At 55.8% G+C, this 69,212-nt stretch overlaps 1 protein-coding gene and 1 long non-coding RNA gene across 7 annotated transcripts; both read left to right on the top strand.

The window, feature by feature from the left end:
* Positions 1–11,887: 11,887 nt before the first annotated feature.
* Positions 11,888–57,477, top strand: LOC144366803 (adherens junction-associated protein 1-like). 6 transcript variants are annotated; one of them, XM_078021622.1, is made up of 4 exons: positions 11,888–12,027; positions 46,732–47,525; positions 53,655–53,766; positions 55,964–56,079. In XM_078021622.1, exons 1-3 carry the CDS (start codon positions 11,999–12,001, stop codon positions 53,750–53,752), a joined length of 921 nt encoding a protein of 306 aa, XP_077877748.1. In that variant the 5' UTR covers positions 11,888–11,998; the 3' UTR covers positions 53,753–53,766; positions 55,964–56,079. The 6 variants fall into 6 exon arrangements, with proteins under 6 accessions (XP_077877748.1, XP_077877747.1, XP_077877744.1 ...); XM_078021621.1 differs by lacking the exons at positions 53,655–53,766; positions 55,964–56,079 and adding an exon at positions 57,101–57,477; XM_078021618.1 differs by lacking the exon at positions 53,655–53,766 and having other exon boundaries at positions 55,964–57,188.
* LOC144366806 (uncharacterized) lies at positions 12,060–15,100 on the top strand. Its single transcript, XR_013425943.1, has 2 exons — positions 12,060–14,439; positions 14,803–15,100. It is a non-coding gene; the product is annotated as an uncharacterized LOC144366806 (long non-coding RNA).
* Positions 57,478–69,212: the final 11,735 nt, after the last annotated feature.

Here is a 69,212-nt window from a genome sequence, read left to right on the forward strand (position 1 = left end):
TCTTAACATTAATTTTTTTTCTCTAGATTTTAATTTAATTTCTCAAAAACTTCCTTGACAGGAATACAGGGAGTTTTTCTTTAGACATTAACAATTTACACTCCACAGCTGAATCATTGCATTTAGAGCAAACAGATCTATGCTTTAGAAGTAGTTACATTAATTGGGAAAGTCATGATTTTTCCTTTATACTTAATGGTCATATGAGAAATCCAAACCATACTTATTAAAGGAATACAAAAACAAATCAGCCCATTCCCAGAAACATACTGCGCTCCTCCAGAGGATGGACGCCTTGCGCCATCCACCTCAGTAGGGCCTTGCCATTGCCTGAGTCAGGGGAGGGGCGCAGCATTTCCCCCTTTTTTATTTTTTAATTTGAGATGTTCGATTTGGACGGAGATGCTTCTGGTTGATTTCCAGACAAGTCTGAAGAGGACTGGAAGAATGAGACAAACAAGAACAATGAATAAAAAGCCAAAACCAATATTAATCATATATGACCACCAAGTACTATTGGAAATAGTTTTTTGTACATTTTTGTATAAGTCTGCAGCAAGGTCAGCTGTAGAGTCAGTAGATAAATAAGCCTTACTTATATATTTTACTTGTTGTTGTAGATCTTGTATATTGGGGCCTATTTCAGTTTTATTCCAAATCCCTAATAAATGAGTTTGTACTTGATTCCATCCATATTTAGTTTGATTATATTTTAAGGGAGTAACACAGATCCATTTGAAATTAGCATGACATTTGGTTGTCATTTGAGTTTTTATATTTTGAATCTGGTTTCCTACATATACTAAAGCTTCCTCTAAGGCATTAATTTGGGCCTCCAATTTCTTATCTATTTTTTCTTGAATAGCCAATGCTAATGAAACATTATGAGATAAATCATTAACATGATGAGCAGTATGAATTTCTTTAACTAAAGCTGTAGTAGATAAAGCTAAAGAAGTAATAATTCCTATTAATGCTGTAATTCCTAAAATTAATGTTGCAACAAATCGCTTAGGTCTAATTAATTCATTAAATTTTTTAAGAATTTGTGACCCTTCATCATCATACCAATCATCATTAAGAAGGACAGGAATCATTACATAGGAAGGCTGATGTATAATTATAAAAGTAGTATAGTTTTTCGGAAGATTAGCATGTATACAATTAGTTAACATACATTGATCACAGGAAATAGAATAAACACTATTGTTACGATTAATTGTCAAGGTATTATTATTACCTACTAAAATAGCATGAGGAGCATTAATGCAAGCACGAATATTGAAAGGTTCTGGAGTTTTACCAGGTCTGGTTAAAAGAACCATATTAGTAGCTGCAATTAATCTAAAGAGATCTGGGAAGTATGAAACCTTTCCATTAGGGAGCTCACTCTGAAATATGGGAGTGACCCAACCAGGTGAGAACCATCTATGAATAGGAAAACTTGTATACATTCCTTCAGTATGATTAAATTTTTGAAACTTAGTCTTAAAATAATTTTTATAATCAAAATGAGGGGCAGAAGCAGACCAATCATAGATCTTAACATCTGAAGACTTAGGCTGAAAGACTTGTGCCCTTTGCATAAATCCACATTGAAACCAATGAGGAAACTCTTCCCAAGGATCAATCATATTATTCCAATAAAAATCTTTTTTGTTATTCTTTAATTCACATGGATCAATGGCTTCAGGTAATGTCTTATTAACATAGGTTTCATTAACTATATAATATCCTAAAGAAACCATTTCGAGGAGCCAAAGGCTCCTCTTTTTATTATCCATGTTTGGGAAGCCAGGAGGGCAATCAGTAAAATATTGTCTATAATTAATAGGCATACATCCTTGAGGGATGAATTTATTATCAGTAGCAAAGCAAATAGGAGTCTCTTCTATTAAACCCTTGAAATTAATATTATAGGACATCTTATGAGGAATAAGGGAATCAGAAATCCCTCCTAACAAATCAGGATTATCAGTAAACACCTTAATATTAAGTTTTCCCCAATCAGTAACTCTTAAAAGAGGAGGATCAGGAAAATAAGCCCAATAAGATTGATTAGCAGAAATCAGTGATACCTGACAGGATAAGAGTGCTAGCATAGCAAGAAACACTTTTTCAGGAGAGGCAGAGGCACCTTGGCTAACAACCAAGTTTTGTGCCTGACTGGTCAGATGTTTTATTTGACCCCAGGAGGGTAATTTTGATGTCAATGTTGTTCGTGCCTGTCGAGGGGAATGAAGGTGAAGATTAGTCATGTCCTCGGCAAGTTCTTCATCCTGGGTCGATGGCATCCTTGGGTATGGCTTGGGGAGGAACCTCCGCCTGCGATATGGGTGAGTCATAATGTCTGATGAGTCGATCTGGAATCCACAAAGGTGAAGTAGCGTCCTGTGGAAACACACAAGCATATCCTCTCCCCGATGTTAAGAGAATATCAGGTCCTTTCCACTGTCCAGTAAGAAGATCTTTCCATTTAACTAAAGGTTTTTGAGTTACTGTTTGCTCAGACCAATGACGTTGCATTGGAGTTAATTTAGAATCATTTGCATTTAAATGATTAATGACAAATAGAGCATGTTGAAGAATTTGATGAGGAGAGCTATAATGTAGTTCCCCCTCTTTTAATTTATTAATTTGAGATTTTAAGGTCTGATGAGCTCTTTCCACTATGGCTTGTCCTTGTGGGTTATAGGGGATGCCTGTGGAATGAACTATGTTAAGTGTCTGACACAGGTGTTTAAAGGATTTTGAAATATAAGCAGGAGCATTGTCTGTCTTAATATGAAGAGGTAATCCCATATATGCAAAGGAGGCAAAAAGATGTTGGGCAATATCCTTATAAGCTTCTCCAGTATGGGCTGTAGCAAAAATAACATGTGAGAAAGTATCCACACAAACATGAACAAATGATCTTTCCAAACTCTTGAATATGAGTAACATTCATCTGCCACAATTTGTTGGGTAATAAACCCCTAGGGTTGACACCCATCTGTGGAGAAGGAAAGTGAGTAGGACAGATTTGACATTGTTTAACAATTTGTCTAGCTTGTTCTTTAGTTACATGAAACTGTGCTCTAAGAGCAGCAGAATTTTGATGATGTAATTGATGATCTTTAGTAGCTTGTTCAATAATGTTATAAACAGTCCTAGTTAATAAGTCAGATTTAGCATTTCCTGCCACTAAAGGTCCAGGTAAGTTAGAATGTCCTCTAATATGTCCAATAAAAAATTTATAGGATCTCTGTAATATTAATTTTTGTAACTTTTGTAATATATTAACAATTGATGAATGAGAGGACAAAGAAGATGTTTCTATGGCTGGAAAGAGATTAACTATATATTGGGAATCAGTATAAAGATTAAAAGGCTGTGTAACCTTTTCAAAAGCAGTTATAATAGCAATTAATTCTGTCCTTTGAGCAGAGGTTTCAGTTGTTTGTTGGACTATTGGCTCTTGGTCATCTATAATAGTAACAGCTATTCCATTAGAGGATCCATCTGTAAAAATTAGAGAAGCCTGATCGAGGGGCACATGAGAAAAGTTTTTAGGAAAAATAGTATTTACCTTAGTCATAAAATGTAGTAATGGGTGGTTAGGCAAATGAAACAATATTTCTCCATAGAATCCCTGTAATGCTATAGGCCATTCATCATTAACATTTAATAAGAAATCTAATTGTTCCTTTTTATATGGAATAATAATGGAAGATGGATCTTGTCCAAAGAGCTCTCTACTTCGAAGTCTACCTTTACAAATTAATGATGACACCTGGGTGGGGTATGAAATATTAATCTTTTTTGGAGTAGAAGGCAAATGAATCCATTCTAAAGGATCATCTTGCCATAGGCATCCAGTAGGAGTGTGTGAAGTCTGTAAGATTATTAACATCCAGGGCTTATTATAGTCTATTTGTTGTAAATAATGATCTGAAATAGCCTTCTCCACCTTAAATAAAGCCTTCTTTCCCTCAGGAGATAATTGTCTAGGTGAATTTGGATTTGAATCTCCCTGTAAAATTTCAAATAAAGGTTTAAGGTCAGCAGTGGTTAATTTTAAGTAAGGCCTTATCCAATTAATATCCCCAATAAGTTTTTGAAAATCATTTAAAGTACACAAAGAATCAACCCTAATCTGTATTTTTTGAGAAGTTATATTGTTGGAATTAATCAATCTTCCAAGGTAAGAAAAAGGAGCCTGAGTTTGAATTTTATCAGGAGCAATTTTTAATCCCCAGTCTTGTAAACTTGTAATCATAAAATTAAGCATTTGTTGGAGTATCAAATAATCAGCATGAGCTAATAAAATATCATCCATATAATGAATTATGTATCCAGATGGAAACTTATTTCTCGTGGAGACTAAGGCTGCATCAACAAACTTTTGACATAAGGTGGGGGCTATTTTTCATTCCCTGAGGCAAAATTTTCCATTGAAATCTTTGATAAGGTCTTTGTAAATTTGGGAAAGGCAGACTAAAAGCAAAACCTTTACAATCCTGTTTGGATGAAGGAACTGCAAAGAAACAATCTTATAAGTCTATCACCACTATGTTACTATCTTTAGGTATAGCAGTAGGAGATGGGAGACCCAGTTGTAAGGCTCCCATAGTTTCCATAGTTTTATTTAAAGCTCTAAGGAGGCTCTGGAGACACAGAAACTAACAAATTTGGTGGCCAATCAGAGTTATGATATCGAGCTGCAGCCTCCTCTAAGTCCTCCTGATCTTGAGGAGAAAGTTGTTTGTCCTCCTCTTCATCCCCTTGTTCATTATCAGATTGAGACTGTTTTTGAGGGGATGTAGTTTTATAAAATCTAGATGTAGCAGCAGCCTCAATTAAGGGGGTTTGTTCAGACTCAGTCACTTGACGAGCCAAACAAACTGCCTCATGGGTCGGATCCAAAGCATCTTTAAAAACATTCCATAATGCAAAAGCATCTACAGGAATCTTTTCTGGCCCATGATGATCATAATAAACCTTCATCTCCTTACCTAGTTTTTTCCATGTTTCTAAATTCAAGGTTCCTTCCTCAGGGAACCAAGGAGAGCATTCTTGAATAAAATTAAAAAAATGTCTTAACTGCTTAGAAGAAACTGAAATGCCCCGTTTATGGAGCATATGCTTAGCTATATCAATAAAGAGTCCTCTTTCTTTAGACTCTTTATGGCCCATGACTTCTCAAAATAAGTTCTCTGATTACTTACCCTTCACTTACTTAGCACCTTGCTAAGGGGTCTGCAGTACCCTAGGTAAGATCCTATCCTCACCCGAAAACTTCTCAATGAAATGAATGCATCAGACTTACGGATTACCGATCGTCCCTGTTCGGGGGGCGCCAGATGTCGGAGACCAGCTCCAACAGGGGGTCTCAGGAGACGAACGGATGGTGAGGAGTCGGCGAAAGAGGGGGTGGAGAAACAACACAGACACCAAAGTGAAGGTGTTGATCCCAATCTTTACTTGTGAAGTTGATCATATATACTTTTAATTTTGGCAGGCTTACAGTACTTTGTGGTTACAAAACAGGAATCATTATTCAAACAAAACAAAATATTACATAGCTACAATTAGAATAGAAGAATGTATCTTGGCTTATGCATAAGCAAGCATTTGTACTTTCAGTTTGCGTTTTGCTTTGAGCAGTTTCTGCTTAGTTAACTTTTAATAATAGTTACAAATGTCCCAAACTATTGGCCTATACCTTGACTATTCTTTCTTGACTTACTGACTGGAACCGGTGCCATGGTTACGGCAAGGGGTTGACTTGTTATTACTTTTAATCAAACAGAAGTAAGAGCACAAACCATTGTGCACAGGAACAAGAACAAGTTGCCCAGTACTAAGCACTAATCTGTCTTCTTAACATTAATTTTTTTTCTCTAGATTTTAATTTAATTTCTCAAAAACTTCCTTGACAGGAATACAGGGAGTTTTTCTTTAGACATTAACAATTTACACTCCACAGCTGAATCATTGCATTTAGAGCAAACAGATCTATGCTTTAGAAGTAGTTACATTAATTGGGAAAGTCATGATTTTTCCTTTATACTTAATGGTCATATGAGAAATCCAAACCATACTTATTAAAGGAATACAAAAACAAATCAGCCCATTCCCAGAAACATACTGCGCTCCTCCAGAGGATGGACGCCTTGCGCCATCCACCTCAGTAGGGCCTTGCCATTGCCTGAGTCAGGGGAGGGGCGCAGCAGGTGGTGATGGTGGTGATGGAGGTGATGGTGGTGGTGATGATGGAGGAGACAGGACAATGGTGGTGGAGATGAGGATGGTGATGGTCTTTTCCTGACTGGTCTCAGCTTCCTCCCTAGATAGAAGTACAGTGCTGGCCATCTCGGAGCTAGAGGTGGACCACTCACCCCACGCCCACTGCCCTGACCGTCTGTCTCTGCTCTCCTGCATGGCAGGCAGGCACCTGGGCAGAGGTGAGCTCTGTTCTGGAATCCCCCAGCTTTGGGTTCTCAGGGTCTCTGTCGGGGCTGCAGGCAGAAGAAGGTCTCAGCTCAGCCCCTGAGGAGAACCTCCCTCCCACAGATCCCATGCTGAGCGGCTCCGGGAGAAGACAGAGATTCTGCTACGAGTTGCTGGCGTTGGGGAGCATGAAGCCAGCACGGCTGTCCCCAGAGCTGCCTGTCCCACCTGGGGCAAGGTTTCCTTCCTCACCCACCAGCACTGGTTGGCCAAGTGACTTGCTTTGGCCACCGAGATGTGCAGCAGTGGCACACCCCTCCCAGCAGGGCCATCTCCTGACGCCTGTCCTTGGCTGTGTGAGTGACCCAGTGTTCAGCGAGGAAGCTCCTCCAGGTCTGGCTCAGACGAAGACACCAAGGGCAAGGCCGATGGGCTGTCGATGGCTGTTTCCATGCCCACGCCACGGGCCTGGCTGAGCGATGCCGCCCGGCTCTGGGCGTGTTTGTTGATACAACATAATCCGGTCCTTGCTGACCTGTGTGGTTCATGAGCTGATCCAGGAGAGATCGATAGTGTAGACTCTGGGCACACTCTGCCTTTTCTGCCTGCAGCCGAGGGTCTCCGGACCCTGTGGGCCTCCCTCACCCTCTGCTGAGAGCCAGCCACGGCCCCTTGGCCTCCTCTCCGCCCTCCTCTGACAGGTCACGCCTGTTCCCAGGGGTCCTCTTAGGGGTCTTTCCTCCAGGCCCTCATCTGGGTCAGTGCCAGAGTGCCTATGCCCCCCTCCACTCCCAGTGGACGTCACAGTGGAGTGAAGGCCATGGATGCTCACCGCCACTTATAGCCTAATAATCTGCCCAGAGCCCAACCGAGAACGGTGTGCAGTCCACCTCCCTGCTGTCCCCAGCTCCAGGGGGCCCTTCCCCCCTCGGCCTTCCTGCCTGGTCACATATCCTAGTCCCTCTTGGAGCCTTCTACCACTGCTGTTGTCCCCTGCTGCTGTCCACGGCCAAGACCCCGCCCCCCTGCTGTAGCACAGGAAAGTTGAAGTCCTGGAAGACTGTGAAGTGGACAGACCCGTAACTCCAGCAGGAGCCCTAGATCTGGGTCCTTGTCAAAGGTATGAGAAAGTCCCTGTGGCCCCTCCTTGGGATTCCTCAGCTTCCAACTAGGCTTCCCTGTCTTCCTCTGCCCGGCCTCTGCTGGGACGTCCCCTCTCCCTCCAGCTTCCTGCCCAGCACCTCTCCAGCAGGCCACCTGGGGCCAGAGAACCACTTTCAAATTGTGCCCCCAACTTCGCCAGGCGGATGGGTCCTCCTCCTCTTCGCCCCTCAACTCAGACCTGGGAAAGCCTGGAAAGGAGAACCTACCTGCGGCCAGGGCCAGACGGAGTCCTCGGGCAGCCCTCCTACCTGCTGCGTGGGAGTCCACTGCCACCGAGAGCCAGCAGCGGCCCCTGGGCCTCCCTCTCCCCCAGGTGGACTCCGGCAGGTCGCAGGGCCTGGAGTGGGCCCCTCGGGTGGCCCTGGGCTGTGGGGTGGTTGTCCTGGTCGACTGCTTTCTGCGGGGGCTCTCTCAGCTCCTGGCTCTCACCTGTTACCCAGCCAAGGGCAGGCCCCCAAGCCCCCAGCAGCAGCCTCCCCGGGAGGGAAAGCAAGCAGGAGAGGCCGGGGAGACGTCAGCGCGGAGGCTGTAAAGAAACTCGTAATAATTTTAATCAGCAATTCCCTCCCATTTAAAACCCCCAAACTCTGCTACTTAATCAAACATCATGCTTAAGCCACATTTACCTCCTTGGGAGAAAAATGAACAATGGCAGCTCAATTTGGCTTTGGATGGGTTTTAAAAATAGTCGAGTCTGTGAAGGCCATTAGGTAAATGGCCTCGGAGAGCCTCGGGGAGGGCCTCCCGCAGGGCCGGCCAGCTCCTTTGTCGAGAAAATAGGAAGGCCAGAGATGAGGCGACCGGCCCACCCTGCCACGGTGGACGGTGGGCCTGGCGTGATGTCTCCCAGGTGGGCACGGCCAGCCAGACGGGCCAGCGGAGCTGCAGGCTGCCCGGCATGCCGGGTCCTCTGAGCAGCTGGCCTTTGTGCCCGCGGAAGCGGGTGGGTGTGATCAAGGGTGCATGCGTGCGTGTGAAGGCATGTGGTGTGCATGTGTGTCGAGAGGGAGCATGCGTGTGTGTGTGCATGGGGGACACATCTCCCCAGGTTGTGTTTTTCATTTCACAATATGTAAAACAAATGGCCATGTGGTCATCGAGTCGGTGGGCACTGCCTCGAGGACAGCTGGCCGAGAGCCGCCTCGGGAAGGTCCAGCCAGTCCTCCCCACCTGCCCAGCAGTGGAGGAGCCGCCAGCCACGGTGCGGTCCCGCCATCCCGTGGTGACTCCTGCTGCCACTTGTCCCTGTTGTTGGTCCCAGAAAAACACTTCATCTGTTATCTCCTTATTCCGGGGACCCCCAGGACCTGGGCGTGGAATTCAAGGGGCCTGTTTAAGCTTGTTTGGGGGATAACAGCATCTTTATTTTTGCTAACCTCAGAGAACTCGATCATGTCCTTCCCTAAGTGTGAGTGACAGATGACAGTGGCGGGACAGTACTCGTGACAGTCTGACCTCGAAACCACGGCCATCTCCACAAGATACTACAGGACCTGCAGGTATCTCCACTCATCTTGGCATCAAAACTGTGGTATTTTGGGATCTGCCAATTGCTTATTTAATGCATTAATAAAGAGGAAAGCTCACTGCCCTCCGCAAGTGTGTGCCCTTAATCTTCCTGGGCCCTGCTGGGGATGGAACCCAGGGCCTCTCTCGCATGCTGTGCACACACACCACCCCTGAGCTGCACCCCGCCCGCTAGGCTGATCTTTTGATAATTCATTTTGATGTCAGTGTCTATGATCTTGTGTGTTGTAATCTGTGCACTTAAAATGTTCTGAAACAGGCTAGCAGCTTCCATGAGGCTGTGGACGGGGTCCCCAGCACAGACCCAGTCAAGCCTGCCCTCCCCCAGCCCAGCTGGCCCCAGACTGTCAAGCCCCGCTCTTCCAGGACCATATTCCAGCTGCAGAAAAGGCCTGTCAGTGCAGCACCCGGCTTCTGCCACCGCTAGGTGGCAGCAGTGTGGGCACTGAGCCTCTGCTGGTGCCCCTGGGTCCAGCTTGTTCTTGGCAGGACTTCCTTGTCTCCCTGGCTGCTTAATAGAATCCCTTCAGATGAGGGTTCTGGGGGAAGAAGACCCGGGAGATCTGGGCACACAAAGTGCTGACTCACGGCTGTCTGTCTGGGGTGACTGGCACACAGACCACAACAGTCACACTGTGTGGGAGGTCAACTCCTTCAGTCCTTGCAAAAATCCCTATGTCGAAGGAAATAGGAAACCATCTTACAGACGGGGAGACTGAGGGTCTGGGAGGTGAAGATAATGGACCCAGGACTCCAGTCAGTAAATGTGCACCTGGTCTACCCATGTCCAGGCTCCTCCCAGCATGCTTCAATGTCACCCGTCACTTCCTAGAAATCTTGGTAGGGCAGCAGGTGGGTCCCTCCTTCCGGCTGGATGCAGGCTGGAAGCCTCTGGGTGAGAGGCCTCCTGGGATATGGCAAGTCCCAGCCCAGCTGGCCTGGCTCTGCCTGCCCACTGGCTGCCCCTCCCAGGGAGGCCTCACCTGCAAAGCAGGCTGTGCTGACCTATCCCTCCAGGGTGCGGAAGCGCAGGGGGAGGCCCTAGCTAGACTCTCCTTGTGGTCCTGGTCTGGCTTCTCCTCTACTGCATGTTTCGGTGCTCAGCCTTGATTTCTGAGACTCCTGATTTTGTATTTCCCCCAGCAACATGGAGAGTTGGAAGTAGGCTCTGTCCAAACAGTTCGAGGAGCTGGCAGATCCAGCCTTCCATGGACGGTTATCTCTGACAGAAGGGACCCTCAGAAGCTGTCAGCCTCTACTCACACTCTTGCAAATACAGCTCCCTGGGGTAGACACCAAGGAAGCCCTGGGGTGGGGAAGGAACTGGTGGAGAGTCAAGGAGGCCCAGGTTCCCTGGAACTCTTGGTGGCTCCAGAGTTGGGGCCTGGCCAGGCAGCAGCTGCTGGAGAGCCAGGAGGGCTGCCCAGGGACTGTTGGATAATCGGGTCAGAAACACTAAAGCTCCAACCAGGAACTCAGCGAGTCGGCGGCACACGCAGCCCTAGAACGAATCGCTAGCAGGACCCAACCCAGCCTCCTCAGCAGCCTTCTGCGCAGCGCTCGCTTGGTCAGCTCCCGCGGGAGGAAACTTTTCGCACAGCCCCCGCTCCCCGCTCCACGCGTCAGTCCTCCCTCGAGGACGCCCCCTCCCCAAATCAGCGCTCTGAGTCCACTGGGCGTACTCGTAACCGGGTCGGAACCTCTAACTGCTTCGCATGCCATCCGGTTACCGTGGCAACACCATCCGGCGGCGCCAGGCGGTCCAATCGGAGCCTGCGGCCTCTCTCGAGCCTTTCCAAGGTGGGGACCGGGACAAGGCCGGGGATGGGAACGGGGGAGACCCAGGCCCCCCGGCAGAGTCGCCCAGGCTGGGCACAGACCCCCACGGCGAGCAGCGCTACAGCGAGGCGTGGTGGTGAACTAGAGCCGGGGCCGGCCAGGGGCTCGGGCTCCCGTTCGAGGGGCGGGGAAGGCGGGTGACGTGAGCCCGGCCGGGCGGGCGGAGTTGGGACCCGCTCGAGGAGGCGGGGGCGAGCGCGCGGAAAGGCAGACGCGCAAGGGAGGCGGCCGAGCGGCGCTGGCGGCTCTACGGAGGGCGCGGTGGGCGCGGGCGGCTGGGCCCCGGGATCCCCGCGCGCCTCCTCCGCGCGGCGCCGCCGCCGCGCGTCCCCACGCCCCGCGCTCCACGGCGCCCTCGCTCCGCGCGCCTCCCTTGCCCGCCTCTTGCCAGCCTCCGGGCCGCGGCCGTCTGCAGAGCGAGCGCTCAGACGGAGCTCCCGGGCAACTTGAGCAGCGCCGGTTGGCGGCGGAGCCCTGGACCGAGCCCCCTGACCCTGAGGCGAGTGAGCGGACTCTCGTCCGCCGGAGTGACAGTCGTCCAAATCAGCGGTCAACGCCGACTCTTCGGCGCCGGGCTCCGGCTGGAGGCAAAGCCGCGCACCGCGAGACTCGTACCGCTCGCGGCGGGGCCGCCGGCCTCTTCCCCGCCGCCCGGGAGGGCGAAGCCGCGCCTTTTCAGACTCTCGCTTCGCAGCTACAGCACCAGAACGCGCCCCGCCTCGCCGCCACCTTCGCTGTGTCGCCCCTGGAGGGGGCCACAGCCCCGCGCCCCGGCCAGAGGATGTGCGTCCCCGCGGGCCGGCCCGTTTGAGCCATGCGCCCCAATGGCGGCGGCGCGCCGGCGGCATGGAGCCCCGCGCGGCCGCGCTCTGACTCGCTGTGCGCCCCGCAGCCGGCGGGCGGCGGGCGGCGGGCGGCGGCGGACCGAGAGCCGGAGACCGGCGCCACAGGACCGCGACTGAAGCGAGCGGGCGCGGGCGCCGCGCAGATGGCCAGTGCGAGCAAGGTCTGAGGCTCTGCTCCCCGAAACGTGACCATGTGGATTCAACACCTTTTAGGACTCAGGTGAGCGACCCGGCTGACAACACGGTGCGTGTGGGTGCGTGGGTGACGGGCTGGGCTGAAGCGGCGCTTTCCTCAATGTTGCAAATAAAGAGACCCCCCCCCCCCCCGCGCGCGCGCTTCCCGAAAGCGGCCAGCTGGGCGCACCGGGGCGGTAGGGCGGCCGCTTGGAGACCAGAGCCCCGCGGCCCCGCAGGGAGCGGCCGGTTTTCCTAGGTCCCTTGTGTCCCGGGGTCGGGGCAGCGGCGTTCGCCCCAACAACCTGGGCAGCGGAGCTGGCCGGGCGCGCCCGCAGTTGCCGGCGCCAGCAGCGCAGTGTCCTGGCCGGCCGCCCCAGCGCGCCTCCTCTCCGGAGCCCAGGGCGAGGCATGGGCTGCTGGGCGCGGCGGCGGGCGCAGAAATCTGGGCTTCTAGGGAAAGCCAGCGCTCCTGGCTCCCGGGGAGAGCGCTGCAGGTGGAGTCGGAGGAAAGCTGAACCAGCCACTCCACCCGCCCTTCTCTCTTCCTCTGGGCCCGGGACTGAACCGGAGCCTCCTAGGATCCCAGCTGACGACCCAGCTGTGTTTGGGTGACCTCCGGGCGGACTGTCGCACACAGCTGGCGGGCAACTGAGACTGGAGAGCCCCGGGCTCTGGGGGAGCAACAGCAGGCAGCCTTCCGAACCACTCACATGCCCACACTCCGCGTGGGTGAGCCAGGGTGCTGGTCTGTGTCCCCGACTCCAGGGCCCGCTTAAACAGGGTTCTAGCCCAGACACTGTGGCGGGAGCTTTCAGAAGGACCCTTCTCAGCAAACTTTGCCCACCCACCCGGGTACTCTGACTCCATCGGCCCCTGCTTTGGGGGCCCCAGGGCCAACCAGAACGCACTTGTCCCCTTTAGAGCTACCTTCTACCCCTCTCGCTCCAGCCAGGGTCTCCTGCAGAGCTGGTGCTTTGGGGTCCGGGATGGAGCCCAGAGCCAAGAGGACTTAAGGTGGAGGCGGAGAAAACCTGCTTGCGGTTCTCAAGTTTGTCCACTGGGATGCACTGCGCTCCCGCGATGGGGCTGAAGGGGGTCAGCAGTTGCTAGAACAGGCTGCCTCCGCCGCCCCCACCTGGCGTGAAGCTGGGGGGAGTGGGGCAAAGGGAGGGAGGACGAGTGCGCGTCCTGATTTTGAGAAATGGAAAGGGGACTAGCCTGCCAAGGGTTTTCTAGCTACCCTTGATTTATGAGTCGATTTGGCACGCAGGGGTAAATGCTGTTTAACACATCTCATGAAAATTGTCAAATGTTCTCATTGGCATCCCTTTGCCTGTCCACGGGACTTGATTGTGGCTGTGGGATTTAAGAGGTTAATCATGAAGCTGATCCTGTGGGGTGTTGGTTGTTGCTGGGCCTGGATCAACTGATTGGTGTGCTTGGGCTAGATAAGGTTTGGGCTTGGGGTGTCGGCAAAAGGGAGCAAGGACAGCTTTGCCCAGATGACCCGGATCCAGGTGCCCTGCCAGCCTGCAGTATGCGCTTCAGCTCTGGATTGTCCCGGGTCTCTGCCAGACCCCATGGGCCTGGTGAATGACCAAACAGTTCTCCACCCTGCCCGGCAGTCGCCTTTAGCTCCTGAATGCTTCCGGAGCTGCCTCCTGCCACTAGGTTGCTGATGGCAACTTACTTGAACAGGCTCAGGCTTTTTTTTTTTTTTTTTATTATTGCTAAGTTACTAGATTGAAAGATGAATACATTTTGATAAGGGAAGAGGAGAACAAATATTATGCACAGAAACCTCTCTTTTGATTCAAAATTCTCTAAAACAATTCCTTTACAGCATCCCCACCTAAGAGCTTCCTGAGGTTTTGCTTTCAGAAATAGTTCTGTTGGTGATTTTGAAGTATGACCTTTAGTTTTTCCCCATCGATGTGAGCACAGGAGATATTCTGTAAATGTGCCTCTACGGATGAGCCGTCACCTCTCCGCGATCTTGATGGCAGAGCTCTCGGTCATATTTGCTAGTGCCGACTCCTGGCTAGGGTGAGAGGCCTGAGCCAGGGGGTCTGGTGGCTGCACATCTCTCTGGAGGCACAGGGGCTGGGAACAAGGGTTTCTTGCTCACGATCTGGAGGTGCACTTTTCCTTTCCAGAAAGCCCTGGGCCTCTGCTTGCAGGTTTGCTGCCTGGCTCTCCAGGTGAGCACTGGGCATCTTGCTACCGAGCTTGGAGGCTGGTTCGGACAGGTAGAGGCTGAACCTCCCGTGGAGGCCACAGAAGACAGTGCAAGCTCTGCCTGGAAGAGTCTCCTTTAACCTGGGGGAGGGGCTTCTCAGCTCCAAGGGGAAGTCTGGGCTTGGTTATTTCCTTTTGTGTTGGAGCTGAGCTGTACTTGGAGCCTTGACTTTTTAGGAGAGAGAAGCAGATGGAGTCTAATCGATCTACTTTTCTGGTTGTTTTTTTTTTTTTTTTTTTTTTTTTTTTTGGTGGTGGTGGTGGTGCTAATTGCATCCAAATGCAAAGCTACTTCCCAGCACAGGGAAGGGCAGCCCTTGAAGGAGACTCTGGAGCAGCAGCCCAGAGGGTGTGCTTACTCAGCAGGCTGCCCCGAGTTCTGAGTTTGGCTGCCTGGTGGCAAGTGGAGCTTCCCACGTCCATCCCAGCCTGCTCAGGACTGCGACCCCTTGCAGAGGGCCCGTGCTCCCTCCCAGGCTGTGTGCCTCGGGGTTACTCATCTCTTCTCACCCCCAAGGCTCCACTGCCTCTTTCTCTCTAGGCCCCGGGCATGTCTAACCATATCATTCGGTTCCTCAAGTCCTCAGTGTGCCTGCTGTCATGTGCCCGGGCCTCCCGCAGGGACCCGCGGAGCTGGCTCACACTGTCCCTGACTAAAGTCCCCCAGCAGCTGGAGCTGAACAGCCCGACGGATGGAGTCCAATGCTCTGTCCACAACACCGCGCCCCCGGTGAATCCTGGCTGGTGCCGACTTCCAGCTGCTGCTACTAAATTGATTGCCACTGGAATCTGTGTAGTGTCAGCCTCTGTGACACCCATCAGGGACAATAATGCTCGAATAAATCACAAATTTAGGAGGCAGCTCAAATCTTCAGCAACATGAGTCCGTCCTCCTTAAGCTCGGCCCTTGTTGGGGATCTGCGGTCCTGCTGGGGAGCGGGGGGGGGGGGGTGTGGACCCCTCCCAGCCATCTCTGGTCTCTGTTGTCTATTTATTTTAATCACCTCGTCCTTTGCCTCTGTGCATTGGAGAGCGAAGCAGGCCAGGCAGCACAGGAGCTGAGCTGAGACAGCTCTGAGCCTCCCTGGGGCGTCTGTCTGTGGGTCCCTGGAGAGGGATCAGCTTGCTTTCCCCTCTGTGTGCCTCAGCCTTCTGGCAGGGGTGGCTCTGGGGATGGCCGTGCCCCACCCCAGACACATCACCCTGGTCCCAGCCTCTGTCTCTGACACAAACAAGGCATGTGGAAGATGTGGCTCTGTGCCCCCTGCGCCCTGTGCCCCTGAGCCTGGGTGGGAGCCCACCGGACGCCTGGAGGGTGTGGAAGAAGGCTGCTCCCTGGGTCCCCATGAGGTGGGTGGGCCCAGAGCTCAGCTGCAGTCTGCACGGAGCCCGGAGAGCCAGGGCTCCTCCCTGGGGTGGCGTTGGAGTCATCTGCTTTAAATACCGAGCTGCCAAGTTTTCTTCAAAGGGTTACAAGTCAGTAGAGACCAAATTGATGTAAAGATTAGCTTGGAAAGCCAAATATATCCTTGATCTAGATTTCCACGTTTGAAGTCTGGCTTGAGAGGGCTGCTCCTGCCCAGTGCCAGTCAGACAGGAGGGGGAGGCGGGAGCAGGGGCTCGCTGGGGCCAGAGCAGACAAACAGGGTGCGCCTGACCCTGCTCTTTGTTTCTGGGAGACCCCTTCCAGGAATTCAAAGGGGCTGGTGACTCATGAGGCCACCGAGTGGGGAGCGGTGGTTACATAACTCAGATTAACTCTCAGTTAATCTGCTGCGAGCAGCAAGTCGGGCTGGAGTGTGCCCATGGCAGAGTCAGGCCTTCAGGGTGCCCTGGGCCCTCTGGATTCCATCCCTGTCGGGGCTGGGGCCAGACCCAGGTGGAGGAGGGCAGCTGCTACCCCTCGTCAGGGCCATGACCTGAACCCCACCATAACCAACCAGGGGTGGTGGGTGCTGCTTCAGTGCCAGATCGCCAAAGCCCCTCCAGGACTCAGGCGAAGACGGGGCCTGTCCTGCTGCTGGGGAGCTTGGCACCTGCCTGATTGTGGATGGCCCGAGTTAACTAGGACAGGCAGGCACAGAGAAGTGGCCTGAGCGCTGTGCCACCCCTCCCCCACCTGCTGGCCAAGAGCTCCTCCGATGACAGATTACAGGACCAGGATCCTACCATTGGTCCCTGAGATCTTAAAGTTGGTAAATATTCACAGTAAAACCAGAGGAGCCCCAGGGGAGCACAGTGTGCCCCAAGTAGTGTGTCTGCAGAGGACCTAGGAGTTCCAACAGCTGGACGGGAGGCCCAGAGAGAGGAATCAGGGCCGTCTGCATCTGTGTCCAGGGTGGGAGCTCTGGAAAAGGCCACACCTTCTTTTTTTCTTTTTTCCCCTGTGGTCTGGGGATGGATTCCGGGGCCTGGCACATTTGCAGCAAGCTCTCTACTACGAGCTGCATCTCCAGACCAACTTGGTTTCTTTATCATCCCCCAAAAGTCTGGTGGCTCAAAGCTGAATTCTCCTGTGCTTCACATCCTGTGGCCTGTGCCTTCTGAGCTCACCCTAGACTGCCCTTGTGTGGTCTGCTCCCTGGACTTCAACTATTCATGGTGCTTTCCCTTGGTACAGGCCCAGGAGGGGGGCCAGGCGGGACCCCACCTGTCTGCCTTCCCGTCTTTGCCAGCCCTGTGGGCAGTTCCCTGAGCCAATGGGCTCTGCTGCCCATTGTCCTAGGGAAGTCACACTGCTCCCTGACTCTGCTGGCCTGTGACCTCTGGGGAAGCTCGAAGGGGTCGCCACTGCGGCAGCAGCAGCAGCAGGAACGTGAACCTGGCTGTGAGGAGCAGGGGCTGTGTTGGTTGGGAACGCACAGGACCTCGGTGCAAGGCTCCTGTTCTGCCCTGGAGCAGAGTGCAGGGTCCCGGCCGAGCGTCCCTGTGGGCAGTGCTGTGGAGGGTCTGGCACTAGGAGACGCTGGGGTGTCTGTGGATGGAAAGTGTGTCGCCATGGCACAGTGCCCCTGTTTCATCCAGTCACGGGTTGTGCCCGGCTGCGCACGGAGTTCCAGGAACGCGCTCGCAGCCTCAGGCTTGGGTGCTCTCCTGCCCCAGATAGAGGCTGGCTCTTCAGCCTGGCTCCCTGCTCCGTGCTCTCAATCCTACCCACAGCGACGGCTCCTGGGGCTCAAGGATTTTGTCACGATGAGAGTACAGAGGTGCTCAGGAGAAACCATGCCACCAGCTCTGCCGTCATTGTCAGTTCAGGAGGAGTGACAGTGTCAGACCTTCAGCTGCCTGGAGGGAGGGGGTGCCGTGGGCGGGAACGGGGGGGGGTGCGGTGCAGGCCTGGCTGTGGGTGAGGGAGCAGAGCTGCCGCTGGCCGTGGCAGAGGGGGCGGAAGACCCTGCCTGCAGCCCTGGTGGGGACTGGAGCAGTCGCTGCCCTGGGGAAAGGGGTTGGAGGCAGGTCAGGTGCCTCTGAGAGAGAGAGAGGCCTCGGCCTCCATCCTGGGCAGGGAGCGCTGGGTGTGTGTGTCCGACCTGCTGGGGTTTTACTCTGAACTGCCGGCTCCCGGGCCCCGCAGGAGCCTCAGAAGTCACTTTGGACAAGCGGCTGCCCTCCGTGTCCCCCGTCCTGGGGACTGGCCTCTGCTCTCAGCCTCATCCTCCCCTGCGTTCTTCCTCGGTGCTCGGGTGGGGGCACCCACCATCCTCAGCAGACACACGGCAGACGCACGGGCCAGCCGGTCTCTGCCCTCAGGGAGGGGACAGTCTTCCTCCCCGGGGAGAGACCAGCACTCCCTACAGACAGAGACACAAGCCGTCGGTGCTTCCCAACTCTCAGGAGCTGCATGAGAACACAGATGGAAAAGATTGGAAATGTGTCTAATCTAACCCAATCCCACCCAACTGTGGTCATTTCGATGTGAACCCAGGAGAAACGGTGTTATTGGGCTTGAATGTCCACTGTCCCTCGCTGCCTTGGGATCAGGTGTGTGACTTATTCTTAGAATACATCTGCGTTTCCGGTTTCCTGATTGCCACTCGGGACTGGTGAGTGTCGGGTCAGTTCAGACATTTCCGAGGGAAACCCAGAAGCGGTGTCTTTAGGACCAGTGATTTCTTGAGACACCCCCGAGTGTCTGCCTTCAGCACTGTCCCTGTCCAGTGTGGGTGCTGGAGGCCACCAGGGCAGCTTCCTTCCTTACCCGCTGGGGTGACTGTGAGCACCCGTGCTATCCAGGGTGTGCCAGCACCAGAGCAGCACAGCAAGGGGAGCTGTGGCTGCTATCTTTGAGGCCTGTGGCCCAGAGAGCTGTGCCAGCTGAGCATTTGCACCCTCTGGGCACCTCTCCCACCAGTGTGTAAGGAGCATAGCCGCAGGATCCTGGGGTGGGGGGTGGAAGACTGCTCAGTGTAATAGGCTTCCTGAAGTCAGGAGGGAGGGGTCAGGTGGCTGACGGTGAGACCAGCAGGTGCAAAGGTGGGTCAGAGGCTGGGCTGGCTGCCAAAGGAGAGCTGGCCTCTCAGAGGGCACGTGTGCTCCCCTGGGCATCCCAGGCAGCACTGGGCCTGCACTACACAGTTCCTGAGTGGATGCCCCAGGGGTCAGACGTCCCAGGGTCCCTGAGCTTCATCTGCACAGGCTCAGCTTGGTCCTGTCCCCTGAACCCAGCACGTCACAGAGGCCCAGAGACTCCCGTGTGGGGCCTCCAGGAGGAGGAGACGTGGCAAAGGGGCACAGAGGCCTGGTTTGAATGTCAGCTCCTGAGAGCCTGCGCCAGGAACTTGGTCGGGCACTTTTGTGTACGTGTGAGTGTGCCCGTGTGTTGTGTGTGAGTGTGGGGGGGGGCAGGTGAGCACGTCGTGTGAGGAGCTGGGGTCCTAGGTATCGGTGCAGACATGACCAGGGACCCTGTCGCCAAGTGAACCACAAGTTCTTCAAATCTCCCGGCCCTCACAGGGTTGCATTGCAAACTTGCAGTGCTCCTTCTGTGAATCTGAACCAAGAATCGTGGCAGGAGGCGTGGTTAGGACCAGAGGGACACCTGGTCCCACCAGCCTGGCCAGGGCTGGGTAGGACAGTGGGCTGTCATGGTGAGTTGGTATTGCCCACCAGATGGGTAGCTTGATGCCAGACACTGCCCCCAGGAGGTGGCATTTCAACGGTGGGCTGAGTGAGCATGGGTTCCCAGGGCCTCTGCTGTGGGGACCATGTGATCCCCCATGGTCGCCCTTCCTTAGGTACCAGTAATTTGTATTGAAGGAAAAACCCCCCATTTGGAGCTGTATCTGATTTAAACAGAAGCTCTCTAAGGTCTGAGATAGCTTCCATATTGATCTGATTTACATTATTTTGAATGCACCAAACTGGGTTAAGCAGGGCAGATTCCCACTGAGACCCTGGGATTTGAACTTATGGATCCTTGTGACAGCATCAAACCAAGCCACTTCTGACAGCAAGGGCTGATGTGAAGACCTTCTCTGAATGACACATGGATCCTGCTGTCTGTCGTCCTGAAGGGCCAGGAAGGCTCAGGTACCAGCTGCTCCAGGAGCAGGGTCTCCAAAGGGCTCCGTGCTGGCGGAGGAGCCATGGTGTGAGGGGGCTGTGGGGTGCGTTCACGCTGTTTCCTGGAAGGCCTGGTTTTGGAAGATGTTTAGGCTGAAAGAGGGGAAAATCCCCATGGGTAGAGCCTGGCACCAGGAGATGCCATTAAACATTAATGCCTTCAACTCATTTGATGAAACTGGCATCACTTTGAAATCAAAGCCCAACCAAAGCACAAGAAACATCAAACCACAGAGCAGCACAGCAATATTGTTTGTGAAAACAGGCAAAGGCAAAGAGTTTTTAATAAAATATTAGTACATAGAACTCAGCGATATGCCAAGAGAAGTCCACGCCGTGGCCACGTGGGGTTCATCCCATGAATACAAGGATGGTTTGACACTGGGAAATCAGTCAGTGCTGTCTGCATGTCAAACATCTACAGAGAGAGTTAGGGAGCCACATTGGTTGGCCCAGAGAAGGCAGTGAGCACAGCCGACCTGTGCTCGCGACGGCACCCCTCAGTGCAGTAGGAACGGGCGCGTCCTCAACCCCACGGGGGACCCCTGTCAGACCTGTTGCTCACACTCCATTTTTCGTCGTGAGAAACGGCTCATTTACCAGGAGACCAGGACAACTTCCTAACCGGTGTGATACAGGAACACTGAGGGACGAGGGCCAGCAGAAAAATGCAGCTGCCCACCTGGGCAATGGAAGGACTGTACCATGTCTCAGCAAAACCCTGGCCAGCGGTTCCACAGGTCACAGAGCACAAGCTAATTGTACAAGATCAGTTGTGTTTCTGTCAACAAGCAGGAAGATCAGAAACTAACACCAAAGATCCAGCTTTGGACGAATCAGCCTGAACGGAGGACATTATTCTGACTCATGGCTTCGGAGGCCTCTGCCCAGTGCTGCTGGGGCCTGGGAAGCACCGTGCACCATGGCAGATGGTGTGGCAGAGGAGATGCCCCGGGAACGGCAGCTGGAAAGCCACAGAGCAAGGAGAGGCAGAGTCCCTGGGTCCCCTTCAAGGCCATGCCCCCAGGGACCTCACTTCCTCCCAGCAGGCCCCACCGTCTAAAGGCTCCACCTCCTCCCGACAGCGCCAACCTGGGGGCCTCTGGCAGACATGCTGGATGCAGCCTGTAACAAACGTCATTTATAGCTGCCCAGATTAAATGCTTGGTGGTAGCAAGAAACCAACAAAAGCTACCCTGAGTTTATTTTTTATGCTGAAAATGGCACAAAGTTGATAAAAGAAATCTAAGATTGTAAGTCGATGGAAAGACATACCATGTTCATGGATTGGAGGATGCGTCACACCCAGGATGTTGCTTGTCTAACTGCAGGAGAATTTAATGCCATTCTTACAGCAAAATCTCAGCAAGAACTTCATACATAGAAGAAAGATCATTCTAAAACTCATAGGTAGAGGCAAAGGGACAAGAACAGCAGATTGTAAGACTTGTGGAGCAGCAGGAGGTGGGATGGCGTTCAGCAGTGAAGGAGCAGAGATCTGTGAACCAGAACAGGCAGAAGGGGACCCTGCAAGGGTGCTCAACTAAATTTGCCAGACCAGTGGGGAAGAGGTGTCCTTTTCAACAAAGGGCACGGGAGCTACCAGACATCCGTCACCAAAAAGAAAATCAAATGCACCTCGAGTCCCATGCTTTTTTCAGAAATTAACTCAGAACGGATCCTAGAATCCAGTGCAAAATATACAGCCATAAACTTTCAGAAAACAGGAAGAATTCTTCAGGAAAAGAGTTTCTAGACTTGACACCCAAAACAACATCCATTGATGGAAAAATTGATAAATTGGACCTCCTCAGAATGAAATGCACCTTATGGAGGACTCCTCAGTTGAGAAGGCAACGCACGGAGCAGGAGGTATTTCTGAACTGCACATCTGATGCAGAGTAGCATCGGGGATGTATGAAGGGCTCTTCATGGGAGGAGAGAAATCAGAAGGATGTTCCACAGAGGAGGCACTCAGATTGCAAAGAGTGGTGGGAAGATGCTGGGCTCCACTGGCCACTAGTGAAAGGAACTGGAGGGCAGGAGCAAAACCCGCCTGACCACCAAGTTCCAGCAGGGAACAGAGGAACTAGATGGTGCTGAGGGTGCTGGTGGGGAAGGAAGGTGCTCTGGCTGCCCGGAAGAGCAACAGAGTCTGTGGCGGCTCCCCTGGTGCCCTGCTCCACGAGTGCTCCATGGTAAGAACGAGGGTCACTGGTGCACCCAACAGTCTGTCTGCATGGACCTCCAGGGACCACGCCCAGTGAGAAAGGAGCCATTCCCAAAGGGGGCAGATGGTGTGGTGCTCCCACAGCACTGGAGTGGCAAAGTCCTAGGAATGAGAATAGAACAGTGATTTCTAGGGATTCCAAGGTGGGGTAACAGGAGGGACTTTTGTGGCCGTGGAGATGTCACCTTTACCGCCTGCCTGTCAATGACCTGATTGTATCATTTACTGTGTTTTTGCAAGATGTTCCCACTAGGGGAGCCGGGGGGGGGGGGGTCAGGGGTGCAGGGCTGGCTGAGTGCTTGTCTGCAGGTCCCCGAGTTGACAGTTGGCAGACGAGGCAAGCGTGGTTGCAGGCTTCTCTGCCGTCTGGCGGGGAGCTGGGCGTGTACAGGTGCGCGGTGCTTCCCTCTTGGGGAACGCAGTCAGCGGTGATGTGGGAGTGGGCATGGCTTCCCCGGCAGCCAGCGCACTGCAAAGCCTTGGCAGGAGCCTGGGCGGCGTCTGTACAGCTCTGGGGACAGGGTGCAGCGTGTGCACGTTGCTGCTGTTGGGAGATCCATCATCAGTGACAGTAATAAATGACCCGGTGCATAATTATGGGATAAGAGGAGCTGTCCAGATCCTTACGTAAATCAGGTCAGCTCCGAAAATAGAGCAGGCTGCTCGGGGTCAGTCCCACTTTCCACGCTGGCGTTCAGGGTGCTTCAAGACCAGGCTGGAGGATCCGGAGCCAAAGGCAGGGACTGGGGCCTCTTCTTTCTGGTTCAGTGAAGCCGGGGCTGCGGGTTTGTCAGAGGCAGGAGCTGGTTCCCGGCTCTGCCCTCCTCACTTCACTGGGTCTGAAGGATAAGAACTGGGGCGGGGCCCTGTGAACAAGGGGCAGAGCCCGGTGCCACCACTCATCCAGCCGTGGGCCTCTAGCTCTTACCAGGGGTGCCTCTCATCCTCCTCCTGTCTTACCACCCAGCTTGGAGGTGCCCAAACCAGCGATGTTTCCAGGACTTTCCATAACCAAGGCTTTGTGGCAGGTGATCAAAATGCACTGAGCTGCCCACCCCACCTAAGTGGTTGCCGTCCAGGCACGTGATCCTTGTGAGGCTCAAATTGTTGCTCTCATTCTACACGGCATGAAACTGAAGCTCAGAGAGGTAGAGTAATTTGCCCCAGGTCACACAGCTACTGGAGGGAGGGCTGGGATTTGAATCCAGATTTCGGGGACTCCCAACTCCATTTATGCACTTTCTTCCATCCCCTGTGACACTCCTGTTTTAGATAAAATCCATTTCTATTTCTGTTTTATATAAACTGTCTATTAAGTTACACATGGTCCTTTTGGGGAAAAGAAAACAAAGTTTAAAAAAATAATAAAAGATAAAAGCAACAGCTGCTGCTCCTGAGCCAGTCAGCACCTGGGTCTGGCCAGTCTCCCCACCCCCAGGTGTCAGTCAGAGGCTTCTCCAGATGAGAGCTGACTTCATGGCCAAGAGTTAAGGAAATGCCGAGGGGAGATGAAGACGTTTCCGTGACACGGATCCTCCCGCTCAGTCTACTTAATAATTAAAAATAAACATGTCGCCGAATCCACGAGGGCTCGGGACAGCGCTCCTGACGCACGGCCAGATGCGGAGTGGTCGGCTGCGGGTGAGTGTGCCCAGTGCTGGGCGCTGTCCCTGTGGCGCATCCGCAGCCCTGGCCGGGCCTCTGTCCCGCTCTCCTCCGTCCCTCCTGGCCTCCGAGCCGCTCACCTGCCTGTCCCCACCGTCCGTCCCGTCGGGGGTGGAGCGGGCACCTGCGGTCCTTCCCCGGCCTCCTTCTCCGTGGCCTGGGGTCCCTGGGGTGCATGACGTCACTCCTCCATGCCCGGGGCAGGCTCCACTGTGGACACGGTGGACACTGCGGTGTGTCCCTCCAGGCGCTGGTGGACGTTGCGGTTGGGTTCCCTTCGGGTCTGGTGCGGGCGCTGCCGGGAACCAGTGGGTTCTCCTGCCGCCTGCGCGCTCCCTGCCCTGGGGTGGACGCTGTGGACGCTGCAGCCACAGCGCTCCTGGTGCCTGGTCGCGCCTCTGTGCCAGATCCGCCCCTTCCCCGTGCTCGCACTGGCCGCGGCCCCGTCCTCATTTCTCATTCAGTAAACATTACTGGGTGACAAGTGTGAGCTCCACGGTGCAGTGTCCCGGTGACACAAAGACAAGGGCAAAACTTTCCATTCTGCCTTGGTACAGAGACGCTGCGGTGGGGACACTGGGACTCATGGGAAGAAGGGCTTCGTGTGGCCACTCTTAAAGGACACACACCAGGCCTTCTCCCCCCACATGGGTGTGGGGCTCTGGGACCCAGGCTGGATGTCCTGGGAGGAAGCCACTGTGGACCCTGTCCCATAGAGTCCTCTTTAAGGGAAGAGGCGATGGTGGGTCGCAGGCTGGTCCAGAGCTCGGGTCTCGCTGCCCCGTCCTGCAGCAGGTCTGGAGGCTCCCTCACCCGCATGCGCAGTGGGCTCCAGTGGCGGACGATACAGGAGCCTGTTTTCTTAGACGAGGAAGTGGAAGCAGATAAGGAGCATCTTGGGAGGGAGGACAAGGCCCCGGCCCTGGCCACGTTGGCTTTCAGGCTTTGGGGTGGCGGTGGGCTCCTGGTGGCCTTCCTGGGCTGGCCCCTCATGTATGGAGTGGGTCAGGGTCCAGCTGCCCTAGGGCCCTGGCTGTGGCTTGTCAGTGGGTGTGGACAGGGACTCTAGGCCTGGGGCTAGAGGACATCTTAACCTGCTGCCCCTTGTGGACTGCGGGGCAGCCCCAGGTTGAGAAGGACCCTGAGGTCTTGGGGCGTGGAGAGGGAGACATGCTGTAGACCATGGTCCTGTCCAGGCTGGGCACAGGTGGGAGATGGTTTCCTGTGCAGGAGGGCCGGGCGCAGGGGCAAGTGTTCAGTATACCAGAGGGCATGTGGGGGGCGACCCTGCAGGCCACCACCCTTCTATGTCCCCTGCATGTCCCAGCTCACCCCTGCAAAACTGCTGTGACACAGGTGCTTTGGTTATCTCCCCCTCCCCCCAGGGAGGCACAGAGACGTTGAGGGACTTGTCCCAGGTCACAGAGCAGGCACACAGCAGAGCCAGGACTCAGCCCCAGGCAGTGGGCTCCAGCATCATCCTCCCAACCGGGACATCCTGAGCTTCCTGTTCTAGAAGGTGACCCACCGGGTTTGAATGTCTTTGAGGAACATGATGTCCCCCAGGCTGAGCCCAGCTACACACAGAGAGTTCAGGACACAGAGTTGAAGGCCTGAGCCTGGTGGAGGGACAGCAGAAGCCCGTGCTGGTGGTCAGGGCAGTGTCCGTCAGGCCTGGCCTGGGACACGTGGGCTGCTCTTGCTTGAGGCCAGCCAGGTGGGGACATCCCTTCAGCTCTCCCCACCTTTGCTGGGGGTCCTCCACCGGGGCCCACCTGCCAGCTGTGGGTCTGCAGTGCCACCCAGCAGGCCGGGAATGGCTCTTGGGAGAGCAGGTGTGGGGCGGGCCCAGCCCACCCTGGCTTCCGTTTCCTGGGCCTGACCATGGTGACATTCACTGGGTGCCAAGGTGCTTCCTCGGGAGCGTCAGAGCAGTGGGGCTCACCTTGGACGTCAGTGTCCTGTGGCCACCCTCCCAGAGCGCCCACCCTGAGGAGGAGGGAAGTTCCACTGTGAGTTGTCACAGGAGCCGTCCAGGCGAGGGGAGGGACTCCCATGGACGCCGCGAGGCCTCTAGGCGTGCAGCCCTGGTTTTGGGGGGAGGGTATTTGTTTTTAAGAGTCCACTCCTAGGCAGGGTCTCAGCAAGAGGTCACCAGGCCAGTCTTTGAGATGAGCCTTCACCTCTGGAGAGGCGGAGGCCGACATTCCCCCATGGGAAAGAGCTGTCATCAGGAGGGGGACCACCCCCCCCCCCCCGGAAGCAGGCAGTGCTCAGCCAGGCCCCACCCCTCGACTTCACGGCGAAGAGTCAGGACTCTATCCAGATGCTGACAAGAGCCGTGCTTTGTTAGACCAGGACGCAAGAAAAGACCACTGACTCCAATTAAAATCAAGTTAAAGCAAGCTTATTATTTCGACCGGCCGGACTGCCTTTTCCTCCCAAAACGGCAGGAACAAGACAGCCCCCCAGCTTTCCTACAGCCCAGCTTTATAGCCCAGAAAGTTACACAAAAGGGGGGTTACAGATAACAGAACTCTGACAAGCATCACACTAATGGTAGTTTACATTTTTTGCTGGCTCCAACATCAGAATTTATGAAGACCATTAGAGCCTCAGAGGGGGTCGTTGTCTGGCCAGGGAAGGCCAATATTTATGAGGCGTCACTAAAGTTTCAGAGAGGGCTGCTATCTGGTCAGAGAGCCAGGCATGGGTGAGTTCAAGGCATGGGCAGGCATTTCAAGCAGGTTCAGAATTTGCAGTAATTTATAGTAAAGCCGAAATTAGCTTTTCATCGCTTTGTGGCAAGATGGCTCCCAATTTAATAAAAGATCAGGTTGGGTTTATCAGCTTCCTGGGTGAACAGCGGCTTCCCGGGCGCAAGGATTCTTTAGGGAGCCAATTATGCAAGACAAGAGTAAGCATGTTTATTTTTATGACACTGCATTTCAAAATCCCAGAAAATGTTGGTGGACTGGCCTCATTAGTCCCCCGGTGCTGTGGCCTGGCCCCCACAGGCTGCCAGGGCCCCGGGCTGTTGCTGGAGCCCTGGAAATGGGCTGGTCCCCTGCCCAGCACCACCCAGAGGGCCTCCGGGAGGCCCAGGCTGCAGCTCCCCCCCCCCCCCCCCCCCCGCTCAGCACTTGGCAGCAGTTTGATTCTCTCCACAGCAGCCGGCTACTCCTGCAAACCCGACCTGTTACGGCGCCCCCGCCCCCCGCCCCCGTCATGTGTCCCTGGGGAGGTCTCACCTAGAGGGCAGGGCTGTGGTTCTGTAGCACCAGCCACCCAGGGGGCTCTCAGGGCCTGCGGTCCCTGACAAGAGCCAGGCAGGCCGCAGGCAAGCTTTGTCCAGGGAGGAGCTGGCTGTGGGCCTGGCAGACGCAGGTGATCTGGCTGAGCCCTGCACTGTGCTGGGCAGGAGGAGGACCCACGTCCTGGTGTCTCTGGAGTCTCCAGGGCAGTGGGCGGGGAGGTGCAGATGGACTCGCAGGAGCTGGGAGGAGCCCCCTGGAGCTCTGGGGACTTCCTGGAGGGAGAGACTCTGGGCCCAAGGTTCAGGGGACGGGTGGAGGGAAGCCAGGTGGCCCAAGAGGAAGGAAGGGACACCCAGGCAGCGGGCAGGGTGGCTTCAGTGCACCTTTACACACTTGCTGTGAGTGTGGGAGCAGGCACTTGCACACCTTGCCCAGGATGCCCCGCCCACCCCCAGGAGGAGGCAGGTGCCCGGGAGCGTGCGGCGCTGGGCGCATGGGGCAGTGGAAGGGAGGCAGCTGGAGAGGTCCTGGGCCCTGGCCTGGGTCCTGGAGACTGCGGGCTACGGGGGTCGCGGCGAGGAGGGGTGGCTCTGGGCCTGAGTGTGTCCAGGGGGAAAGAAAGACGGCCCTGGCCGGGAAGGTGCAGGGGTGGACTGAGCAGGCCTGGAGAAGCAGGGAGGCAGAGCCTGGGGTCCAGGGACACCGCAGTCCAGAGGCAGGAAAGGCAGCCTGGGGGCTGTGACGGGGACGAGTCCCAGGGGCCCATGCCCCCGGCCCCGGGCTGCAGTGGTGTCTGAGGCCCCGTGGGGAAGCTGCTGTCGGGCCGGGCCCTTCCTTCCCTGGGCCCCCGCTGTCCTCCCACCCTCAAAGCTCCCCAGTGGCTTCCCGGGGACCTGGTCACCCAGAGGCAGCCCACTCCCCCCCACTGCTTTCCTCCTCCTAAGCCGTGCTGCTGAGCCTGGGGAGGAACCTGGGGTGGAGCCTGGGGAGGAGCCTGCGGTGCCAGGTGGGGCCAGCAGCCCTGGTCAGTACCTACGTACGTTCCGTCAAGAGAAGACACAGGACACTTGGCTCCTCCCCCAATGTCAAGAGAGTGGTGGGCTCTGTAGCCCCTGTGGGGGCCGAACCTGTGTGTCAGTGAGGCTGGGGCTCCTCCATCACCAGGGGAAGTGGTGTGAGGGCCACGTGCAGGGTGGGTGTGTGTCTGCCTGCTCGGTGTCCGTGACCTGGGATGTCACCACCCACTGCGGGTCTGCCCTCCTCCTCCTCAGCTGCCAGGCAGCTCACAGACTTCAGTTAAAACCTCACAGTCGAGGTCAGGGTCAGGAAGTGGCCTTGGCCTTCTTTCCCATATGGTAAACTGAGGCAGAGGGGCTTCTGCCGCTGTCCTGAGGTCACGGAAGTCGGCAGGGCAGCACCTGGACACCAACAGAACGTGCCCCTGACTCTTCCCCAGCACCATCCAGCCTCCTTCCTGGGAGAAGGAGGCGAAGGCCAGCGGGCTCTCCGTGCATGCCCTGCGTGTCCAAGGCACACGGCCTGCACTGGGCAGGCCTGCTGGCCCTGCTGCCTTCAACAGTCCTCACTGACTTCAGAGAGAGTCTGAAGTCCCTGAAGCTCTGAGACAAAGGGCTTGCTTCATGACTCTGTCCCTCCATGATCCCACAGCCCTTCCACTCTTCTAAGACCTCCTTTTATGTGGGAATTCCAGAGCTCCTGCTGTGTCACAGCAGGCAGAATTCCACAGGGTAGACTTCTCAGAAGGGACTCAGGCTCAGCCAACCAGAGGAAGATTCAGGCCCTCTCCCTGAGGGCCCTGGGGGGGGGGCCTTCCTGTGTCTCCCAGCCCCCGCAGACACCAGGCACTCCTAGGCTCCCAGCGCTGCCTCTGTCCTCTCATGACCTCCCCCTGTCTTTCCCTGACACTTGTCCTCGGGCTTGGGGTGCACCTGGATAACAGGTGGGTGTCATCTCAAGACCCCTCCATAAACTTCATTATATATGCAAAGACCCTTTTTGTCTCCAAATAACATCACTTTCACAGAATCAGGGGTCTAGGAAGTGGATCTATCTTCTGGGGACCCCCGTTCAGTCTGATGTACGATGGCTTTGTCACATGGAGAACCTGCAACAGCCAGAGACTTGGCACCCATCGTTCCTGCTGTTTCTGAAGCCCCCAGGGCAGCACCCCTCACGTGTATACTCAGGTGCCGCTGCCGAGGGTCACAAGGGGCAGACGGCCTACCATAAACCAGGGAGCCCAGGACTGCCAGGCGGCAGGGTCCAGGTCCTGGCCTTGGTCACCCTGTCCTTCCCCCAGCTGGACTGGGTTCAGGGAGCTGTGTTCAGGTGCTCTTTCTGGCCAGTTGCCTTGGGCCTCAGGAAGCCCATCTCCATGCTGGGCTCCCTCGAGTGGATGCAGTGACAACCCTGTCCTTGGGGCTGAGCTCACCCCAGGCCTCTCCAGCTCTCTTAGCAGGAGGGTTGGTTAGGAATCTGTCCCCTCTGCTGGCCAAGTGATCACGGTGCCTTGAGGTGAGGAAGGAAGGGGCTCAGGTGGACAGTACCATTGCTCAGGAATGTCCCCGCATTCTGTGGCTGTGGCCACCACCTCGCCCCAGGCATGGGCTTCAGGGCAGGCTCCCCTTTGTCCATTTGTCCTCCTCCCCACTGTGGATGTCACATGCCCTCTGGTCTCAGGGTCAGGACTCTGGTTCTCAATGTCCTGGCCTTGAGCTCTTCTTTCAGATGTCACCTGCCACGCAGAGGGCCCTCTCCAGCTTCTGTCCCGAGTGGACCATGGCTGCCCCTTCAGCCGCTGGACACAGCCAACCCCTCAGGGCTGGGTCCTCCCCGCAAGCCAGATGGTGGCGGGATCCAGATGGTGGTGGGTGCTGCTGGTCCCCCGGGCCCTCTGTCTTGGCCACCCTTAAGCATCTTGGCACCCCGTCTGCCTTTCTTCTGCTCTTTGCAGAACATTCCAGCAGCATGGGAATTAGTTCACGTTTATGATGGAGATCACGGGGAGAATCTAGGCTCGAGGACCCGAAAACGCCTCGGAGCCCGCGTGGGCACCGCCACCGTTTAGTGGAACACCAGGGGGGTTTATTTTGGGAAGCTGTGGATCAATTTGTGGTCTCCAGAACTCTCTGTTGTCTCAGCTGATGTGTGGAGATAAGTGTCCCGGGAGGAGCAGCGTGAGAAAGCAGAAAACACCTGACGCGGCTCCTCGGCCACCACGTGCTGAGTCAGCTGTGCTTCTCCTCGCGGAGAGAGGCAGAAGGGTGTGGGGTGGCCTGGTGGGGCGAGGGCTGGGGTGGAGCAGGGCTGGGCTGGGGTGAGGGCTGGGGTGGAGCAGGGCTGGGGCTGGGGTGAGGGCTGGGGTGGAGCAGGGCTGGGGCTGGGGTGAGGGCTGGGGCTGGGGTGAGGGCTGGGGTGGAGCAGGGCTGGGGCTGGGGTGAGGGCTGGGGCTGGGGTGAGGGCTGGGGTGGAGCAGGGCTGGGGCTGGGGTGAGGGCTGGGGTGGAGCAGGGCTGGGGCTGGGGTGAGGGCTGGGGCTCCAAGGGTTAGGGTTAGGGCCAGGGTTAGGGCTAGGTCTAGGTGCATGGCTAGGGCCAATTCTAGGGTCAGGTTTATGGTTAGGCCTGGGGCTAGTTCTAGGCCTAGGTGTGTGTGTGTGTGTGTGTGTGTGTGTGTGTGTGTGTGTTCAGTCTTAAGGTCATCTCAGGTTTTTGTTTTTGCAGGAGGAATCCTAGGGCGAGGGTTTAGGATTCGTAGATTTAGGACTCGTTGAAGTTTGGTTTTATGCTATTTTTTTAACCTGTTATCTTCAGTTCTCGGAGGGTAGTGTCATTACTCGCTTTACCATTAGGTTTCAGGCCAGCTTTACTTTAAAGACGGGGCATTTGAGATGTACCATATTTTAGGGATCTATTTGGAGTTGGGTTTGGGGGAGTTCCCGTCTTAGGGTCAGTGGTGGTGCTGGGTGTGGTTAGGGGAGTTTGGTTTGGTTAGTCCCATGGTCTGTTAGCTCTGGGCAGTTCCCAGGTGGGCTTAGGTCTAGAGTTTTGGTTTGGACACGTGTTGGGTTGAGGGTCCACTCTCCTGTGGTCTGGGAAAAGCTGCCTTTTCCTGGGGACACTGACGTCCTGTGGTGCCTGGTGTGTCTGCACCTGCAGGACCGCGTGCTCCCCTCTGGGGCGTCCATGGCCGCAGCGTGCTGCAGGCCTTCCCGTGAGGCATGGACTCAGGCCCCCCTCTGAGTTCCATGTCTCTGTGCACCCCAACCCCCCTTTGTCGACCCGTCTGTGTGCTGGTTTGGGGGACACTGAGGTGAACAGAGACCTTGAGCCACGAGGAGGCTGAGGACAAACGCTGGCTGCGGCTGAGGCAGGGTCTGTGGCTCTGAGTGGCTGTTGAGGAGTGAAGGGTATTTCCACCCGTGGCTGGGGTGCAGAAGAGGGCTGCAGGCTGTGGAGGCTCCAGCAGCCTCCTGGCCGAGGTCATTGCCCTCCTGTACCCCACATCATCCTCTCGGGGTCTGTCCAGGGTCTTGGCAGGCCCAGGCCCAACTAGTACGCAGTAGGTGACCTGGAGCCTGGTGACCAGAAAGCACAGAGGGAGAAGGGGAGGAGTGTGAGGGGATGGCAGAGATGGGGAGGGAGAGGAGACGGACATCCTGGGGGACTGCAGCCTGTGAGGAGTCCAGACAGCCTGATGGACACTGTCTAGACCGCCTGACAGACACAGTCCAGACAGCCTAACTGACACTGTCCAGACAGCCTGGCCAACACTGTCCAGACTGCCTGGCCAACACAGTCCAGACCGCCTGACCGACACTGTCCAGACCGCCTGACAGACACAGTCCAGACACCCTGACAGACACAGAGCACGGCCTTACCTAGTGAGAACATTTAAGGTGCAGCTTCTTACTTGAAAACAAACAAGTGATCAGCATGAGAATGGAATTCTCGGGAAACAAGGACCCTGATTGGCCGTTCCGCCTGCAAAGATTCCTCCTAGAGATTCATAGATATGAGGGAGGTCCCTCATTGTCCACCCCAGTCCCCCTTCCACAGATGGGCCAGCACCCGGTCAGCAGGCGCCTCAGGAAGTGGGCTCAGGCTGAGTCAGGTCCTCTCCTGCCCACCCCTCTTCTGGGTGGGCAGGGCTGCCGACTGAGCACAGCCCAGGGGCTGTGTCCTCAGGATGTCCCTGAGGTCAGGTACAGGGAAGGGAGGTCTAGAACAGTCCCTGACAGACAGAAGAGAAGCACAGGGACATCCCTGTCCCCAAAGAGGCTTCAGAAACTGTTACTGACCATCAGAGGACGCGCTGGTAGGAATTCCGCTGACTGAGGTGGTTTTGTCCTTTTCCCCTGCTGAAGGGTTGCCCGGTCACCACTGAGAACCAATTGGTGGCACCTAAAATACCTCCTTTCTGACTTAATGTCAAGGAGGACAGAGCCTCCAGCAGCCCACCCAGGAGAGGCCAAGGGTGGACAGAGTCCCGGGAATGTAGCAGGACAGAGGGCAAACATGGCCCCGGTCTCCAGCTCCCTCCCCTGGACCCCAGGCTGGATATGGGGGCAGGTGGCATGGGGACAGGAAGCAGATGGGGAGGAGGACCTGGCATGGCTTCAGTCCCTGGGTGGTGTCACCTGTCGGTGGGGGGACTTGAGCCTCGTTTGCTCAACTTGAAATGTGGACTGCAGGGCCCACCCTGCTCCCGGGCGGTCACATCGGGCATGAGTGTGAAGGCCATGTCTCTCGCAGCTGGGAAGCAGCCGGCACAGGTGAAGGACCCTTGTACCCTGCGAGCCCCAGGGGGTCTGGGGGGGGTGAAGGGGTGCTGTCCCTTCCGGGTCCACACCTGCCCAGGTCAAGCAGGAGACTTTCCTTCAGACCAGGAAAAGTCCCCCAGCCAGGCCGCCAGGCCTGGGGCCACGTCTGGGTTCCATGGCTGCCCCCCCCCATGACCCTGAAAAGTCCCCTAGTCCCTGGCAAAAGTGGGGACTTGGCACCCACCTGGCCATTGCCGGTCTATTTCCCACACTCGCACAAAGGTGCATCTGTCCCCTCCCTGGAGGGACACAGAGCCTGGGCAGGACCACCCCACTGCCCACCACCAGGGAAGCTCGGGACTTCCCCTGGGCAGCTGAGCAGGGGCTGCCCGTGGGCCCACACAGGACGGTTTCCCAGTCTGAGGTCAACCTGCCGTCCCTCGCTGTCCCCTCAGCAGAGCTGCCGGCCACCCCCGTGCCACCCCCATGCCACCCCGAGGCCCCCGGGGCTGAGCAGGGCTTGCAGACAGAGAGCTGTCCAGCCACTCGGGTGACCTCCCGCTCTGAGGACAGAGCCTCAGGGCAGCTGCCGGCCCCCTGCGCACGTCCCCGTCCTCAGGAGCCTGCTCTGCCGTCTCCTGCTGCCCAGCAGAGCTCCTCAGACCGGTGACTTGTAAAGAGAACAGTCGTTTTCCAGCCCTGGAGCCAAACACCCCTCCCCAGGCTCACGGGGGAGTCGGCTGCGTCATGACCGTCGGGGGAGCCATCGCGGGGACACGTTTCTCCCAGTCCAGGGACAGGTGCCCTTGGCTCGGGGGCTCGGGGGAAGGACTATGTCGTCATCTCGTGGGAGCAGAAAGCGCCAGAGGGCCTGCAGCGTCCAGCGCCTGGGACACGCCTCCGCTGCGGGTAGGCAGCTTCCTCATCGCTGTCACCGAAGGCCCGACAAGAACAGTTAGAGGAGGGAAGGGTGACCTGGTGTTCAGGGTTTCAGAGGTTGTCCACAGATGGCCGCGGCCATTCCCCAGGGCCCAGGTGTGGAAGAGTGTGGAGGTGGAGAGCAGCTCAGGACGTGGCCGCCAAGAACCCACCGCAGACAGAATCCAAACCCAAAGGCACAGCCCAATGACCTGCCTCCTCCGCCACACAACACCTGCCGGTGGTGACCCCCAGTTAACCCTGCGTCAAGGCTCTCCTAACCCAGCCATGCCCCTCCAGGGTGTCCTGCATTGTCTCACAAGCCAAGAGCAGTCCTGCCCAAACCCCCCAGTGCAGAGGCCCAGAGCCCCCATGGAGGAGGGAAGGCCGTGTGCTCTGGGGTGGGGAGGACAGCCGGGTCGCGTGGCTGCAGATGTCTGGCTGTGCTGCCTAGTGATGGCTGTGTCCCCTGGGCACACCCATGTTATGACACCTTGAAGCTGACAAGGGTCTTGAGGGCTCTGTTGGGTTTCTGCTCTGAGCCAGCCCTGAGGGTCATTAGGCCAGGGCTGGCCAGGGGAGGTCAGTACAGAGGTCAACTCGGTGAGGCCCACCATGGGGCTTGGAGGTGTGGCAGTTGTGAGTGACCTCGACTCTTCCCATAGAGTGGGTGAGGGGGCTGGTCAGAGAAGGCTGGAGCAAGTGGGGCGCAGGGTGGCCGTGAGCCCGGAAGAGCTGGTCCTGTGGCCCAAGCAGCAAGTGGCACTGTCACTGTGCCACAGCACTAGGTGTCTTCCCCATGAAGTGGGGGCTCAGTGCCCCACCTGCCTGGAAGGGACACTCTCAGTGGACAGCCACCCTCCCCCTCCTCCTGGGTAAATCGGCCAGGCCACTGGTCCTCAGGAGGTCACTCATTCCCGTCCTGCCCAGGGTCTGCTTTGGATGGGTGGCCTTGTCGAGGTCCTGTGTCCTGCAGTTCCTGATTGTGATTGTGATGCTAAGGGCACGATGAGAGGCCACCAGCACCTTGGGAGGCAACTACCTCGCTGGCAGGTGGTCCAAGTGACAGGTGAAGGTGGGCCAAGTGACAGGTGAAGGTGGGCCAGGTGACAGGTGAAGGTGGGCCAGGTGACAGATTCCCATTCTGTCCCGAGAGCTCCCTGCACATGACCCTTGGTCACCTTCCAGCCCCACATCCCATCTGTACACGGGAGCAGCCATTTCCGCCTGCTGGGAATTCTGTTTGGAGCTTGGAACTCACACGCAGGAGGGACTCTGCCCTAGAACTCCCCAGAGCGGCGTCAGGGCCCCTGGAGCGCAGCATTCAGTTTCTGAACCACACTCCGCGGGAGGGCTCGGGGGCCATGGAGGGGCCCTTCCTCAGAGCCGAGGTCCTGGAGCTCAGGTGCCTGGGTGTAGGTGGGCGGCATGGCCCCTGGTCAGCGGAAAGCAGGGGGGGCCAGAGGTCAAGTCTCAGCCCAGAAGCCTCAGGGCCGAGTGGAACTTCTGGGGGGACCCTGACACCCACATCCCAGGAACACGTGGCTGTGTCCTCAGGAAGCCTTGCAAGTTCCAGGCTGGGGAGTGACCGTGCCTGGCCACCTGGGCCAGCTCCGCCATGTTCCTTTGGGGAGAAACTCCCCAACCTGCAGCTTCCAGGTCCCATGCCAGCGGGCGCCAGCACAGCAGGTCCCCGAGAAGCCGTGTTCACTGGTGTGAGGGCGGCCTGTGCTGGCTGATGGTGGCCAGCATGGAGGGACTTCACAGCTGGCCACGGGAGGGGACCCTGGGAGAAGTGGAGAAGGGCGGCTGTGTTTTGTGTGTGCGCGTGGTGGCGTCTGTGTGCAGGTGTGACCGCTGGCCTGTGCTCTGTGTGCACACACGTGGGTCACGTGGACACGGGGAGCTGAACAGGGCAGCGAGGCTAGTTGAACCCGGGGTGCCTGGACTGGGGCAGGGGTCACAGAAAGCCAAGCCGGCGTCACAGGAGGGCTCTTCTGAGGGGCCGCCTCTCGTCACAGGGTGTCTATGGAAGCAGGGAGCCCAAGCCATCGTGTGTGTTCAAGCAGAGACTGAGAAGCCATTGCTGGTGGTGACAGTTGGCGTGGCTGCCCGGTGGCTCCTCCCTGGCCTGCTGGTGGCCTGCCTCACCTGTGCAGCTGCAAGGGGCTAGGCCCCGGGGGCAGCACACCCGAGCTGGGGCCCTCAGGCAGGAGGCAGGGCCCTCAGGGTGCTGCCTCTCGGAACTTAGCGGAGGAGAAGAAACCGCTTCTGTCTGGAGGCTGGGGCTCATGGGGGGGGGGGGTCTGAGCGGCCCTGGGAGCAACTGGAAAAGCCTGAGGCCCGTCCCGGTGACCAGAGCGGATGGGCTCAGCCTGCGCCTGCCTTGCCAGCATGTTGGTGGCCAGAGGAGAAGCAGGAGCCCGGGACCCACTGAGCCCTGTGGGCCCCTGCTGCCCGAGTGTGGGGTGTCAGGCAGGCTGGGGGAATAGACCCCAGGGACAGGCCAGTGCCCCGAGAGCCGGGAAGCAGCAGGGCTTCCTTCCTTCCCACTCGGTCTCCTGGTGGGAACCGGACCTTCCAGCCGAGGATGAGGCGGAGCGGCCCACAGTGCATGGTTTGCCAAGATGGGCCCTGACCAGCCCTTCCAGCCGCTGCCCGCCACCGGTTCCCTACCCTGCTCAGTGGGTACAGGTGGGGCCCAAGGGGTCCTGGAGCTAGGGACATGTGGCCTCAGCACCTCCGTGGGGCTGTGCTTGTCCTCAGTGGCTGCAAGGGCCCGAGGTGCGGTGCCCGAGGGCAGAAAGCACCCCCTGAGGGTGGGCTGCACTGTGTTGGGCGTTTAGGGCCCGACTCGCCGTCCCCTCTGTCACCACCGACTGGCAGGACCTGTGGGTTCTCAGCCCTCGGCTGCCCCAGCTGGACGGCGGGCTTTCCCGCATGGTGCTCAGCGTCACAGCCCCAGAGGTCCTGAGTCCCTCCAGCGTCCCTCTGAGATTTCAGCCCCTTTCCACCCGCTCCTGGCCCAGCCTGAGGTCTTAAAGCACAGACCTGCCTCCCCACCTGGGGGCCAGGCACAGCGGCACCCAGAATGAAGCCCCCCTCCCTCCCTGCTTTTCCCACCATGGTCCCCGGGACACTGTGGAGGCCCAGGAGCAGCGTGGGCAGGGCTGGCTGGAGAGTAGAGAACTGAGGGTGCCCGGCCTTAGCTTTCCTGCTGCTGCCTCGGCCACTGTCCCTCCAGCACTGGGCATGCAGCTGCTCTGGGAACCGCAGCCTCCTGTGGCCAGAGTCCAGAACCTCACCTCCCTTCCTAACACGTGAAGCTGGGCCTCTGCAAGGGCTCTGCCAGCGTCTGGGCACGGTCACACCCACCAGGTGCCAGGAGAGGCCAAGGGACACACCCCAGGCAAGTGGTCAGGGCACTCTCTGTGGCCAGGGCTGTCGGCTCAAACCCACCTGGCCCTGAGTGTCTCCCTGGAGCCTCTCGCTCATGGTCCCCTCGCCAGCACCCCGCCTCGGTCAGTACTGCCCCTTTCCTGTCTCCGCAGATCCTGAAGGCCCTAGGCAGCCGTGAGCTCTGAGGGACCCTTCTCCCTGCAGCCTCCGTGGCTGGCTTTATGGGGGCCTGGCAAGCAGACGCAGTTTCGTAAATACCAGCAGGACAGTGGCCCCAAACCCAAAGTAGACATTTCCCGTGAAGATGTGGGGCTTGCGGTGGGTGCTTTGGAAGTTGGCGAAACCCTGACATCTACACCCTCTCAGTCCCCTCTTCAGGGACAGAATCTCAGTGCTGAGCGACAAGGCTGTCCCCAGGGCCAGCCTCAGTGAGGCACAAAACTCTGTCCACTAGGAGGGCACCACCCCGGGACCCGAGACCGGGAGGTGTCCTGCGTCCCTGCGGGAGGACTTCTGTGGCTAGCTGGGTCCTCCGGGCACCGCCCTCTTTCCGCGTATTTTTGAGAGGCGTCCTTGCAGAGAGGCACGGCTACTATTTTGGTGTGTTTATTTTCTCTGCCAGGGGAGAGTAGCAGCCGCTTTTCCTGAGAGAACCTCAGGAGCCGCTCCCGCGAGGCGCGGGCTCCGTGCCGGGCGAGGCTCCATGTGTCCTCGGGTGTATTTTTGCTCCCCACCGTCTCTCCCTCCACCCTCGGTCCTGGGTTTGCTTTCTTGTAGTTAAATATGCATCCTTGCGGTGGCTCCTGGGTCTTTGCGCGATGGCTCAGAACCTTCTGCTGAGCGTCCTCCTGGCCAGACAGCCCTGGCCAGGGGACCCAGGCTCTGGGAGGGGCCGGGTCTCATGGTGCCCAGCTCTCCCCCAGTGCCCCCCAGGAGCCTCAGACACACTCATGCTGGGCTCCCCCGGAGCTGCTGCACCAGCCTTCCTGGGACAAGGGTCCTGCGTCTGCTGAACAGGGCCCTCCACTCCCCAGGATCTCCGGGAAGCCACAGCCCAGAACTCTGTGGGGTTGTGCAGAACCCACGTGGCCTCAGTAGGGCCCCGAGATTCCCGTTCCAAGCTGGCTTCCCAGAGCGAAGTACCGATCAGCAGAGACGGTCCAGCCCTGATCCAAGTCTGTCTGCTTAGGGTAAGATGGAGAAGGGACAGGGCCCAACCCTGGGATGGGCCAGCTTGTGCAGGGGCCAGTCCTGGACCTTGGTCCTCACTGCCAGGAGCCCAGGAGGCGTGGTCCAGGGCTCCTGGCGGGGAGGCCCAGGTGGAGCTGGGCAGCTGCCCCAAGAGCGCAGACGCGAGAGGATGTGGGAGGTGCAGCAGACCCGGAGACCCGCACGAGGAGCTGGTGGCCTGCCCGCTGACCGCCGTGGCATTCCGTTGGGGCCATGGTGGGGTCACTGTGGCGGGGGCTCAGCTAGACACAGAAGCCAGACTCCCGACTTGGGCCCCAGAACATTGCCACCCACTGTCCTGCCCACCCACAGCTTGTCACCACTTCACTCCCCCAGAATGCTTGCGGGCACATTGCCCAGGCAACCAGAACGCCAGCGCGTTGCTATCCTTCCTCTCCTTCGAGCCCCTGCGAAGGCTGTGGAGCAGCCTCCGGCCCAGCACCCTGCAGGCTCCCTGCTCCAGCACCCAGGAAAGGGAGGGGCTCCTCCACATGTGCGGCTCCTCAGAAGGGTAGAGGGACCACAGGGTCCCGCGGGCTCTCTTAGAAAGAGCCAGGCTGCATTGTCCCAAAGACACGCTGCCACCAGGGCACAGGCATTGAGGCTGCCTTTCAGGTGGGGAAACAGAGGCACAGAGTGGTCATAGGAGCACCCGAGCTCACACAGCCGGTAGTCTTCAGTGCCAAGATGCCAAGACCTCACACCATGTGGCTTTGGAGCTGGGTCATCTGCGGGCCTCCCTCCTCTTGAGGATGAGATGACCACTCTGGCTGGTCAGGCGTGAGAGGGACAGGAGACAGCCTTGGCCCTGGGGACATTTGGAGTGGGAGAAGTCTCTGAGGTAGGGCTTTCTGCTCTGCAGGGGTTCCCTGCCCTCCTGGCTGCACCACAGAATGCCACAGACCCCCAGACAGTGACAACCGTGTCCGCAGACGTTTCCACATGTGCTCTGGAGGGTCAGAGTCACTCCTAGGTGAGAACCAGCGGTGTGTCCACAGGATGCCCTGCATTACGGCCTGCACGGGGCTATGGGGTAGTTTGCTGAGGCCTGCTGTGCCACTGGATGGGGATGTCCCCTGGGTGCTGTGCACACCCCGGGTACCTCCCAGGTACCATGCCATCACGCAGACTGCCCAGGAGTGGTCTCCCACTTCCAGGTTTTGGTTTCTCTCATAGGTCCCTCGTCCTGCAGGTAGAGATGCCCGGGATCTAGCTCCTGAGCACAGAGATCTTAGGGTTCCTGGGTCCTGGACTCCGGGCCCAGATCGGAGGCCACCATGCTGGGGTCCCAGCCAGGCCGTCCATCTGTGGGTCTCACAGGGGCCTCGTCTGGCTCTGAGGGTTTGGTCTGCAGCTGTTTCCCGGCTCGTGCTCGGCAGAATGTGGGGCTTCACGTGCAGAACTCAGAGCCCCTGCCTGGCCCACGGCCCCCCGAACGTGGTGTGGAGCCCTTGGCTGAGGCTCACAAGCCCGCTGGGAGCAGGGCCCCAGGGTAAGGAGCTCATCTTGGAGCAGGCCGGTTGGGACCGCTGTTCTTGTCCCTTTCAGCTGGAGCATCCTGTGACTGCCAGGGGAGGTGACAAGCCACGGCAGCACACCCTCCCACAGGTGCTGGCTCAGCTACTGGAGTCGGGGGAGGCCCGTGCTGCCCTCAGTGTGTGCCCCGTCCCTGCCCCATGACCCCTGGCTCTGAGCTACCTCTGAAGCAGGGGAAGTCCTGGGCCTTGACCTTGGAGCAGGACTGGGACCAGCCATCACGGGGGTGGTGCTGAGATGACCCCAGGACTTGGGGTGAGGAGGGGGAAGAGGGCCGACCCTCGGGAGGGGCCTCGGAAGGCCTCTGGCCACTCCGGAGCTTCCTATCTGCGGCCACTGTGTCACCCTGTGCCGCTGCCTCCCCGGGAGTCCCACGTGGCTTGCACATCTGGCGTGTGAGGCTGCTGTGGCTCCGTCCTGGAAGGGAGGGATGTTTTCCATCATGTTCAACGGGAGGCAGAGAGGCGCGGTGGGCGCTGACGGGACGCGGACTGATGTCAGGATGAATCAGGGAGGAGCAGCCTCGCGCTGCCTCCAGAGGAAAGTGTGTTTCCCTCTGAGCCAGCTGCAGGGCGGTGTCCCTGAGCAGGGCAGGGAGGTGGCTGCCCGGGCTCCCGTGGGCGGCCACCTGCGCCCTCCTGGACGGGCAGCCTGGGGGACCCTCTGGCCCGGGGCAGCCGGAGCCTCCTGTGTGGAGGGGAAAGGCAGGTGCTGGGGAGTGGCATCCTGCTCTCGGGCACAGAAGTTCTGGGGCCTGGGCAGCGTGGGCTCTGAGGAGAGGGGAGGGGTGGTGGGTCCACTCCCCTCCAATCTCCAAGGCCTCGCTTCCCCTCAGGCACAGATTCCCGTCCCCGTGGAACACACCTCTCTCAGAGGTCAGCATGGAGGGAAGAGGCCGGGAGGACCCAGCTCCCCACCCAGACACTGGAGCTTGTTGGCTCGTGGCGCTGGGGTCAGTCCATGGTGGACGGCCCTGTGGCAGGACATCATGGTGAGAGCATGGGGTGGAGCCAGACCACTCAGGCCGTGGCCGGGAAGGAAGAGAGAGAGGAAGAGACTGGGGTCCTGCAGGCCCCCTCAGGCACACCCCTCACGACCCAAAGACCTCCCACCAGGCCCCACCTCTTAAGGGTCCCACCCGCTCCCAGCAGCACCAAGCTGGGGCTCAGCTCTCCCATGTGGGCCTCCGGGGTCATTCAGATCCAGCCGTAGGAAGGCCCGCCTACCTGGAGGCTTCACTCTCCCAAAGCTTAGCATTGGGCGTGGTGGCCACCGTTCCCCGGACCTCAGAAGTCACTTCTTCGTCCAGCCCCTGGACTCCAGCCTCCACCCCTTTCTGTCTCGTCTTTGCAGAGAGCACAGTCCACTGCCACCTCCAGGAGAAGGGCTCTGCACGGGCCTCGCCCTCCCAGGCCTCCGCCACTTCCCTGGCCAAGTCCGGGTCAGTGAGGTGCCCTGGGGCTTGGGCTTCTCCTTGCTGACTCCCTAGGGACTTCCCAAGGCACAGGGACACTTGGGGAAGACTAAATAAGGGGAAAACTGTGCCCCTGGGCGCCACCTACTGTGGGGACAGTTCCCATCCTGCCTCCTGCCTGGCCTGGCTCTCAGTGGGGAATCACGAAGAGGCAGGAAACCCCTGTGTGTACTGTGCCAGTGGCCTGTCCCCAAGATGAGAGCAGGGGTGCTTTCCAGTGGTGCAGAGGTGACCTCCATGTAGTGGCCCAGGTGGCCTCAACAGGAAGGGGCCTTAGTGGGCAGATGCCCTGCATGGGAAGGGGTACCGAGGATGCCTCCCCCGTGGCCACCTGCCAAGCCCGTTACCCCAGGCTGATGTGGGAAAAGTGCTAGGTGAACCCCAGGAAGGCCAGGCAGGGAGCAGCTCCCCAGGACTCCACAGTCACCAAGATCCCACTGCAGAAAAGTCTGAGGAACCGTCATGGCCGAGAGCATCCCAAGGAGCCCCAGGACAGAAGGTGACGTGTCCTGGGCGGGGACCTGGGCCAGGCACAGGATGCGTGGTGGACTAGCAAGACCTGGGAAAGCTGTGTGGTTGAGCACGCGGCCCGCTGTCCTGACGTTGGCCCCCGAGCGGTGACAGGTACACAGGGACCCAGATGACCCCCAGGGGGACTGGGAGCTGAGTCCCAGGCACTCCCTGCTCTCTTCTTATTTTTGTGTAAAAATTATTCTAAGATGAAAAAGTTTGTTTAGCAAGCTCGCTGAAGTGGGTGGGGGGAAGTCCGGTGGGGTACAGGGTCCTGGGGACTGGGTAGTAGGACCAGAAGTTTCCCAGGTGAGTCCTGTGCACCAGGTGAGGGGTCCTCCTTGCCAGGTGTGAGGACTCCACAGAGGAAGACGGACTGACCGACACTTGTCTGTGCTGAGCACCGTGTCCTTGAGCGTGCCTCGGGTTGTTCCTGGCTCTGCCCTGAGAACTGTCCATCCCAGGGAAGGAGAACACAGACACCTGTTGTAGTGTCCCCTGGGCAGGACCAGCACACTGGGGGTGGCAGAGTGAAGCAGCAAGCCCAGGCTTGGCTGACTCCCCAACACACAGCTCTGACCTCACAGGGGCTCAGGGCCAGGGTGTGAAGAGGCAGGGGAGCAGGAATCCACAGAGAACTGGGTGGACCGGGCCACCTGCTGCAGGGCTCTGAGGTCTCGTCCCACCTTGAAGAGTCTGAGGTGGCCCCTGGCTGCACAATCCCAGGGCTCGCCCAGCTTGGATCCTCCCTGCCCCGATGCCCCAGCATGAGAGGGACCAGCAGCCTCTAGAAGGCTCACGCTCGCCGCTAGCCACAGGTCTCCAGTAAAGTGCGACCCTGGGTACAGAGCTGACCTTGTCTCCCTTAACTGACAGTGATTTTCTTCTGTGGGGAAAACCTATGGAGGCAGCGAATTCAATCTCAGTTCTCTGGATCTTCTTAAACGATTCTTGGGAAAAGGAAATTTCAATAAAAAAGGAAGCAGGACTGTTGTACACTAGAGATGGGCAGCTCCCCCTGGGCACGGGGTGCCTGCCGGTGTCATTCTTCATTTGAAAAGTGTCCATCAGAGGCTGCCAGGCGAGCCCACCCTGGCCGGGCCCTGCAGGGCGTGGCCTGGTGCTGCCCTTGAGCAGGAAGGGGGTCCTTCTCCTTCCTGGAGTCCCAGGGAGCACTGCGGGAAAGAGCCTGCAGGTCCAGGCTGCCCGTGGTGGCCGTGTCTGAAGGTCAGGGAGGCCGGGCTGGCCTCCCTCTCACCTGCCGACCAGGGTCCAGGGTCGACACGTGTCCACCTTGGCCCCTCAGCACCCCTGCACACACCCCTCCTCTGCCCGTTGCCTTTCTTGGTATTGGGTTTTGATGGACGTGTGTCATGTGGACCCTAGGAAGCAGTCAGGCCAGCGGTCTGAGGATGCTCTTAGGGCTACGCAGCCACCGCATCAATCCCAGTGGCTCCCGTCCTCCCCACCCTCAGCCACAGCCTACTTCCTGTCTGGATTTGCCTGTTCTGAACGTTCTGCACGGAGCAACCAGCCGACACGCAGCAATGTGGGTTCACCAAGGGCAGTATTTTCAGGGTCCATCCTTGTCCCTGGCCAAGTCTTCCTGCCCTATCCATGTCTGGACAATGTTTTGTTGTACCTACTGTGTGCTTGGATGGGCACTGGGGCAGCTTTCTCTCTGGGTCACTGAGGTGCTGCCTTGGACATCCGTGGGCCTCTGGGAGTGGAGCTGCTGGGCAGCGCTAACTCCTTTCCAGGACTCACCCAGCTGCTTCCCGCCGCCCACGTGCATTCCCACTGCCGTGACGGGCTCGCCCCCTGCAGCACTGACCACTGTCCACCTTCTGCTGGGTGCTCTCCTTGTGGGTGTGAGGCCGTGACATGTTCTTAAGGGGTCTGTGGATGGTCCGGAGTTTGGGGAAGCTGACCCCACCTCTGCCTGCCTCTGGGGCCACTACAGAGGGCAGCCGTGCTTCGGGGCCTCCCTCCTGGGGTGTGGGGGTCCCCCACCTCTCGGTGCCTGGCTGACAGCGCCATGGTCCCTCCCTGGGTGAGCCCCTCCAAGCCTCCGAGACGGCTTCCTCATGAAGTGAGAGCAGCCGGGGGCGTCCAGCCCTGCGCAGGTCAGAGAGCATCCTGGGCTTCGGCCTGGTTCAGAGCTGGCTGGGGGCCACAGGGAAGTGGCATGGGGCCGCTCAGGGTCCTTGGAGGGCACTCTCCAGACCAAGAAATTCCTGGTAGCACTCAGGGCCAGGCTGGGCCCGGGGCCAGGCAGAGTCCGGGGCCTTTGGCCCCTGTACAGGGCCCCTGGTGCCTCTGCGCAGGCCACGCCATCAGCCTGGGCCTTCCTGGGGGAGCAGGTCCCTGCGGGGCTTCCTGGATGCCGGGGAGGGGGAGGCTGGGTCCTGACTCGCCCACCAGCCCTCTATTTTCCCTCTGAACAAATGTGTCACTTTAAAAAGAAGCTGGACTTGGGGAGAAGCGAATCCACCTCCCCTGCCACGTGGCCATGGCTGGTTTTCTGCATAACAGCTGGGTGTCTAGGAAATGAGGGGTTTCTATGGTAACCAATTACAGCCCGTGATTGGTGAAAAATCACAGAAATATCCTGTGTGTGAAGTTATGCCGGGGAGGCAGGCCCAGGCTGAGGTGCTGTGGTTTTAATTTCCTGGGGCGATATTTCTCCAAGCCTGGATGGCGGCAGGTGTGCCCTTGCTCGCTCTTAGTGCAGCTTGCTGGGTAGGGCCTGGGGGCCTGGGGGCCTGGGGCCTGGTAAGACCTCGTGAGTCCTAGTGGGGCCTGGGGGAGGGTCTCATGACTTCCTGTGGGGCCTGGTGGGGCCTGGAGGCGCCTGGAGGGGCCCCGTGGGGCCTGGTGGGGCCCAGCACCTACTCCAAGCAGAATCTCATTCCCCTGGGGCCAGACTCCTACCCAGCTGCAGGGGAGAAAGCTGTGTTTTCCACCATCTCCCACCCACCCTCGCTAGGTCGCCAGCAGCCCCAGAGGAGCTGCCTTCAGCACGTGCGGGGGCTTTCACACTGACCTAGATGTCCCCGTGCAGTGATGATGGCCCTGGTCCCTGCACCAAGCTCGGCTGCTTGTGCAGGGAAATTGCACAACACAGCAACCCAGGGAGGAGGCATTAGCATAATGAACACTTCCTAATTTCTGGAGCAAAGCACTTTGATTCTGATTAAGAAACTAGGGCCTTATTATTTGGGGATTAGCCCTTTTTGATAATTAATGCTCACTAATGTGAGGTTCTTTCTCTCAACATCTCAATGACCCCTGGGGACCAGCTCATTCCCAAGTGCCAGGAGGCCTCGGCCCCGGAGAGTTGTGCACACACTGGGACCTAGTTACAGTTGCACACACTGTCACACTCCCAGACACGCCTTGCACACTCACTGATATGCAGGCACACCAGAGAGTCTCACACGTGGGCATGTGCAGGTGCCCATGGGCAGATGCAGGGGCACACGGGGCACAACAGCGCATTCCCGTCTCACACGGACACACAGGCACGGTGTGCGTGAGGCTGACTCACATCTGCGGACACACAGCCACACGCATCTTCACACCCACACATGCTGACACACACACACTGCACACAGTCTCTTCCTCGCGACAGGACACACACAGGATTGTCAAAGTCACACCCAGCACACACACTGACACATGCATGCACACGCTGCTGCACACTGGTGTGTGTGCACACTCGACAGGGTGCTCACACTCACCCCAATCCCGTCCTTTTTAAAGTCACATGACACCTATAAGGAAAAGTGGCCTGCGTGTCCCGGAGGCTCCGCCGCCCTGCCCACCCCCACCACAGCAGCATGGAGTTTTGGGATTCATTTTAACTTTCAGACCTGAGGTTGTGACAAGAGCTGAGTTTGAATGGCACCTGTAATCAGTCCTCAGTTATCCGTGCCGTGGGAGAGGGCACGTGGGCCCGCGTCCCCCAGCCTGCCATGTGGTTCTGTGTTGTGCTCCGGATTTTCCCGTGACGCTCCAGCGTCCACCTTCCTGGAGATGGCTCCAGGCCTGGGCTCTCTGTGGAGTGCTCCACGGGCCGTGGACACCACGCTTCCCCGGGGCTCCGGCCTCCGCAGCTCGGCCTCCCCCAGGCTCTGCAGGGTTTGGCCTTTCTCCAGCTCCTGGGGCTGAGGAGGTGGACAGAGGGCTTCAAGGCCACCTGCACCCGGGACAAACAGGTGGGAATGTCAGCAGGACCACACTTCGGCATCAGTGAACCCCCAGCTTATCTGGAGCAGGTCTCAGGTCCCTCCGACCTCGGCAGAGGCCCAGCCCGGGCGGCTGGCGTCCAGGGAGGAAGGCCCTGGCAGCTCTAAGTCAGTCACATTCACCTCAGGGGCCACAGCAGGGGCCACGGCAGGGGCCAGGGCCGGGGCCAGGGGCCTTGCAGAGTGCATGCAGGTGGTGCTCAGGGGCCACCGACTGTTTGCTCCTTGCCCGAGTCAGACCTCGTCCCACCAGGCCTTGGGAGAGCCGATGGCCAATGGCCGTGAGCCTCTTGTGCTTCCTAGAGGAGAGCACTTGGGCCTGGAGTCCGGCCGGAGGCTGGCCAGTCCCACGGTTCTCAGTCTGTGTCCTCTTGGTGCCTCCTGTCATTATGGGCAAAAGAAGGGGACTGGCAGGTCATCACATCGGGGATGATGGGGTCCGTTGGTCTTGGTCCTCCTCCCAGGAGATGGGCCCTGTGGTTGTCAGCTGGCTGGGGCAGCCTCTGGGGACCTGGAGGGCATGGTCTTCTCAAGGTGGAGAGGGAGATGCTCCAGTGACCCTCAGAGGGAGGGGTTTGCCCTTGAGGCTGAGCTCCTCCTGCAAGAGAAGACTGGCCTTGTCCTGATGGAGGGTGATGACCTGGCCCCGCAGAGCCCTGCCCGCCTTGCTGACCACTCTCCTCTCTCTCCTTCGCAGCTCCATGTCCATCCACTGGCCGGGCCGCTCCCTTGGAAGCCATGCTTGGATCCTGATAGCCATGCTGCAGCTTGCTGTGGATTTCCCGTCCTGTGAGTCCCTGGGCCCAGGCCCCGAGTTCCACCTCCTGCCCCGACCACCGCAGAGGCCCCCGCGGCTGTGGAGCCTGAGGAGTGGACAGCCGTCTCGGCTCCCTGCCCCTGTGTGGAGCCCTCGGGCGCCCCGGGCGGAGCGGGCCCATGGGCAGATGCCCCGTGCCAGGAGAGCCCACAGGCCCAGAGACCAGGTGGCCTCCCTCGTGCCCAGAGGGGGTCTCGCCAAGCCCCCAGCTGCTGCCAAATCCAGCCCATCCCTCACTTCCTCCTCCTCGTCCTCATCCTCCGCGGTGGCCGGAGGGGCCCCCGAGCACCAGAGTCTCCTGCGGCGGGGGAAGAGGCACGTGCAGGACACTGGTCTCAGTGGCTTCGACTTCAGGGGCAGCAGGCCCACGACAGAGACAGAGTTCATCGCCTGGGGGCCCACGGGGGACGAGGAGGCCCCGGAGGCCAACACTTTCCCAGGCGTGTTTGGCCCCACCACGGTCCCCATCTTACAAACACGGAAGACGACTGTGGCCACCACCACCATCGCTGCCACCACGGCCACCTCCATCTCGCTGCAGACCGAGGGGGTCACTGCCTCCCCGGATCCCCGGAGAAGGATCCCCGCTGGGGCTAGCACAACGGAGCCTTCTCCCAGGCCCAGCAACAACGGGAAAGACAGCAAGCCCCCCCGGATTCTGGGGGAGACCTCAGGTAGGCGGCCACCACGGAGCTCTGGGTCTGTCTGGGGGCTGGGACGTGTGCGGCTTGGGAGGGAGGGACTCCGAGGTGTGCAGGGCGGTTCACGGGGGCCAGACTGAAAAGGAAGAGGCCAGGGGTCAGGCGCAGGATCGCAGGGAGAGATGGCGTCCCGTGTCGGGACACCCAGGCAGTCAGCAGGACTGGGGAAGCAGGTGGACGTGAAAAGGGGGCCTCCCTCCTTCCCATCCACCTGGGAGTGGACGCGGACACTGGTACTGCCGGAGCAAGGCCTGGACGGAGTCCTGAGAAACCTCCAAGGCCCCAGAGAGGCCCCGCCAGGGGAGCTGGTCCCGGACCAGGAGTGGCCTTGTCAGCGGCCAGGCCAGGCCGTAGGAAGAGCCCAGCGCTGGCAACTGAAGCTCTGCGGACAGGCAGCGGGTGGAGGCTTCCCGGGGACGGCTGGGTGCCTGTCCCTGCCCCAGCAGCTGGTGCCCCGACTCCTTGGCCTCTGATGACAGGCTGTGGCCCAGTGGCACCCGGAGTCGCAGCCCCCCCCACTTCCCGCAGCAGCTGTGGGAGGCGTGGGCCGTGGGGGGAAGGGCTCCTCCACACCCAGGTCTGGGCGCCACCAACCCCGCCTGGGGCTCCTCGGGATCCAGGGGCAGGAGAAGTGCTGCGGAGAGCTCCCCGATGCGGAGGGGCCTGGACGGGTCCTGCGAGGTTCCCTGACCTTGGCCAGGCAGGCAGCCGGCAGCCGGGGACAGGTTTTTGTGGGGTGGCCGGTGTTGGCCCTTCAGCTCACCATTTTCCTCCTCCCTTCACTGGACAAGACGGTGTGTGCCTCGTGTCACCCCTGGACAGCAGCTTGTCCAGGGAGCCGGAGCCCCATGCCAGGCCAAGGCCAGGAGCCGGCAGCTCCCTGGAGGGCCCGGGGCCTGCCTCAGCCACCCCAGCATGGCGCCCGTAGCTCTGGTCAGGGGCTCTGAGAGTCTGACCTCAGTAGACGCAGCAGGTGCCCCCCCCCCCCCCCCCGTCGCCTCCTCTGAAGACCCACTTGCTGTGTAGCCGTGGAAGTGGAATCAGGTTCCAAGGAAAGCCCCTCCCTCAGGAATCACCCTGCAGGTGAAATAACTGGGACATTTCTCCAGATTTTAGGATAATGGTTAAGCCCCTCGCTGCCCGGCTTCGTAGTCCTCATATTAGCTGTGTGACCTGGGCAACCTGCTTGTCTGCTCTGTGCCTCAGTTAGACAGTAGCGTTGACCATCTCCTAACATTGTCATCAAAGGTTAAAGGAGACAGTGCACGTCATGTGCTGACCTTCTGGCGCACGGGGGTTGCTCAATAAGTGTTAGCTGCTGTTAATATGAGCAGAAGGATGGTGATGGTGGTGGTGATGGTGATGTTGGTGATGATGGCAATGATGGTGACCACAGTGATGATGATGGTGGTGATGGTGGTGATGATAGTGGTGGTGTTGGTAGTGGTGTTGGTGGTGGTAATGATGGTGCTATAATACTAATAATTATGATGATGGTGGTGGTGATGGTGATGGTGGTGGTGATGGTAATGTTGGTAATGATGACAATGATGGTGACCACAGTGATGATGGTGGTGGTGATGGTGATGATGATAGTGGTGGTGTTGGTAGTGGTGTTGGTGGTGGTAATAATGGTGCTATAATACTAGTAATTATGATGATGGTGGTGGTGATGGTGATGGTGGTGGTGATGGTGATGATGATGATGGTGGTGGTGATGGTGATGGTGGTGGTGATGGTAATGCTATAATACTAGTAATTATGATGATGGTGGTGGTGATGTCACATAATGATGGTGGTGAGGTGGTAGTGATGGTGATGATGATGGTGGTGATGGTAGTGGTGATGGTGGCACTGATGATGATGATGGTAGTAGTGTTGGTAGTGGTGCTCGTGGTGGTGATGATAATGCTATAATTCTAGAAATTATAATGATGGTGGTAGTGATGGTGGTGGTGATAGTGGTGGTGAGGGTGGTGGTGAGGGTGGTGTTGATGATGGTGGTGATGGTGGTAGTGATGGTGGTGATATTGGTGGTGATGGTGGTGGTGATGGTGGTGATGGTGGTGGTGTTGGTAGTGATGGTGATAATGATGGTGGTGATGGTGGTGATGGTGATGGTGGTGTTGGTAGTGATAATGATGAAAATGATGATAGTGATGGTGATAATGATGGTGGTGAGGGTGGTGGTGAGGGTGTGGTGATGGTGGTGGTGGTGTTGGTAGTGATGGTGATAATGATGGTAGTGAGGGTGGTGGTGATGGTAGTAGTGATGTTGGTGTGGTGTTGGTGATGGTGGTGATGGTGGTGGTGTTGGTAGTGATGGTGATAATGATGGTGGTGAGGGTGGTGGTGAGGGTGGTGGTGATGGTGGTGATGGTGATGGTGGTGTTGGTAGTGATGGTGATAATGATGGTGATAATGATGGTGGTGAGGGTGGTGGTGAGGGTGGTGATGTTGGTGTTGGTGTTGGTAGTGATGGTGATAATGATGGTGGTGAGGGTGGTGTTGGTAGTGATGGTGATAATGATGGTGGTGAGGGTGGTGGTGATGGTGGTGGTGATGGTGGTGGTGATGGTGGTGATGTTGGTGTTGGTGTTGGTAGTGATGGTGATAATGATGGTGGTGAGGGTGGTGTTGGTAGTGATGGTGATAATGATGGTGGTGAGGGTGGTGGTGAGGGTGGTGGTGATGGTGGTGATGTTGGTGTTGGTGTTGGTAGTGATGGTGATAATGATGGTGGTGAGGGTGGTGTTGGTAGTGATGGTGATAATGATGGTGGTGAGGGTGGTGGTGAGGGTGGTGGTGAGGGTGGTGGTGAGGGTGGTGGTGAGGGTGGTGGTGATGTTGGTGGTGATGTTGGTGGTGATGGTGGTAGTGATAGTGGTGATGTTGGTGGTGGTGTTGGTAGTGATGGTGATAATGATGGTGGTGAGGGTGGTGGTGATGGTGGTGGTGATGGTGGTGATGTTGTTGGTGGTGTTGGTAGTGATGGTGATAATGATGGTGGTGAGGGTGGTGTTGGTAGTGATGGTGATAATGATGGTGGTGAGGGTGGTGGTGAGGGTGGTGGTGATGGTGGTGATGATGTTGGTGGTGATGGTGGTAGTGATAGTGGTGATGTTGGTGGTGGTGTTGGTAGTGATGGTGATAATAATGGTGATAATGATGGTGGTGAGGGTGGTGGTGAGGGTGGTGGTGATGGTGGTGATGGTGATGGTGGTGTTGGTAGTGATGGTGATAATGATGGTGATAATGATGGTGGTGAGGGTGGTGGTGATGATAACGATGATGTCAGTTGCTATTAATGTGCTGATCTTCTGCTACCAGCTTTGACAGATCATTTCACAGGTCCCAAGGCCTGTCTCTGACCTTGGTGCTTCCTGCAGAGGTATAGCTAGAGCTCTAGCTGGGAGCTGCTTGGGATGGAAAATCACCTGGCGTGGATTCGCAGAGGCACGCAGCTCAGCCTCTCTCAAGTGCTGGCAGAGGATGGACGTCAGATGGGTCAGAAGTTCACCTGAGGCTCTATCAGGAGGCCCCAGTGTGACCCGTCTGCCTGTGTCAGCCTCTTGCCTGTCATACGCTGAGTTTGGAGTCACAGTGTCTGGTAGGAGAGAGCCAGAGGGCAGTTCCTTGAGTGCTGGTCTTAAAGCTCATGGCGAGTGTGTGCGTGTCAAGGCGCCTGGTTCTGGTTACTGGACAGGCCACGGCAAGGAAGCCTGGCCCCGGCCTGTGCTTAGCAAGGTCAGTGCTCGGGAAGGATCTCGGACCCTGCCTGCTGGCACCTGCCCTGGGCCTCCCTGGCCTGCTCAGGTGAATCTCGACTTCCCCAGCTGAGCAAGCTTGGGTCTCTGGGAGGTGCACCACCCACGAGGGGCCATGCAGCCCTGCAGGTCCCCAGTGTCATTCAAGGCTTGTCTCCATTTAATCAGTCCTGTCCATGACATCAGCAGCTCAAGGTCGCAGCGGCTCAGATGTCACCAGAGCCCTGCCTGGTAATTTTTACATTGCAATTCACTCAGGCGTTTCCCCAAGGCCAGTTGGAAAGTTGCTTTGTTTGTGTCACCAGGGGGCCTTCAGTGTCCTTTAGGCATGTAAGCAGGGAGGCTGGCCTTACTTCCTCTGCACCTTGATGGCCAGCTGACCTGAGCAGCGGTGGGTGCCAGCCAACCCTGGGAGCGAGTCTGTGACAGTGAAATACCTCCTAAATGCCAGAGTCGGAGTGGAAGGGAATCCACGCAGAGCAGCAGGGAGAAGCGAGCTCCTTTCCCTTCCGTCGAAAGCCTTGGTGGCAGCTTAAATGCTGAACCCCTTTTAATTAAGTTGCTGGGTGTTTGCTACCAGGAAAGTGAATCTCTCCTTAATTTAAAGATATTTGAAGCAAATGACTCATGAACTTCAAAAGTTTTGAGTAGCTTAATTGGGGTAAGAGCATCACAGAACAAATGAGCGGCTGGAGTTCCTGCAGCACCCTGAACTTGGCAGACACTGAGGCCGGTCTTTAGAGTCTTAATTGGGACTGTCTCAGAAGCAGGGTGGCCTGGCACATCCTGAGAGCCACGGTTCTGGCTGGTGACCAAGGACACACTGAGCACAATCGCAGGTGGAGATGGGTGCCAGCCGCCAGCCCTTGGGGCTGTGTGGCCCTTAGGGAACTCCCTGTGCTTCTGCTGAGCGAAGCCGGTTCACACCAAGTGGACCCGTGAAGTCCGCCCTGACTCTGCCTGGAGACTCCTCTTCCTTTCATTCCCATTCCCCACGTGCTGCTCTGGCTTAGTGCAGTTAGTGCCTCTTAAGCGTTTTTGATCCCCAGGGCCTCGTCCTTCTCCGCAGAGCGGCAGAGACAGGGCCAGTTCTTCAGGGCCCGGGAAGGCCACTCTCCGGTGCTCCCTTCCCTTGCCAGGTTCTCAAATGCTGCTGCTGCCTGGGGTATGGGGCAGGGAGGGGCCTCTGTGACACTCCCTCTAGGCTCTGGTCTCCTCTAAGGGACTGTGGGGTCACTGGCCGAGCAGGTGGGGAGGAGCCGTGCCAGTGCTCCTGTGGAACATGTCTTCCCTGGCCTTGTGTGTGGGACACGCAGTGCCGGATGACAGAGCTGTCTGACGTTCTGTGGATTGAATTTATGATTTCATCTGCGTGCAGGGGAACAATCCTGAGCGCTGAGATTGAACATTAGACAGAACACCATTTTTAGAATTTTTATTTGACTGTGTTAAAAGGACCAGTTTTAGAATTTCTGGCTTCTTGATCAATTATGCAATGAACCGCCAACTTTATACTTAGTCGGTGCTAAAGTGCCCGCCCAGGTAGGAGGGCGAGCTGCTGGGGGCATGGGGCCCCTCCATCTCTTCAAGGGGTTTAGACGCTTATTTGGCCAAGTAAGATAGATGAGGACGCATCCCTACCGAGAGAGCCGACGGGCAAGGACAGTGCGGGAAATGTCACGAAGCCAGTGTCATCGATTGTCCAATTTTTCCGGCAGCGGTAGTCAGAGGAAGAAGGGTCTGCTGTGGGTGGCAGGGGCCAGACCAGGCCTCCAGGGGCCAAGTTCTGATGGAAGGGGTGGGTGGCCCAGGGAGAGATGCTGTGCAGAGGTGGCAGGCAGGTGGGCAGAGTGGGCAGAGCCTCCACAAGCCTGGATCCTGCGAGGAGCTGAGTTGGGCTTCAGCCCTGGAACCCAGTCTCCTGGCCCCAGAGGCTGGAGAAGACCACCTGGAAGTCCCTTTCCCAGCCCTAAACTGATGTAAGGCTGGGTGGCCCCTGGATGCCACCTGTGGACAGCTAGGGCAGTGGCCTGCACAGGCCCCTCCTCATTCTCTTCTCATTACAGGGTGAATGCCGGGGGCAGGGTGGCCCTCCCAGGGTGGCCCTCCTCATGTCCAGGGCAGGCCGTCCTGGGGGCCTGACAGTGAGCTCAGTGGTTGGCAGGAAATGCTCTGGACTGGACTTTAGAGCTGCCATTTGGGGTGATGAGTAATCTTTCCTTAGGGGTCACCCCTGTCCCAAGCCCCCAGGAGTGGCCTGCCTAGTGACGTGCAGTTGGAAAGGGGCCAACGGGCACGCTCCCGCAAAAGACGCACCGCCCTCACCTTGCAACAGGTGAGCTCCCGGAGACACTGGAGGCCTCCCCGCCAGCTGCAGCCGTCCAGGTCCAAGACTCCACCAAAGTCACATCAGACACTCGGGTGGTGGACTGAGGAGCCCTGGGCAGGTGCGAGGCCTCTGCTCTGCATGTGGGTCAGTGAGTCTCTGTCCTGCAGCCTGCTGCAAGGCTGTGAGGATCAGCGTCACAGAGGGGGAAGCTTTTCTTTCCAGAAGTTTCTCTCTGCAGGGGGAAGCTGCAGTTTTCCTGGGGACAGAGGCTCAGACTTGGCCATGGAGATCCTGCGGGGGGGCGCCTGGTGCAGGTGAGAGCGCCTGCCCGGCCCACTGCACGCCCAGGCTCCCCACCGTGGCTGGCCAGCGCTTGTCCTTGGCTGTGACCTCGTGGGGCCTCGGCCTCCTGGACAGCATGGTTGGGAGGTGGTTTCTCTCACGGGTTGTTCTGAGCCTGGATCAGGTCGACCGTGGGAAGGGCGGATGCCATCGTGAGCATAAGGGGATGCTGATGGAGTCGAAGGCCCAAGGTCACCTGCAGCCACCTGGCCTGGACTGCGTTGGGGAGATGGTGCCTGAGCAGGGGATGTGCCACTAGGTTTCTGTGTCCTTCGTACCCTTGAGGAGTCACCCTCGGTGAATGGCTACCCACTGCTCTCTTGAACTAATCCTGAGAGTGACAGATGGAAGGCCTCGCCTCTCCTTGAACTCATCCTGAGAGTGACAGATGGAAGGCCTGAATTAGGCTGAGGAAGGTGAGGCTCCTGGGGAAGAAGCCAAGGTCGGGCTGCACAGGCCCAGGCCTGTTCCCAGAGTGGCTGAGGTGGGCGGAGCAGGTGGAGGTGGTCCGGTTGGATGAGTGGGCACATGGTTCCTCCTGGAGCCTTCACCCAGCTGGACGGTGTTCCTTCCTGCCAGTCACGTGCTGTTCCTCTACAAGTGTCGTGGTGTTAGGCTTGTTATTTGGTGCTGGGGATTAAACCAGAGCCCCACATCTGTGAAGCACACGCTGTCACGGAGCTCCCCCAGCCCCTCACCATTGAGTACTGTTGAACTTCTATGATCTCTATTCATTGAGGCACTGGGTGAGCAGAAATGGCCTTTCTTGTCTTGTGGACAGGCCACAGGCAGTGTTGGTTATGGGGACAGTCACACCCAGTGCACTCTTGGTGCAGAATTCTTAAACATTTGGATTTGCATTTTGCTTGCAGTTCTGTAGTAAGAACCTGTTTCATTTGACTGTAGTTTTTTAAATCTCAGGAGTTCAGTTCAGGAGCTGGGCTGCACACCTGTAATCCCAGTGACACTCAGAAGGCTGAGACAGGAGGATTGCAAGTTCCAGGCCAGCCTCAGCAACTTAGTGAGGCCCTAAGCAACTGAGCTACTGCCTTGTGCCTTCCTCAGTGCTGTCAAGAGGAGGAGGAGGGCCACCTTCATCAGGGTGGCCAGAGGTGGCCTCTAGGCAGGGGCAGTGTGAGTGAGATCCTGAAGGAAGAGGAGCAGAGGGGCAGGTCTGGGAGAACGTTCCAGGCTGGTGCGTGCCCCAGGTGCAGTGTGCCCTCGTGCACAGGCCATGTGAGGACAGTGCAGTAAGTGGGGTCAGGCACGGTGTGTGTGTGTGTGTGTGTGTGTGTGTGAGTGATAATGATATTGTGGGGGGAAGATCCTGCAGATGTCTTTGTTTAATTCAGAGAGCAATGGCCATTGAGAGGTTGTGCCCCGGAGCCTTGATTTGCTGAGGATCAAACCCAGTGCCTCACACATGCCGGGCAAGCGCTCTGCTCTAGAGCCCCAGCCCTGGCTTGTGTTTTTGAAGCTCTTCTGGAGGAGGGATTGCCGGTGGCCAAGAGCAGGGCACGTGGCTAGAGGGGAGGAGACCACCCCAGCACTGAAGGCCATCAGGGAGGTGAGAAAGCACTCCAGGAGCCACCAATTCAGGAGACGCTGCCACTTAGGCCAGAAGGTGTTCCCAGGAGAGGAAAGTGGTGTCGCTGCCAGGGCAGCTGAGTGGTCTAGGAGGGTGAGGACAGGCGTCTCCCTTGATGGTAAACAGGCATGGACACGGGAGCTGGCCTGGGCAGAGGGCCAAGAGTTTTCAGGCACTTAAGTTTTAATGTAAGTAATATCCTGGTTTCCCCCCCACTACGTTTAAGGTAGATGTTCTGTTTAATTTTTGTGCATACCATTGAATAAATGTCGTCCTAGAAGTCACACCAGCTGGGGGTGGTGAAGCCAAAATGTCATTCCCTAAACCCAGAGCCACACGAAAGACAGCATGCTGGCAGGTGCTCAGTCCATTTCCTGTCTCCTAGGATACGGCCTGCGCTGCCACAGGGCCATCATTACCATCTGCCGGCTCATTGGCATCAAGGACATGTATGCCAAGGTCTCTGGGTCCGTCAACATGCTCAACCTCACCCGGGGCCTCTTCCATGGGCTCTCCCGCCAGGTAACCTTCCCTGGGGTTTGAGCAGGTCTGGCTGTGCTGCAGACCAAGGTGCTGAGGGTCTCCTAGGGGCTCCCACGGCCACCTGCTGCAGTGACCCCAGGGCTCTGCTGCCCAACCAGAGCTAATCTTGTTTCTCAACATCACCTCACCGAGTCTTTTTGAACCAAATCTCAGGTCCCATTTTATTTCATTCGTAAATATTTCAGTGTATTTCTAAAGGATTAGAATCAGAAATCTGAGAAGTGGTTTCTGATTCTGATCCTTTAGAGGATGTAAAGGATCCATTTACTTCTATGGTAGAGCGCTTGCTAGGAACACTTAAGGCCCAGGTTTGATCCCCAGCACTGGGGAAAAAAAATGTCATGGTACCCTTACCATTCCTAAATATCATGACTCAGTATTATCAAGTATCGAATCTGTTCATTCAAATCTATCCATTCGTCCGATTTAAAAACATTTTTTTTTACACAGTTTGATTCAATCTTGTTGATTTGATTCAATCCAGTTGAGAAGATGTCAGCACTTCTAAAGTTTCTCCTGTGTCTTTTAAGTCTTTCTTGGTCTGTCCCTCCCCCTTCCCCCCTTGCTGCTGTTGTGTTGAAGAAGTCAGGTGTTTTGTCCCATGGTGTTTCCAGGGTTGAGCACCCGTGGGGTCCTTGATGTCCTTTCCCCCCTGGACCTCCTGTGATTTGGTTGTTAGATCTCAGGGCTCCACAAGGTTCAGGCTTGGTGCTTGGCCCAGCAGGCACGTGCTTAGGGAGTTTGGAAGGCGAGGCCTGGCGTACCCCAGTTTGGGGTGGGAAGGTGGGCTGAGGCATCCCCCTGTGACAGCCACTGTGGTTTAACCACCCAGAATCAGCTGGCACTGCTCTTTTCCCCCAAGCTCTCTGGTGGGTACTGCACCCCCACCCCCACCCCACCCTGTGGTGGTGCCTCTCACTCCTATAGCCACAGGGACCCTCGGAGACCTAACTGCTGTTCTCACTTTGGTCTTGCCCAGGAAACCCACCAACAGCTGGCCGACAAGAAGGGTCTCCATGTGGTGGAATTCCGGGAGGAATGTGGCCCCCTGCCCATCCTGGTCGCCTCCCCCCGGGGGGCCTTGAGGAAGGATCCTGAGCCAGAAGAGGAGGTTCCCGACATCAGGCTGGACTGGGAAGAGGTGAAGGCTGCACAGGGAATGAAGCGCTCTATTTGGTCAGGTCTCAAGAGGGCCTCCACCTGACCTTCCTGCCACCTGGCTCCCCCACTGCAACACCCTGCCTGCTGCCCTAGGCGCCTGGGACTCCCCCGTCACATCTTGCTGTGTCACCTCTTTTTTCTTTTTTGAGGTAATTTCAACCTTCTTTTTTTACAAATAAATAATTCTAGTTTTGATTTATTGATCACGTGATCTGTGCCAGGCAGTGTGACAGGGACATTATGTACTGACCTCAGTTCAAGACTACTTTAAATACTCCATGAAACCAGCAAAAGCAAATGGAGCAGGGAGACAGGAAAAGACCCACCCAGGGGTAATGTGCACAGGGACATGAAGGGCTGTGGTGGCTGTGCCGGACGCCCACTCGGGCTGACCCATCCCTGGGAGGTGACCTCCTGCCCTGTCCCTCACAGCTGCACCCACCTCCAGCAGGGCCCAGGCTGCCCTGGTGGCAGGAAGTGCCTCATTGTTCCAAGTTGCACATCAAGTGCCAGCACCAGGAACCTCTTGTCACACGCTTGACACCGCTTGGGTGGTGTCTGGAGAAATGTCTCTTCACCTCTTTTTGCCCATTTGAAAAATTGAGTTATTTGTGTTTTTATCATTGAGTTGTAAAGATGCTTTAGTCTTGTGGACACAGGCCCCTGTAAGGGGTGTGACTCATCATGTTCCTCCTCCATGGGCAGATCATCATTTCTTGTTTCTTTGAATACTTTCTCTGCCCCCATCCTCCTCCAATCCTCTGCCTACCCAGGTAGGCCCTTGTCACAGTCCCCCAGTTTATGGTCTTTAAGACAATAGAGTAGTTAAAGCACAATTAATGCCAACATTTTTTTTACACATGTAGATGTGCAATGTATGATAACAACACAGAGACCAGGCAGGAGTCCTGGAAATATGCTGTCACTTGGTTCTCTCAAAGGGTCATTTGAAGGTGGACTGGTTAAGGTAAAGATGTGCACTTAAACTCTATTGTAAAGGAGTCACTAGCGTGACACAGAGCTCTAGCTATTAAGCCAGCGAAGAGAATGAGGTGCAATCTTAAAAATAACTCATTGTGCTGGTGCAGTGGCACACACCTGTAATCCTAGCTGCTCAGGAGGCTGTGCAGGAGTTTCCCAAGTTCAAGTGCAGCCTCAGCAACTTAGCAGGACCCTGTCTCAGAAAGGGCTGGGCAAACATACAATGCTCTTGATTTGTTGATTATATATATCCTTTGATTAAAGTCCAAACATAACGAGTCTTTAGAGACATTTTGTATCAGAAAAAAAGAAAGTTTTCTTTTGCAAGTTGCTAGATAATGTAGAAATTTGGTACAAAAAAAACAAAATGCAAAAAAGTGTGTATGTATTTATAGAGAATAGGATTGCCTGAGGCACGTAATACTTGTTTATTTAATGTGTGCCCTTGCAGACAAGTTTACATGTTTGTATGACAGGACATACATGTATGTGTGAGTGTGTGTGTGTGAGAGAGAGAAAGAGTGTGTGAGAGTGTGTGTGTGTGTGTGAGAGTGAGAGAGAAAGAGAGAGAGAGAGAGAGTATGTGTGTGTCTTTTATATACAAAAGAGGCTGAAATGTCTATCCAGGCAGAATATGTGATCAGACCCAAGCCTGTGCAGGGAGTTGGGTGACCATTAACTACGCTGATCTGATGGGTCACAAGTCCCAATGTGTGTCACCCACACTTCAGTCAGCAACACCAGCCAATCTCCCAACTGTAGCAGCATTAGTTAGTTTCCCTGCACACTCTGTGTTCCTGACATCACAGTGCTGTAAGTTGGTGGCCCTCGTTAAGCAAAGTCATATTTGCAAAACAGCATTATTTGTTTTTAAAGCTTTTAAAGAAATGATTTTCTTGGGGGGAAAAAAAAAGGCTTGGGACCCAGCTCAGTGGTGGATTGCTTGCATCGATGTGGGAAGCTATGGGTTCCATCCCCAGCACCACAGAACAAACTCAAAAAACCCTCAATCCAAGAGAAGGCAGGAAAAGAAGAGAAGGGGAACAAGGAACAGGCGGCCCCAAAGAGAAGCCTGGGAAGTTCAAACCAGCCGTTCCTCGACCGCAGTAAGTGCAAGCCCTCTGGACACCTGTGCACATCCTGTCAGCGCACTGTGCTGTGTCCTGTTGAGCTTAACTTTGTCCTCCTGGTGTTCCCCTTCAGGGTCTGTCCACTTCTGGCAGCAGGCTGGTCCCGTCTCCAGCTTTGGTCATGGCGTCACCCACCTCTCCTCGCAGTTCTCAAGTATTTTAATGTTCTGCCGTGCAGTGCGTGCTCCCTGAGGATGGTACATCTTGGAGAACTGTCCCATCATCATTCAGGTGCTGTCCCTCTATATAATTGGCAGTTTTCCTTGCACTTAGTTAATATCGTCTGAGCTTCATACAGTGACTACTGCTTTCCTTCACTAGAATTGGCCCCGTGTTTCCCTCTTCAACACTTCACTCTTAATCTACGGTGGTCCCCTCCTACCCATGGTTCAGCTCACCAAATTTTCAGGTACTTGTGGTCAACTGCAGTCCCAAACTGTTAAGTGGAAAATTCCAGAAATAAAAAAATTTCCTAAGTTTTAAATTATACTTCATTGTGTGTAATGCTATGAAGTCTCGCACTGTCCCCCTGAGGTATGAATTGTCCCTTTGTCCAGTGTGTCAACACTGTATACGCTCCCTGCCTGTTACTCACTCTTGGTAGCCATCTTGCTTATCAGATGGACTGTTGCACTATCAGTGCTGACATTCACATACCCCTGATTTTACTTAAAGCTTAAGGGGAGCAATGGTTGGAAGTTTATTGAATTATGTTAAAATTATTCTATTTTACTATTAGTTTCCATTGTCAATCTCCTCCTGTGCCTAATTTATAACAGTCATAAGAATGTAGATATAGGGGAAAACAGTGTATATAGGGCTCAGTGTCATCTGCAGCTCAGGCATCCACTGGGAGTCTCGGGATGTATCCCTGGGTGGGGGTACTACTGTATATTTCAAGTGGACTTCTAGACACCAAAGATGTGGAACCTGTTTTTTGAACCCCTCTGATAATCTCTGATAATTGGTACGTTTAGGCCCCTGATGTATAATGTGATTATTGATCCAGTTGAAATAGCATCTGCTGTGCTTGGTACCATTCTGTGTAATTGCCCTGGTTCTTTGTGCCTGTTTTTGTCTGTCTCCTCTTTTCCTGCCTTTTGATTCCATCTACTCACATTTCTCAGCACACCTGTTATACTTCTTTTTAAAAACCTTTTTTAGTGGTTGCAGTGTATACTGACAACTAACCCAGGTCCACTTTCAGATGACACTGCTGGGTCGAGACTGGTGTCAGTACCTCACAGCAACAAAGCATTCCTGGTGCTTCTGCCACCCCGCGTCACACTGTCATCTCACATGTACGTATACAGTTCTCATCAAGGACATTTGTTAGTTTTGTTCTGAACAAACTTATCCAAGAAAAATTAAGTTGTTTTTCTTTTTTATGTCAGTCTCTTTCTGGCCGGGATCATGGTCCTTGTCTTTAAAGGACTTCTTTTAGCATTTCTTGCCAGGCAGCTTCCTGGTGACACAGTCCCTCCGTGGTGTTTCTGGGAGTCTCTATTTCTCTTCACTCTGAAGGCTGAGTTTTCAGGACATGGCTGTAGGTTGGGGGGCTTTCACCTCAACACTTCTAAGTGTTTTGCTCTGAGCTCTTTCTTGAATACTTTCTGAGCATTTGGATATATTGTGTCTCTGTTCCCAGAGGCCGGGCTTCTTCCTCTGGCCCCTTTAGGGTGTGTGTGTTTGATGGTGGTTCTGTTTTGGTGTTGGCTTGGCTTTCTCTTGGTGCTGCAGTTTGGATTCCTGGAGGCTGAGGCTGGGTGGAGTTCTTTTGTTGTTCCTTCTGCTTGAAGTTCTCTGAGCCACTTTGATTTGGTACTAATTTGGGAAGTTCTCCTCTTCTCTTCCTTGGATTCCCATCTTGTCTACATGATACCTCTTATCTTCCCACAGTTCTTAGATGTTGGTTCTTTCTCTCCCTGTCTCCCTCCCCCTCAGCCTCTCTCCCTCTCCCTCTCCCTCTCCTCCTTTCCCTCTCCATCTCCCCCTCTCCCCCTCTACCTCTCCCTTCTCCTCCCCCACTCCTCTCCATGTCTCCCTTTCCCTCTCCCTGTCTCCCTCTCCCTTGTTGCCCCCTCCTTCTCTCCCTCTCTCTCTCTCTCCCTCTCCCTCTCCATCTCCCTCTCCCTCTCCTTCTCCCTCTCCCTGTCTCCCTCTCCCTGTCTCCCTCATCTCCATCTCCCTCTCCCTCTCCCTCTCCCTCTTCTTTCTCTCCCTCTCCCTATCTTGCTTTGCTTTCCTGTTTTGGAAGCTGAGACATTCTTTGCTCAGTGGAGTCCAGTATGTTAATGAGCTCATCAAAGCTCTTCCTCATTTGTGTCCCACCATTTTGTGTCTCCATCTCTTTCTGCCTTGTCCCCTCTGCTGGTGCCTGTTCTCTGTCTTTCCATGAGAGCCCTTGGCAGGTTAGTCGTGGTTGTTTGAGGGGTTCCTGGTCTGAGGGTCCCAGCATCCCTCCTGGTGGGAGTCTAGTGTCCGTGCTTGCTCCTCTCTCAGTCCTTTGCCTTTTAGTCTGCCTTGTAACTCTAGCACTGGGGAAGGGAGCTCCTGGAAATAGGCCTTGGGGAGTGTCCAGGAGTGGGAGGCAAGCTTTCTGTGGCCCCTCCAGCGGGTCCCTGTCTCCTGAGCCTGCATCCTGGGCTGGGAATGTCCCCAGTGCTTCTCCCTGTTGCCCTCTTAGGTGGAACAGCAGGACTCAGGGTGCTGGAGCTGGGTGCCTGCCTTCCCCCAGGTGACACAGGCTCTGGTGATTCCCAGTTTTTCAGACTCTGATAAAGCAGTTTCTCTAGAGGGCAACCTTGTTAGGAACAGAATGCTCTGGCGTATGTCAGAAAGGTCCAGAAACATGAGGAACCTGTAGACAGTCTCAGTGGGAACACTGAACTCCTGCAGGTGAAACCCACAAAGGTGGAGGGCCCCTGTGATCTGGCGGTGGTTCTGAGTTTTTCTTTTTCTTTTTTCTCTTTCTTTCTTTTTTCTTTTCTTTTCTTTCTTTCTTTCTTTCTTTTTTTTTTTTTTTTTGTGCTGGGGGTTAAACTCAGGACTTCACTCTGCAGAACAAGCTCTCCCACTGGGTTCCCTCCCTGGAGTTTTCAATATTCATCTTGCCTACTGAGCTTCCAGAAATCCATCAATTACAACCTGCCTTTGCCAAAACTAGTATACACATTTTCATAGCAGCTTTGTTTATAGACAAGAACTGGAAACAGTGTAGATGTCTATCAGCAGGTGAGTGGATGCAGACTCCCCAGGCCCACCTTAAGAGACAGTTGATCACTCAAAAATAGGAAAGGGTGAGCTATTGGCACTTAACCTTCTTGATGCTCAAAATAATTATGTTGAAAGAAGCCAGATTTAAAAAAAAATAAAACATGCTGTATGATTCCGTTTATTGAAACTTCTAGAAAGTATATAGTAACAAAAAGCAGATCAGGGGTCACCTGGAGATGTGAGGGGGGATGGTGGAGGTGTGAAGGGATTGCAGAGAGGCAGGAGGAAACTTTTAGGGTGATAGACATGTTGTTTATATTGATTGTGGTGCCCTCACAGCTGAAGCATAGTATTGGAACTCAACAGAGTGTGCTTGAAATGTGCAGGTTGCTGCCCTTCATTGAAACTGTTTTTTGAAATTAGCTACAACCAACAGGGGACAGAGAAGCCCCCAAGTGGTCTCTTCCTTTACTGAAGACTATGATGTAGAAATTGATTGCAGAAGAAATCTCTTTCCTGTCCATGCAATGTTTTGAGCTTAACAGTGCTTACCTGCTGCATGGCTAAATTGATCCTGCTTCAAATGCTGGGCGAGATCTTCAGGGGTGTAAGTACTACGTAGGCAACATGATGCTAAAGTGAGGTCTCTCTGCCCCCAGATGCAGGTCCCTTCCCTCATGCATCAATCCTTTGGGGATTCCAAGGCCTTTGGAAAGAAAGTTGAGGGGTCCCGGGAGCGAAGAGGATTGGGGATGTGCCAAGGGATGAGTAGGAGGTGCGCACTGGGAGGAGGACACTCCACACGGGCCTCCACTGTGCACCCAGTGTTCCACGAGGCTGGTTCAGAGCCAGAGCTGCAGGCCAGGCACATCTGGGCACATTGCAGGTTCAGGGGACTCTGCCGAGCCTAGAGAAGGGGATACTGGCGCTGAGCAGCATCTATCAGGGAAATGGGTCGCTCCCACCTGACAGATCCCTTTCCAGGGCAATCTTGGGGCCCTGCTGCAGGGACACCCAGTGAGGATGCTCGAGGAAACCTTTCTGTCCAGGAACGGGTTGGGGCTGGTGAGGGCTGTGGTCCTAGGGCGAGCTGACTGCAGCTTTTTACCTGAAGTCCTCCTGTCCCGCCCCTTGATGATCCTCCTGGAGTCGGGCCCCAAGTGACTTCTCCCTTGGCAGCCTTTGGGAGGCACCGAGGAACTGTCTGGGGCCCTGTCCCTGAGGGCGACAGGGCTTTCAGTGTTTGCTGACTTGAGTCCTGGGGAGTTTGTAAGGAGGACTCCAGCCCTCCACCTCTACCCGCAGACGTCCAATGGATGGCTAAAGGCAGAATTAGAAGGGCAGCATCTCTGCCTCAATATATGGCGCATCCATCCCCTTTGCCTGAGTCATCTTGGATTTGTTACTGGACCCTGCTGGCTGCATCAGTGCCCACAGCACAAGGAACAGGCAAAAAAAAAAAAAAAAAAAAAAAAGAAAGAAAGAAAGAAAAAGGAAAAAATAAAGAACTTTGATCAAACTGGGGAGAAGCAGCCAGAAGGCGTGGAGGAAGCCCCTGACCCACAGAAGTGGTTACAGTTTATAGAAACAAAACCCAAGTGATCTACATACGTGAATTTCCTTGGCCTGAAGAAAAGCAAAAATGGGAAAAACACAGAAAATGCCTAGGCAGATGGCCTGTGCCCAGGCCTGAGGAAGGGCGGGACCCATCTTAGCTTTCCTGGCTCCTGAGTTGGGCGTGGGGTTGCAGCCCGTCTCTATTTTCAGCAGAAGGAAGTTGCTCTTAATTCAGAATCCAGACCCCCGCCCCCATGCAGTCTGTTTCATGTCCCAGGAACAAGGTCTGATTGATGTGCATCTGAGAGCCAAAGCAGGTGACACAGCTCTCCTGACAAGGCCCCACCTGGCCAATCCTGGGAAGATGGACAGACCTCACCTGGTCAGGACCACCTGCTTTGGCAGCTGTGCAAAGCCCAAGCCCTTGCCCTCATTCCCCTTTCTATAAAAGCTCCAAGTCATTGTCACTCCCTGAAGACAGGTGAAGGATGTGGGTCCCCCTGCCTTCCCCGAGTGGCTGCACTGATAAAAGTTCCTTTCCTGCTGGGCATGGTGGTGCATGTCTGAAATCCCAGAGATTCTCGGGAGGCTGAGGCAGGAGGATCACTTGAGGTCAACCTTGGTGATTTAGTGAGACCCTCAGCAACGTAGCAAGACCCCTTCTCAAAACAAGAATAAAAAGGATTGGGGTGTGCTCAGTGGTAAGGTACCCGGGTTCAATTCCTAGTCCTTTACCTGGAGCTGAAGCTCCCTGCCTCCTTTTCTTTTCCAGGTTAAAGCTTTCCCTGTGCATTCAGTCTCATTGGACTTGGAGTTACCATTGACCCAACTCAGAAGTTCCCATCTCTGGTATCTCCACCTCCTCTTGGTACTGGGGATTGGACCAGGGGCTCTGCCACTGAGCTACATCCTCAGCCCTTTTAATTCTTTATCTTAAGACAGTGCCTCAATAATTTGCTAAACCTGGCCTCAAACCCACAATCCTCCTGCCTCAGCCTCCTGAGTCACTCTATCACAGGTGGGTGCCACTGTGCTCGGCCTGTGGTTGCATTTGGATGCAGTCCAAGCTGCTGCAGGTTTGGGGAATGTTCTGTGGGCATCTATATAACAGTACCTGGACGGGGGTGCTTTCTGCAGGGGGCGCCAGACCCTCTCACTGTTTTTTTTGTGGATGTCTGCCTGGCCTGCAGTGGGTTGGTCACAGGACATTCAGGAGAGATCTAGGGCACTGGGCAGTGCCCTCCATCCAGCAGGTGACCTGGCAGGAAGAGCCCTTGCAGCAGGGAAGTGGGGTGGCACTCTGTAGGTGAAAGCACGGAGCTCTCTGATGACTAGTGACTAACACAATGTGAAGCAGAAACATCCCATGAACTTCATGTTCAAGTACAAAGCTGGCTAGGATGACTGGGTGGCATTGCAATCTCCTGAAGGTCCTTCTTGGATTCATACAAAAAGAGAGAGCGAGGGACTAAGGGACAGGAAGGAAACACAACTTTTTCAAACACTGAGATCTGGAGTCCAGCTCCTGCCATGTAGTCAGTGAATGAATGGATAATAGTTGTTTTTACAGGACCATGTGACCTGGTGCTGCTCAGCTTCCTGTGGGCCCTCAGCATCCCCATCTATAAAGCAAGGGCACAGACCAAGGGTGCTGTCAGCTTTCTGTTGCTGTGACAAAGCATCTGAGAGAATCCCCTTAAACAGAAACAGGGTTTCTTTTGGCTCATGGCTGCATAGGTCTCAGTCCATGGCACCTTAGCCCTGTTGCTTTGGGCCTGTGGCAGCACAGTAGGACATCCTGGCAGCTGGAGCACATGACAGAGGAGGCTGCTTATCTCTGGGTAACTGGGAAGAGGGTGGGTAGGACTGGGCTGGGTCCCAATATCCCCCTCAAGGTCACACCCCTAATGATCTCATTCCTTCCACGAGGCCCCACCTACTAAAGTTTCCATTATGTCCCAAGGACCACAGGCTGGTGACCAAGCCTTTAGCACATGGGCAATGGGGACATTTGACATCCAAACCACAATACCAAGTGATCATTAGCTGGGGGCTAACCCCTGGTCACCGGGCCAACCCCTCCCCACAGCCCAGGCCTGGGGAGATTGACTGCATTCTGCAAGACACCCACTTGCAGGCAGCTGCCTCAGCCAACATGGAAGTCCTTAGGAGAGGCTCTTTTATTTCACGGGGGGGGGGGGTGGTACCGGTGATTGATCTCAGGGATGCTTGACCACTGAACCCCATCCCCAGCCCAATTTTGAATTTAATTTAGAGTCAGGGTCTCCCTGAGTTGCTTAGTGCCTTGCCATTGCTAAGGCTGATTTTGAAATTTTTGATCCTCCTGCCTCAGCTTCCCGAGGTGCAGGGATTACAGGAGCGCACCACTGCGTTGGCCAAGGGGCTCCTTTTTGGCAGTGGGGTTTCCTTGGAGAGAAAGCTGAGCCTGTCCTGGGGTCATCCCTGATTTGCCCACACAGCAGTGCTTTGTTACTTTTTCTTTTCTCTGGAGGGCAACCAAATTCATACCTAGTAAACATAGCCCCACAGGTTCTCTGATTAAGAATAGTGCAGAGCTGGGGGGCAGTGGTACATGCCTGTAATCCCAGACACTCTGGAGGCTGAGGCTGGAGGATGGCATGTTTGAAGCCAACCTTAGCCATTTAGTGAAGCTCTGGCAACTCAGTGAGACTCTGTCTGTAATGAAGTAGTTTAAAAAGGGCTGGGGATGTGGCTCAGTGGTAAAGCACCCCTTGGTTCAACCCCTGGTACCAAAAGTAAGAGAGAGAGAGAAGTGAAGAAATAAGGGAAAACAAAACTCAAGCTAAGATGTTAACCCTGGGGCTGGGGATTTGGCTCAAGAGGTAGCGCGCTCGCCTGGCATGCGTGCGGCCCAAGTTTGATCCTCAGCACCACATACAAACAAAGATGTTGTGTCCGTAGAAACAAATAAATAAATAAATAAATATTAAAAAAAAAAAAATCTTAACCCTGCAAATGCAGCTGGTAGAGAAACGTGCTGACTTCAGGGCTATGAGGATTCACCTCACCAAGACTCAGCAAATGCTCTCCAAACCTGTCACCCTCAGGGCTGGGTGAGCTCCGCGGTAGAGCACTTGCCTAGCATGTGCAAGGCCCTGGGTTCAATGCCCAGTGCGGCAACAAAAAGAATTTCGAAACCCCATGTGATCCTCAGGTCCAGGGAAAGCAGTCAGAGCAGCTGGCTGCCCCTGAGACTGGGCCTGGGAGGACTCACTGGGAGGATGCCAGGGGGCTCATCAAAGGTCCAGGGAATTGCCACCAGTGCGGCCAAGGTCACTCCTAGATGGCTAAATGAAACCTGTGAGCCATGTTTTCTGTGACTCTCAGGAATCCCTTCCACACCTCTGTCCTTAAAACAGGGAAGAGTAATAATGTCACTCAGTCCCTTTGTACTGCTGGGACCACAGTGGTCTTTAGAGGAGATCTCATGGCTGCCCTGGGTCACCACTGCTTCACATCCCCTTGGTGACCAGTGGTCTCTTCCCACCTAAATGCTGTCCAGACCCGACTCCTGGGGTGCAAGCCTTCCCCTCCACCCTCCACCAGTGCTCACCAGCTGCCCTGGGGCATGGGAGGCTGTGACCCAGGCTTGGGTAGGGCTTCCCCCTTAGCCAGAGCCGTCCTGACAGCTTCAGGCTGCAGCCCCAGCCTGGAAGTGGCTGCCTGGAACAGAGCAAGAGGTTGCTCCCTGTGGCCCCTCTGGTCCCTCTCTTCCTCCTGTTGAAGGAGCATGTGAGGAATAGCTTGTCCTTAACCCTGTGCAGAAGCTCCCAAAGAAACCGCTTCAAAGCCCTGGAGCAGGGGAGGGGGTTGAAAGGTTTGGAGATGGAGCCATCTGAGAAGAAATGCCAGAACTTCAGAGATGAACAAGAGAGCAGGAGTTCCAAGCCTCTTTCGATGGAGTTTCTAGCAAAACAGGATGTTGGTTGCAGGAGCCAGATGCAAGCCAGGCTCAGATGACCCCATGGAGTACCATCAGGCGACCAATGGCCACTTCAAAACTGTATCGTAAAAGAGATTCCAGTCCTGAAGCACAAACTATGCCAGGGGCCTCCAGGCTAAGTGACAAAAGCAGGCACACAATGACACATGGCCTGTGACCTCACTCATGGAGAGTATAATACAGTTGTACCATAGAAGTAGAAAACATTATTGTGACCAATATTTTAATAATGATGATTATTATGATGGCCTTTCATGTTGGTTGTGATAATTGACAGCTGTCATTTTACAAATAATGTTGATCAAACGCTCCCTCTGGGCCATGCTCTAGGCCAGCCACTCTACCTGCCTTGCCTACCTGATCCTCACAGTGTCCCCAAGAAGCCAACACAACAAACCAGAAAGCACAATGTCCCTGCTAGCAAGTCCAGGACCTAAGTCTTGAACCCAGACACAGAGACCAACCAAATTAAATGAAATATTTACTGGAATACTGGTAGAAATCTAGGAGAAGAGGCTGTGGCCTAGAAATGGAGAGGGTTGGCTTCAATCCTCAAAACCCAAAGCTGTCAAGATGGTTCAATTGACCATCCACATTAGAAACTACTCTCCAACGAAATATGCCCCAAACATTGTGAAAACAGAGGGACTGATTGGGAGGAAATGGCAACCCAGTAGAACAGGAGGCACGAGGAGAAACACAGATGAGCACTATGCACGGGAGGAGGTCACTGGAACACAGCTGGCAAGAAGATGAACACAGGCTCAAATGATGTATTTTATTTATTTATTTTTTACAAAAATTAAGGATGTTGATAATATGTGCTGGGAGGGGATAGGAAGATAAGTTTTTTCATACACTTTGGAGGCACATTTAACATTATCCATGAAACTTAAAAAATGCACGAATGCTATGCTCCCTACAACACAGAAATTCAGGTCTTGGGACGTGCCCTGGGAAGCTGCCAGAAGGAAGTTCATTTCAATGCCATGTTAAATTATAAGACATGTACAATGCAATGGCCATTGGCAGGAAGTCTGTGGCCACAGTGAATAAGGAGG

The sequence above is a fragment of the Ictidomys tridecemlineatus genome, chromosome 9, assembly GCF_052094955.1.
Source record: "Ictidomys tridecemlineatus isolate mIctTri1 chromosome 9, mIctTri1.hap1, whole genome shotgun sequence".
Taxonomy (NCBI): Eukaryota; Metazoa; Chordata; class Mammalia; order Rodentia; family Sciuridae; genus Ictidomys; species Ictidomys tridecemlineatus.

Coding starts and splice junctions, on each gene's coding strand:
- LOC144366803 (XM_078021618.1), top strand. CDS start 11,999: ATGTGGATTCAACACCTTTTAGGACTCAG. Junction 12,028..46,731: donor CAACACCTTTTAGGACTCAG/GTGAGCGACCCG, acceptor TCTCCTTCGCAG/CTCCATGTCCATCCACTGGC. Junction 47,526..55,963: donor GATTCTGGGGGAGACCTCAG/GTAGGCGGCCAC, acceptor CCTGTCTCCTAG/GATACGGCCTGCGCTGCCAC.